Source organism: Uloborus diversus, chromosome 4 (assembly GCF_026930045.1).
Source record: "Uloborus diversus isolate 005 chromosome 4, Udiv.v.3.1, whole genome shotgun sequence".
Lineage (NCBI taxonomy): Eukaryota > Metazoa > Arthropoda > Arachnida > Araneae > Uloboridae > Uloborus > Uloborus diversus.
This window is the reverse complement of record NC_072734.1, coordinates 165,137,708-165,201,014: the sequence shown is the minus strand read 5'-3', so window position 1 is coordinate 165,201,014 and position 63,307 is coordinate 165,137,708. Positions and strand designations below refer to the sequence as shown.

Sequence of the window (63,307 nt, the reverse complement as noted above, 5' to 3'; positions counted from 1 at the left end):
ATATACACCCCTGATACTAATGAATACGCACATCATTTCCATTTATGCATTAAAATTTAATAAAAATGTAAAATTTGAAGTTGCACATTTTGTCATTCTTTATACACTGTACAAGCAAATTCCACAAAACCTAAAAACTGTTGCGTGATCAGTTTCATAGTCTGTGAGGATACAAAAGATCCTTGATAGGCTACGTCAATGCTTTCCGCTTCACCACGACTTTTAGGAAGGTCAACCTTTTTGCATGTAACCCGTTCTCCCCTCTCGATGTCCATCACAAGACTAACTGCACCCCCAATCGCACACTTGCGCGAAAAAAACGCGTTCTTTGAAACATTTTGAACACTGGAATAAAGGTATGTGAAAGCTTTCCAAGAGACATCAAGAAGGGTACAAATCTTCTGATAAGCAAAGCGTGAATAGGCGATTTAACTAAAACTTGAAATTTTTTTATCGCGCATAAGTGAAAGGTGCATTTTAGGTTTCGTGTATAAATGAACAAGAGTTAACATTGTTTTCCTATATTGCTGGCCGGGCCCGTGAGAAAAATGCGCATAAGTGAAAAACGCGTATAACAGAGGTCGCGTATAAGCGAGAGATCACTGTACTAAGCAATAGAAGCAAACTATAGCAAAGTCCTAAAGATAAAAAGTATAAAGTTCAAAGTCAACATGATTTACAGAACCCCGCTCCCAGACGGGAACTCTGAAAAAATTACCCTTGTCAAAATTATTTTTAAAAAAATTATGGGAAGGGGCACACTTATACATCTTGTAGGGGGGGGGGGGTGGACACACCGATGTCTATGTATGCTGCTGAAAATAAGGTTTTGAGATATTTGAAGAAACACGTTTTGGCATCCACACCAACAATAGGGAAATGTTTGAATTCAACGTTGAATTTTTCATCTTTAATTTTCAGTGGAAACCAAATAAGCAAGCTTGTACAATAAAGCTAAAGGACAAAATGCAGGTACTGCCCTTTGCTCTTTCAGGGCAGAGAAAGTTTTGGATTTATTTCATGCAACACTTAGTGTCGAATATGAAATCAGAATACTTTTTTGATTTCTAATATGTTTATTTATGTTAATTATAACTAATATGTTAATTATTCTTCAGAAATTCTCATTTCATATAATGGACTTTGGGGCATTGACGCCCTGGATATACAAATTTCCAATACTCTCGGTTAAAGAAACAAGCTCTAAAAATGTGTACTTTTATTTGCGTTGCTCACAATTTCTAACTTTGGATGATTAATCTTAAAATGAAAAACTTTTACAAGACATTTTATTTGAAATTATTAGTTTTTTAAAATCCTGATCACACAAGTGAAACGCTTGGCGGGCACTGTGGTGCCCGCAAGTATAGGGTTGAGGACCCTTGCACTAGGTGAGAGTGAAAATGCAACACTTAGAATTCATGCACAGAAAGTGATAAATATTGGTAAGAAAGAAACACGTCAACGAACAACGTGTGATGTTTTTTAAGATAGAATGAACTTAAAAATAAATTGACTGCACACCACTGTATAACTAACATACCAACCAAAGTATTATGAAAGGCAATGAACATGGAGAAAAATATCTAAACCATTTCTCGACATTTGCCTAAGTTTTTTAAATTTCTTTTTGAGTTTCCACAATTTCTGGATTTTAAAATCATTTTGTTGTTGCTGTTGTTTCTGATGACCCTTGGAGCACCCAAGGTAATGGATAACAAAGGCATTAATCCGATTTTGAGGCTAATATTAGCGGCTTCCATTTGACTGAGCCCCATTTTAGGTGGAAGTCCAACTTTTGCTCAGACACATAAGACGGATAGCACAATTCAGATTTATTACAATAAAGAAATCAGAAGAACACCCAGGGCAGTAGGCCGGAATCGAACCTGAGCCTCTCTGCTTGCAAGCAGTTGCAGAGCAATACCGCTTGGCCACCAAGTCCCCTAAAATCACTTTAAATGTCCTTATCACTTCTTTACAAACCCGTTTTTTTAGAAAATATCAAACAGTTTTAAAATTTATGGTAAGAAAAAGACTTGATGTTCAAGTGGAAGAATTACAGAGTTAATGAAAATGAGAAAGATTTAACGAAGCAGATGCAATTAGATTTGAAGCGCCTAAAAAATTGGAATAGGCTCAAAAGAAGCAACTAAAATGCATAGAATTGAAAGTGAAATGCATGTTATGCTTTTTAAAGGTTGAGTTGTCTTTGTCTTATGCCAGCTAGGCTGCAATATGGAGTGTACTGCTTCACTTTTCCAACTGTACTGTCATTTGGTGTGAAGTCCGATTTCCACAGTACACACATGCCACAAGGATGCGCTTATAAGGTAGACAAACATTCACAGCACACCAACAGATTCACAAAAAGAAAGAACAAGGTCAAGAAAGAGAAAGTACATTCATGCCTGAACCGGGATTTGAACACAGGAGCTACCAATCTGGAGTCAGACTTATCTGACCACTGGACGAAATCGCCGACTTTAGGTTAGGAGATACATTTTAGAAATTTAAAGGTCTGCTTTTCAGTTAAAAAAAAATTACTTGTTTAAAAAACCTTTGGAAGAAGAACTCCATAAAGGGTTTGGTTTCACATGAAATACTGTGAAGGATTTGTTTTATAAAGAAACATTTGTGAGGATCTTCGTTGTGATAAAATATTTAGTTAGTTTAAATTCTGAAATATAGTATGGGGTTGATTTTTTTAAATTCCAGTGTTGTTTTTTTTAGTGATTGGTGTTTTAGTGTTATGAGTTGCAAAACGTTTTAGGAAATTTAGGAATTTGCGAAAAAGCGCAACCTCTGTCATTATTCTACTGAATATTTTCACAGAATGTTATCACAGTAAAACCCCTCATATGCGGACAATTTTTAATTCCCCAGTTCCCATGCAAATAACATTATTAAACCCCTGTCCTGCAGACACCTCTCTATTGCGGACAAATAAATTTGTTCAGTTAGTGTCCATATTAGAGGGATTTTACTGTATGTATCAATTTAATGGGGATTTTAGATACTCTTATTTCTTATTCTACTAGAAATGTTTTGATACTGTGTATTTGTTTCAGGAAATGTTGCTGTTATTATAAAGGGCATTTTTATCCTACTATCACTAACCTACAATATTTTCAATTAAATTCTCTTTTATTTATTTAGGAGAAAATGTTGGACATACCCTCATATGAAATGCAAAGCATCAAATGAGAAAATAACCACTTTTCAGCAGACAAAAATAAATAAATAAAATTAATAAATAGTTAAATAAATAAAACAAAATCTAAAAAAATTCTATGTGTATATCAAATCTGTCCATACACCAAGCATGTTGTGATTACTACAGAAATAAGTACACTTTAAAATTGTTGTAAGACTCAAACTTGCTGTATTTTTATAAAATAGATTCTGGCATAATCTTTTGAACTCAACACTGAAAAATGCTTTTCATGTTTTGATACTTTGTATTTTTATCAATGATATGTTCATAATTTCAGTTCCTTTCGAAATCAGCGTAAATCTCTATATTTCACACGACCTATGCAATGTAACACACGACTATGCCGATAGTTGAAAATTATCAGTCAAGTTCATACACTCAATTTTTAATACCTGCTATAAAGAAAAAGTTTTTCATTTTCAGGACATTAGAATTAAGGGAAAGAAAAAAATTGCAAACAATGTTTTCAGGAAAAAATAAGTTCACACATGAAATAAATGCGAATTGCTTCTACATCAAAACTTACTTTGTACTTCAGCTTTTAAGGCATTAGAATCAGCACGAAAACATATATTTGAATTCTGTAGTTGTTTGTAAACTTTCTATCAAGAGAAAGAAAAAAAAAGTACTTTAACCACTGAAAATTACATAATAATGTAATTAACTACATATTAATATAAAGTTTTTTCTGCTTACATATGCCAAGGAAAGATTTTTGTGATCAATATTCAGCACCAGCTACATAGGAAGAATTTTAGCTAGAGCAATTTTGAATAAATCAAAGCTGGGACGATATTAATCGAAAAACTGTAGTTCACAAGCACTTTTTTCAATTGAAAGTACAATCTTCTGCATTAACAATGCTAAGTTGGAATCAGGTATAATTAAAGCATCTTAATATTATTAAAGTAAATACCGTATAACCCGATTTAACGATTGTCAAGGGACTGAAGAAAGTAAACGTTAAATCAAAGATATTGTTAAATCGAGAAGCATAGACATTCAATGCAGTCAAATCCAGACCAGTGAAATGCATCATCAAATTGAGGAAATTGTCAAATTGAAGTTATACTGTAATATCAATCACTGAAATTTTAAGCAGGGTTAGAAAATATCATGATATTTTCAAAATCTGCAATTTGTACCTTTTTCACGTTGTTTTTTTTACTTTACTGTTCAGCACAAAAGTATTTATTTATCTTACAAACTAAAGTAAATGCATCCTCAAATCACTCTTTATTTCCTCACATTATCATTACAATATGTAGACTTAAAACTAAGGTTTCTCTCATTTATATATAATATTTCAATTTACAATTTCGTCAATTTTAATGAAGTTAATTTAGCATTAGCTGTTTTACTAATTTTATCTTCTGTAAGCTACTTTTATAGTTATATGATTTAGAAATAAAAAATATGCATTAGTTGGTGTGCACAGTCATAAGATTTTTTTTTTCTGACCAACGTTTAATTTATTTTGTTTTCGTTATATTTAAGTAGGCACTTTTAATATGATTTAAAATTGCTACATTACTAATGATAAAAATTAATATAAAATAAAAAAATATTACTTTGCTGTATTAATGATGTATTTATACATCATAAAAATATAGTGCATACTTTTTTAGTTATTTTTAATAATAAATTAACAACATTACTAGGATTTATATAATTTTTATATTAAAAATAACATAGTTGAAAAAATAAATATCAAAATATCATGATATTTTCAAAATAAATATCAGACATATATCGTGATATATATCGACTGATACATAACGGCGAACCTTGATTTTAAGTCTTATCATATTAAGAAAGTATCAACCAAAATGTAAAAAGGTTCAATCAATTAGCCACAAGCCACAAATAGAGAAAAAAATAATAAATAAATAAAAAAAATTTAAAAATAACTTATTTTGCTACTGACACAAAGTTATCCAAATAACAAAAGGGCCTCCACATCTGAAATAGCTAAGGACCCCACTAAGTCTAAATCCAGCCCTGGATATGAGCAAATGTCTTACTGCTGCTCTGAGATGAAACAAATAGTCATTATAATATTATTATTATTATATATAAAAAATATGTTTAGCTCTTTCATTTATCTCTTTTTTTCTACAGACAAGTAGCTTGTTGAATAAAAAAATTATGTTTGAGATTTCTTATCATTATTTAAAAAATTTAAAACAGTCCAAAAGTTTCCTTTAGTGTTTGAAAGCAAAATTTATAAAACAAAGAATCACTTGTTAATGTAATTTTGAAGGTCAATTTTTATTTTAGATAGGTTTTGGGCATAAATTTAGGTTTTTGATATGACAGGAAAAACTTTAGTTATAAAACAGTATAAAACCTTGCAGTTGTCAAAAACTTGCCAACCCTGTAATATATATATATATATATATATATATATATATATATATATATATATATATATATATATATATATATATATATATATATATATATCTTTCACACACGAAAAATTTTTAGAAAAATAAGCACACACTAAAAGATTTTTTTATCCTTCAGTGTCTTAAAATTCAATAACTAATTTTATAATTTTTCACTATAAAAAGATATAAATATATACTTACTGCATTCTTTTTTAAAGTATTCAATTCAAGCAGAACTGTTTCCAATTCTCTAATCTGTGAAAGAAAAAAAAGAAGAATCAAGTGAATCAATTTACTTAATTGTTAAGCACCGCTTTCTCACAGGAACAACAGGAATTAAAACATGAGTAATTTTAACTGGATGTTGAAGCAATATATAGACATCTCCACCATGTCTGCTTCTCTTTTTCTGGTTTTAATGGAATCTTTAATGTTTGTTAACAACTCAATTTAATTATTTGACAGATTATTTTATTTTTTGGAGCTTTTAATATTGTCTTTTTTATTTAGTTAATTATTTTAATGGCACCTTTTTTGTTTGTTTTTATCTTCTTCAGAACCTTAAGTCTTGTTTTATGGCATGCTTTGTATAAAAGTCCATAAAAAAGACAAAATAATCAATGGTATTGCCAAGCAAGTAGTTTCTAAGTAACTTTGACTAATCATAGCAGCAAGAAACAAAATGAAAAAAATTCACGAAATAAATGTATGTACCTTTAATGGATAAGTACCAAATTAAAATTACTAGGAAATGAAAACAAACATGAAATTCATAAATAAATTGATACAAAAAGAAGATACTCATCACGTCAAAAATAAATAAATAAAATAAAAATAAAATTGCATACACATACAATACAAAATAAATATATTTTTTGAATGCATAAAAATCAGGAAGATGAAAATGAATAAAATAACATAAAAGTGAACTAGAACAACAACAACTTACAAACTACAGTTGATGAAGCTTTACTTTAGCCTTTCTTAATTTTTTCAATGAGTGGAACCCCTTTTGAATGTTTTAATAGTGTATTTATAATGCAATTTTCTGAAAATGGTTGACTTTCAATCAAAACAAAAATTATTTTGAATAAATTTATTCACTTCGAAAATTTGCAAACTTTCTGAAAATAAAAATAACGTCAATCAACTTATTTAAACAAAGTTTTAAAGTTTTAGTTTCATGAGATGGGTACACTCTGTTCACATAAAGTAAACTGAAAGTAAACAAAAAGGTTTCCAGAAGGTTTGCCGCTATGCCATTTTAGTAAATTTTTTCTTGAATAAAAAAAGAAAAGGCAAACCATCTAATCAATAGAATTCCCATTGGCCCTCTGCTTAGCACCAATTCGTTCTTGTACAAGCCAAGAATGGGATTGAGGTCGTCAAATGGTGAAATTCTTTGTTTACATCTAGTCTTAATGAAGGATGGGCTTTATAGGTCAAAGTTGGCTTTATACATAAAAATTTAATTTTCATTTCAAGTCTCATGGTATTGTTTGTTAACTCAGAATCCTGTTTTATACATATAAATGCCGTTTCCAAATGTGAAAGCTCAATTACTGTCTCTTTTTTGACAGTAAAAAATATCCTTCATTTCAAAAGCACCACAACTGCAATAAGCACTTATGTCATTTCAATAAAAGATAGTTGAAGGTTGTATTAATTAGAGTACAGTAGGAAAAGTGAAGCAGGGCACCCCAAATTGCCAGCCTGGCTGGCACACGACAACAACATTGGCAGGATGAAACCTTCATATAATTTATAGTTTGACCACGGATTATATGGAATTGGCAAACATCCAGTTAATACGAGTCAATCTGAATGAGGGAGAAAAGAGTAAAATTGTCATGACTGGACCTATACTCAAATTCTCTAGAAACAGTAGAAATGAGATGGGCTCAGCCCGGGCCCACGACAGCCCGAGCCCGAAGCGGGCTCGGGCTCTAGAACCAAAAATAGGTTTCGGGCTCGGGCGAGCTCAGGCTCAAGCATATTCATTCGCCAATCTCCATACAAATTCAAAGCAAATAAACATTTTCCTACTGTGAGAAAATGAAAGGAACATTTAAATCAGTTCAATCAATGTCAAATCCCCCCCCCAAAAAAAAATTAATTAATTAACGCTTATTTATAGTGTTTTTTCGCAATTACTATATTGCAATATGTCATATAGTAATGCATTTGAAATGGAGCATTTTAAGAAAATTTAGAAACTTCTCTCTGTTAATGAAGAACATTTGACGTAACATTTTTCATTAACAGAGAGATCATGTCAGACTGTAGAAGGTTTGGTTTTTGATACAAGAAAGTTTCCTTCGGACTCGGATTTTGGTCCGAGACAATATCACTCGGGCTCGGATACAAATTTTTGGGCTTGGGCGGGCCCAGGCTCTCAAAAATGAGCCCGAACTCACCTCTACTAGACTGACACAAAACAATAAAAATGCTCTGGGTATTTTTCAGCGACGGATAGTAAAAGCCACCTTTGGAGGTCATGTTGGATCAAAAGTTGATATATCTCACACTCTAATTTAGAACTTTATCATGACTTCGAGGAACCTAATGTGACCAACTTAAAAAAAATTCAAAGATTTTTAAATGAGCTGGCCATGTTATTTTAGATGGAATAGTGATTTGACTAAACCCACTGGAGCTAAAATTAGAAGTTGATCTCACCACAGATGGGTTGATTGCAAAGAATATCATTTCATCACTCTGAGAGTGAATAACTGGAAAACTATGGCCAAAAAAAAAAAAAAAAAAAAAGAATTTTGACATCTTGAATTCAAATAATGTTTTTCGCAATCACGAGTGTGTGTATGTAGGCGTGTGTTTGCGTGTGGGGGTATGTGTGTTTATGTGTAGGGGGTATATGTATGTGTATGTAGGCATGTGTGTTTGTGTCTGTGTGCTGGCATAAGTGTGTGCGTCTGCGTAGTTGTGTGTATGCATGTGTGTGTGGGGGTGGGGATGTGTATCTGTGTGTAGGGATATGTGTTTGTGTCTGTGTGCAGGCATGAGTGTGTGGGTAGTTGTGTGTATGTGCGTGTGTGTAGTTGTGTATGTATGTGCGTGTGTGTAGGACAAGGATGCAACCTGGAGACTGTTTTTTCTAGAGGAGCAGCATCGTGAGGAGCTGGTCGACGGTGATGGTGCGAAGGGTGGAGGTGGGAACAGTCAAATGAAAGCAATAAGCAATTGAGATTGCTCAAAAAAAAAGAAGAGAAAGCTGGAAGAAAATTCTTGAGAATGAACTTTGTTTCTTTGAAAATTCTTGAGAATTCCCTGGGATATTTCGCCAATGAAGAAGCCACTGAGAAGCCCTTCTTATTAAATACTTCAATACCTTTTTCAATGCTTTCTGAGAGTTTCAATTCCACTTTTAAGTACCACCACATCTCTACGATATCCTACTCACATACAAAACTGCATTGTCCTTATTTTTTTAAACTTCACTTAAAAACCATTTTCCTTCAAAACATTAAAGACCTTTCTGACACAAAACATTGTCTAATATGAATGGAAAAAAAAATTCTGTAAAAAAGTGAAAGAATGTTTCACTTACCGAAATGTTATCTTCTGGCTACTTTCATTTTAAGCCAGTCGCCATCTTCATAAAAACACGGATCAACTACTAAGAGAGCAGTCCTCTTATAAAAGTAATAATATAAAACTGCACAACTTCTTTGTAAAATGTACAAAACTAACAAATTTGTTGTCCATGTGTACGCATAAGGGTTATCCCATTTAAATTTTAAATTCCAAAAATGCCATGCAATACTGATGGCAAGGTAACTGAAACAAATAATGAGGGTGAACCTATAGCGAGATATTAATATTCCCAAGAGTCCAGCACGAAACACATATGTATTTGCAAACATTAAAAACAAAATTATAATGCTACAAACAATACCAATGCCTTGAACTACATTGAGAGCAAGTAGAACGACAAACGTTGAACGCCAGAAGTCAACGAAAGCATTTAACAATAAATCAAGCAGCAAAAGTCCAAGCTGAAGTATTAACACAGGGAAATATCGGCCACTTTTCATTTAAATACACCAAGATAAAACTACTTTACAACACATAATTACACATTGTACAAATCAGTATAACTTTCAGTGTGTACATATAATTTACCAAACTTTACCTTGAATTCGCTTGTTTCCATGGTTACACTTCAAATCTAATCTTTCGAGCTGAGTATCGAATTACTTTTATCAAAGTTGCTTGAGTGAACTTTATTGCAAGGCAGAAAGAAGACTTTTACTTCTTAATAAGAAAAATTCGAAAGCTTTCACTTCCTCAAACAATTGAAGAGATTAGTAAATAAATTATCTATCTTAAGAAAAGCAGTTTGTAAACAAACATATCGATTGAGTTAGTTATCGATTAAGTATCGATTAAAATTATGAATTGAAATATTTAGTACAAATCTTTTAATTTATAATTATTTTAATAAAATTATGACAAAAAAAAAAAAAAACATTGCAGTGAAGAGTTTTAATATTCCTATTTTTTTTACTCTTTTTTTTTTTTTTTTGACTTAACTGCATCTGTTAGTTTTGTTTACATTGCCATGCTCCTTTACTGTTTTTTTCTTGCACCGGCATGAAACTTAAAAGCAATGTCTTTTGTGAGTTGAAAGATTAGGAAATTACCGTGGCATATAAGATTGAGGTTTTCCAAACGCACCAAATAGTACTGCCTGAAAAGAACAAAGGTACCATTCTGTTCTGAAAGTAGATTATGTTTTCAGCAAGCCCTTGCCCATGGTTTCTTAAAAAGGGAGGGGATTTAAATGTTGTCGAAAAAAAATTCCAAGGTTAATTTGCTATGATTGAGGAAAATCCTTTTTTTTTATCATATTACCAACGAAGAACGAGAGAAAACTCTGCAGTTTAAATTTTACTACAGCTGTAAGTGTTTTTAATTCAGCACCAGATTTTATATATTATAAATACACAATGCATAATGGAATTTTAAATTTGAAATTCATGTTCTTAAGCTTATAGTATTTTTAACTTATTTTGTTTGCACCATAGTAGGCGGAATCTGTATGCTGTCATCACTTTTGTGAGTAATGCTTTAACAATATAAAATTTCTTTTTTAAACAATTTGCATTTTTTTTTTTCTTTTTTGATATATTTATTTTTTTTATGATACTTGTTTCACTCTAGTAGCATGTCCAATCGGAAATGTTAGAAAATGCCTTCATCCAGCAGTTCATCAGCAAAAGTTGGTAATATTTATGCATCTGTACTGATGTGTATGAGAGCATCAGGGTTTGAAATAGGGTTCAATTTCTAGGGGGGTATGTCCCCCTTTACTTCAGATTCCATAGGGGATTTTTTGAATTTGGGGGAGAATTTTTATGCGTTCTGAAAATTTGTTTAGAATTTTTTTATAATTCATTTTTATTTCATTTTTCTGTTTATTCATTTTTAAATGATTTTTTTTTTAGTGTAATATCAACCCCATTTTCAAATAATTATTCAGTAATTTTGCAATTTTATTTTATTATTTCATTTTTAATAATATATTTTACAACTAAGTAACATACACATGCACTCAATTATTTTTTTAAATAGACCATTTTCTGGATCTAATTATCCGAATGATGTTCGGTCCCCATTGTTTAGAATAATATTTCTACTGCACAAGGACTTTTTTTTCTGACAATCAAAAAGTTAAAGTAAAAAATTGCCTATACCTTTCGAAAACGGACTGTCGTTTCCAGCAGCTTTTGGATCGCATTTCGACCAGCAGATCGAAATCGGTTGACGTCGGTGGATCAGAATCGGTTGATGTCGGCGGATCGGAATCGGTTGATGTCGGCGGATCGGAATTTGTCGACGTAACTTAAATTGCTTTGAATTGACGGACGCTTTATTAAATTTTTTACATCTTTCCGAAATAAAAATGGATTTTAAAATTTTTTTTATCTTCTCCTCTTGCTCAGTATGGGGTTCATTATCGAGTTTAAAAATTTATGGGGGGGAGGGGAATCCCACACGGACCTTTGGGTTGCGCGGGATTTACTGATTTTGTGCGCATTTCGCGCAATCCCTCGCTCTATTCCAAACCCTGAGAGCATTATTATTATTTTTGCGTAAAAAACTCGACAAATCATCAAGGGTTTCGAAAATAAATTTCAAGATAACATAGGAGTTTTTGCAGAAAATGCAGGAGTAATATTTCTTTTGAGCTATCAAGGGTTTCAAGATAAGGAGGCTCAAGTTATCAAGATTTGACCATTGCACTCTTAAATTAAATATATTTAACCACATAATAACGACAAATATGTGTCTTGACCACATTCTCTATTTTATCACATCATTTGTCAATTTACACCCTTTTAAACCTTCAAATTAATGAGAACTTCTTCTCAGTGTAGTGTAGCACATTTTGTACCTTTCCCACTGGTGCCGAGTTAAAATGGAACAGACTATAGTTACCTAATGATTGTACTGTCAAAGGTTCTTTCAGCAAATCCTTAATCAAGCATCAAAAAATAGTTTCAATCTAGTCAGAGAATGTATATGCTTTTGATCAAAATTATTCCTTATGATATGAGGCACGATTATTTGCGTTAACAATTGTTTTTAAGACAAAATTCAGGGATGATGCGTTTCGTATTATTGTCATGCATTATACACATGACAAGCAATGCAATAAAAAAAAAAAAACATATTTATTCCAAAAATACATTTGTATTTTTGCTCAATATGCTTTATGTTGTGTACTACTGAAAAAATAGTAAGACATATCGTAAACCAAAAGCAGATGTGAAGAGATTGCTACATATTTCCAGCAAAATGCTAATATTGCATCAGACAATGTTTAAAATGAAATTTTAAAATTAAATGCTCAATATCTTGAGCGTTGTAAACAGCATTTGCCATTCAAGCAATTTTTGTTCATTTCCTCATAAATTATTTCAATCTATTGGGTGATTGATGTAAAATGTTGTATTACAGGTTTGACATCTATACAGTTCTAATGTGGAGAAAGATACCTTGTAGTTTTACTGAATTAAATCTTGAAATAACATTAGGAGGAGGCCAATCATTCAGGTGATATTTTAAGTTGTTCTATTCTCCTACCATATAAATATGTTGCTCTCTCTTCTTTCAGAGAAAAAATTGAAAACCCTCAGTTAAGTCTTTACTTTCAACCCCCCCCCTTTTTTTTTCTTTTCTTTATTAATATGCCATTCCACATCAACTGATCTGGTTTTTCAAATCATCCCCACTCGACCATCTCCAAATTGGACGAAATTTTATACCGGTGCAGAAATGCATTAACTATATATATAACCTACATGCGAACTTTCAGCTTTCAAGATCCAAATGCTGAGGATCTAGGATTTTCCCCAAAAAGGGCTCCAAATGGCTTAGTAGCTTTGTGAAACAAATTGCCATGTTGGGCTAAGGTTGCAGAAAATTTTATCATACTGGATGCCTGAAATTTCGTGAGCTAAAGTAATTCAAAAGCTCTTGCTTGAATGCTCTAATTCTATTGTCAAAATACTTGTTTTTAATGTGTTACTGAAGATCGCAGTACGAGACCAAAAATTCAATACTGGTATTCAATATTTTTAAAACATGATACCAGAATACCAGTACCAATATCGGTATTTGAAATTTCTCAAAAATGCTTGAAAACAAATTATTTTGTTGCCACATTTCATAATTTTGTACAAAATTATGTTTTTGTTTGTGAAAATGTATTCTCCATGTGGTGACTGGAGCAGAATAGTCCCAACTTAGTCGATGCATGTCATAAGAAGCAACTAAAATGGACGCCCAATCTAAAGAGTGAGGCATCTGGATGGATGGTAGCATCCGGTTCTATGATGTCTTACACGGTCCTCTCGAGGAACCAGGCAAAACCTCATTCTATTTAGCCTTACGCTCATGCAGGGTGGTTGTGCGAGTGTGGACCTTTTACCACCTCACAATTCCCAGCTCCCATGGAGTTGGAGGCTGGCATGAAAGAGAATACCAGCAACCTTGCTGCTGGAGGATGTGAGGGTATGAGTCTGCAACCCATCGACTGAGTGGGGTGAGGGTGCAGGTCTGGGGGCAACCCAGCGACTCTGCAGTGAGGGGGCAGGTAGTACTCAATTTTGCACAAAAATGCAACAGGAACAGGCAGGAGAGGGGGAGACTGGTATAGGAGGCAAAAACCACTGGGCCAGCCTTTCCCGAGAAGATAGGACAAGCCAAACATCTTTGGTCAGAGGTCTGAACTCCTTCCCTTACACAAATTGCTGCATCTTTAAGAGTAAGGACAAGTCAACCACAGTCCTATGCTCAAGCAGGGAGTATGTTCATGATGGCTGTTGTGAGAGAAACCTTCTCTTCAGAAAAGTTATCTCACATTGACATTGAACGTATTCAGCTGGCTATCCTAAGAAGGGCAGTCCGGATTCTCTCTGGGGATTACATGCCAAAAATGCAAAAAGCTTCTTAACAAAAATAGCATTAGGGAAAAAAATAGCATTAGGAAGTTCAATTTTGTCTTCTCCCGGCTCTTCAGCCGTTTGGATTCTGTCAGATAGCCGAAGTTCCATCCAGTACCTCTCTAATTGGCATAAAGTGGGTGATGGTACTGGTGTTTCTATTATTAACAAACTGGAGCATATTTCTTCTTTTCGAGAGGTGCATTTTCAGTGGATTCCATCTCATGTTGATGTACATGGTAACGAGATGGCCGATATCTTGGCTAAAAAAGGGACTGGTGAGCCATTATATACACCTGATTCTTTGACTTACTTGGAGCTATTTTCTAAGGCTAAAAGAGATGCAAAGTCCTTCTGGACTGTCGCTCCTACCCATAATTGGTACCAGGCGAAGTGCCCGGGAGGTGCATTATCTCTCAAATGTGGTAGGCGAGATCAGACGACCATCACTAGGCTCATTAGTGGACACCTAAAATCATTGACTTATTGCAGTGGAAAAAAGACTTTTCCAACCTGTGTGAAGTGTGCCGACCATCAGGCAACCCCCGAACATATACTGAATTGTCTGGGACTTTCAAGATTGGATCTTTTGGGGGATCAAATGTTGGTGTTGGATTTTTTGAGAGTGACGAATTTCATAGACCAGGTTTAGCGCTGCTAAACACCGGAGATTTGCAACAACAACAGCATTAGGAAGGCTTTTAGTCTTCTTTAGTCATTGCACCTGAAAGCGGCAACTTGCTTTAATGGGTATAAATAAGTATCCAACTCTTTCTGGAAACTGTTACTCACATCATGTGTGATTCTGAAGTGTTTTTTGCCTATAGGTTTGAACACCTTCGTCGTCATTTGCTTGAACCATAGGTGATTCATAACATTCTTATTAGCTGTTCGTTGAATTTTGCTTCAGCTACTGGTCTGTTTTAAGACTTCTGTTTGGGGACTAGTACAATAGACCTCTGGTCGCAGTGCTTGGTTTGTTGAACCCCCCTTTCTTTCATTTCATTGTGAAAATGTACTGTGAACAAATATAAAATGAAGGAACAAATTTCATGACAAAAAAAATATAGTAAAATATATGATGCATCCATTGAATTCTCTCTAAACTTGGAACTCATTTAGTGTTTAACTTCCCTACAGTTGAAAATACTCTTTCTGAATTCCCCCTAGTCATTGGTACTGTTAACAATGTTTGATACACCTCCTCTAATTGTCTAGAAGTCCTTCATCTTCAAATAATTCAGTCTCTTATGTGCTATTTTTGGAAAAATCTTTTAGCCTGTGTGTTTCTTTTGTATTATATGTGTGTAGTGTCTATTATTATTAATATATTTTTTAGATGTTGTGTGTGTGCTAGTTGTAATTTCTTTCTGAGAGACTATATTTTTCCAATATTACCATCATTTTCTCTTGAGCAGGAAAGGTTTGTGCTTGATTTTTATTGTTTGATTGACCCTTTGGGTTGAAATTTAGGATGAACTTTCAAGTTCATCATAAATTTAGTCAAGACTAAATTTGATCTTGTTACTTTCTTTTATTTGTTTTTGCGTTCTTTTCAAAATTCTTTACAATTTTAACTATGTAATTATCTGAAAATGTGTTTTAAGTGATTATGTTTAACCTCCATGCAAATTTTTAAGGCACTATATAATTTCTAAATATTATATTGTCAAGTATAAAGCGAGAAATGTCAACGAACCAATACCCGATGACAACAAATTACCATTTGTTTTGCTTAGAAGAAGTTTTTGTCAAAATTCAGTACAGTTGAGACAAATATTTAAAGAAAATATCAGAAAGTATTACTGCAATTGATGGTTGGAATAAATTATTCATAGAAAAAATACATTCAAAATTACACTCAAAATTAACTTTCACAAAAAGGAAACTGAAAGATCAGGGAAATAGAAAAAACAAAAACATGGTGCACAAAAATGGGATCCATCTCACCATCTAGTAATGAAAATTTCATTTTGCTACCTTTCTGCTAGTTTTGTTTAATGATATTCTATTAGTTTGTGCTTTTGAAGCTTATTTTTACATCAATAAATTGATTTTGGTTCTTTATCATGGAAAAAGGAATGTACAACATTTTAAATATAAGTATATATTTAACAAACTAAATTGAAAATTCTGTAATTGGAACTATTTATTATTTTCAGCTAATACCAAAAATACCAGTATTTTACCTCATCAAATACCGGTATTACAAAATTTCAGAAATTCTGAAAATACGGGTATTTTGTATACCGGTATTGCAATCACTATGTGTTACAATTGTAGTGCATAAATATTCACTTTGTAAAAGATATTGCTGTCCTAAGTAGCCATCACATGAAAAATAACCTATTTTCAATGCATAATTTTGTCAACTTGCATCTTCTTTTTGTTAGAATTCATGGAAAGAGCAGATTTTTTCCTACCGAAATAGGTTTTTTTGGTGTTCTTTCAGATAAGGATGAAAAAATTGACCTTGAAATAATGTTTGTCATATAGAAGGAATGCATATGTACTATGATCTAAAACGGATGGTAATTGCAATGAAAACCTGTTCATAGCAGTTTTATAACTGTTATTACTTATTAATCAGAAATAGTTTTTATTCTTCTTTTAAAAATTAGTTTGCAAGTTAAATATGTGAGAAACAGAATAATGTCTTGTTCAGTCTGTTGAATCTGTTTCCAAAACAAGATTCTTTTTAATAAAATATTAATTATTTTATTGTAAACATTTCTATCAATTTTTTCCCTGTGCTTCTCATGAATTTTAAATTAAACAGACCGCTTTTTTATGTATTTGATTAAACAATCTATCATTGTGTTCCAGTCTGCATCATATGGAACTTTACCATTAAACATTCCACTATACATGCTTAATTCAAACAGGCTTATAAATATATAAAAAAAATCTCCCTTTTTAAACTTTTAAAAATCATGATTGAAATAAAAAAATCAAACTATTTAAATAATGACTTATTGGGTTGTTCGGAAAGTAATTTCGTTTTTACCCGTCAGAGGACTTAATTACGTTTTTTCGAAACCAACTTCACACTTAAGCCGCATAACCATTATATGTCTTGAGAGCTGATATTGCAAGGCTTGTGTGTGAAAAAGTTCTATTAATTCTACGCAGTAGTTTTTGGTTGGTGCCCTTTTAAATATGGAGAGCAATAAGCAGCATTTTCGTCATATTTTACTTTTTTACTTCAGAAAAGGTAAAAATGCTGTCCAAGCGAGAAAAAAATTGACCGATGTGTATGGAGAAGGCGTGTTAACAGTACGCCAGTGCCAGAGCTGGTTTGCAAAATTTTGATCCGGCAATTTTGATGTCGAAGATGCACCACGGTCTGGAAGGCTGGTCGAAGCTGACAAAGATGCGATAAAGGCATTAGTTGATGCAAATCGGCGAATAACCACACGAGAGATCGGTGAGAGATTAAATTTGTCGAATTCGACTGTTTATGGCCATTTGAAAGGCATGGGCTTAACCTCGAAGCTCGATGTGTGGGTGCCCCATGTCCTTACGGAGCGAAATTTGTGTCGTCGCGTTGACGCGTGTGATTCGCTCCTCAAACGTCAAGAAAATGATCCATTTTTGAAGCGGATTATTACTGGGGACGAAAAATGGGTTGTATACAACAATGTTAAACGCAAGAGGTCATGGAGCAGAAAAGATGAACCGGCTCAAAGCGTGTCAAAAGCCAACATTCACCAAAAAAAAGGTGATGCTCTCCGTTTGGTGGGATGTCAAAGGAATCGTTTTTTTTTTTTGAGCTTTTGCCGGACAATACAACGATTAATTCAGAAGTCTATTGTCATCAGCTGGACAAATTGAATGATTCACTTAAAGAGAAGAGGCCCGAATTAATCAACAGGAAGGGTGTGGTGTTCCACCAGGATAATGCGAGACCTCACACAAGTTTGGTCACTCGCCAAAAACTTTTACAGCTTGAATGGGACGTACTGCAACATCCACCATATTCTCTAGATCTGGCGCCTTCCGACTACTATTTGTTCCGGTCCCTGCAAAATTTTTTGGATGGCAAAACCTTTACCTCAAAAATGAAGATGTCAAAAACCACCTGAACCAGTTTTTTTGCCAGCAAGGACCAAAACTTTTATGAGAGGGGAATTATGTTACTGCCAGAAAGATAGCAAAAGGTGTTGGACCAGAATGACCAATATATAATTTAATAAAATTTTTATTCATTATACGAAAACTGTCTTTCATGTTCCCCAAAAAAAACGAAATGACTTTCCGAACAACCCAATAAATCACGATTTATGTAGTGCTGATTTAAATCGCTCAACCCTGTTACTTTCCTACTAGCATTTGGGGAAAAATGTATGTATGTTTAGGATTTCATACAAGATCAAGGAAATCCTATAATAAACAGAAAATTGAAAATGTGAACAAGAAAAGTGATACTAGAAAAATATTTAAAACAAGGGTAATCAGAGGGGAAATTCTGTTACTAGGGTTAATAAAAAGCAAAATTTAATGAAAAATACAAAATTAAATTATTAATGTTACAAATCTCATAAAATCACTTCCCTTTTTTTTCCCCTTAAATGTAACAAAAAAAAAAAAAATTCACTCCTAAAATTGAATTTGAAATGTTTTTGTAATTGTCTTCTGATATTTATCTAGCGTATAGACTAAATAAACTTTTTTAAGGATAGTTAACTCTAACAGGGAGCTTTTAGTGAATTTAAACTTAAAATATTGAATAAAATGTGGCAAACTTGAAGAGTAGAGCAACGTAATGTCATGTGCCGGGTACCCCCACTAAAAACAATGGCACACCCTTCAAATGCTATAGAGCTCTCCAGGAATGAAAACCTTCCCAAATGGAAAAAAATGCTCCAAAAAGCATCTCCTTCCCCCCCCCCCCCCCGAAATAAATAAATAAATAAATAAATAATAATGCAATATTAATGCCTCTTTGTGGGCGCACATAAAATACTGTAAGTTTCTAAGATAAAAAAGGCATTCTAATTCTCCCTAGAATGCAAAAAAAAAATAATAAATAAAAAAAATAATAATGTTGTTGAATCTTTTTAATTAGCTTTACAATCTCTGGAAACTCTGGAAAATTGCTGAAATTGTTTTTATTGTTGGTTAGAATAATTCAAATTATGTGTTGTGAAATTAGTGCCATCTTTGAGTTCTAGATCAAACACAAATTTTATATTATTTTTAATCTGCTGAGATTGACTTATTCTTATGGGAATGAGTTGTATTATCCCTGTTGCAATTTACGGAATTGAATTTTCCGTTGTGTTTCTGCTGGATCATTTTGTAAAGGGGAGCACGATTCTCGATAATCAAATAAAAAATTTGATGACAAAAGGATGAGTGGTTTCAAGTCTGCATGCACATTAACTAACAGTATCACAAACAATATTTATCTAATACTAAGACACAGTATAAGTAGCTATCCAAAAATGATACCATACCTTTTTTTTCCAACATTTTTGACCCCTTTTCCCTCTTTATCATTCTTCATATCCCTTTGTCACATCCATGCTGTTTTTCCTAAATATATTCTCATTAGAGAAAAATTTATGATGTCACATCTCTTGTTCTCCCCTCCCTCCTCCCCTTGTCACAATTTTTGCACAGGCTCCCTTCACCCTTCATAGTATGACATCATTTTTGGACAGTCTCTAAATTCATACTAATTGAAACAACTTTTTTTTTTTTTTTTTTTGAAGAAATGCTCTAACTGAATTAGTGTTCTAATGTTCTAATTTAAAAAAAGCCTTCTATTGGATTAGCAATAAACATATCCACCTATGTATTTTTTGTGCCTGTTACAATAAATGCTCTTGAATTTTGTTTCTTCTTTTCACTTTATGCATGTTTGAAGTGCAGTTGAGAATATAGTTACTCATTTTGACTGTTAGTTTTAATTTTAATAGGTGGAACAAAAATGCTAAAAATGAATGGATTGGAGTAATTTCAGATCTTGCATGGATCCTAAAGCAAGATAGTCAAGGAAATATTCTTTATGTAGTGAATCCAGCTGATGCAACTGAAAATAAGGTCAGTTGTGGTCTCAAGAAACAGAAACGTATGAAGATATGCAAAAATGCTACCTCTATTGAACCTCAGATTAGGAACCAATTTTTCTGACTGTGATAATATGTTAAAAGACTATTTCAATTTACATATAAATCTAGATGAGCTTTATAATACATGGGGAAAAGCTGATGAAAATTTTAGACTGGTTGCAAATCATTACAAAGGCATCAGAATTCTACGTCAAGATCCACTTGAAAATGTATTTTCATTCATTTGTTCTGCAAATAACAATATTTCAAGGTACTGTGATTTTTACCATTTAAAGTATGTATTATAGTTGAATCCTGTTTTAACAAAGTTCAAGGGACTATCAAAATCATTTTGCTCTAATGAAATTTTGTTGTGCCAATATTTTGAATGATGAGTTTGCAGACTTCATCATTTGATTAAAATTATCACATTTTCGTGATTAAAATTATTTTGACCTAATTTGTCCAGATTTTCAACATTTTCTCTTGATTTTTCAAAAAATACTTATTTTCTTGGATCTACCCTATGCAGTAGTGCAAAAAATTTGCCAAAAAAAATTTCTCTTTCAAAAAATAGGGTTCCCTCTAAAATTTGGAAAGAACGTGATTATCTGCTTCTCCGAAAAATGTCATTCTATGTTAAGATTTCAATCCTTTTGCATCCTTAAAATATTTCAAGTATTTTCTTTCATATATGTATGCCAAATTAACTTATTTTATAGCCCCCCTAGTAAATCCGCCACTGGTTATCTTCTAATTTTTAATTTTGTCACTTACATCCCTTTGCTTCGCCACTACCTCCTGAATCTCTTGATCCAGTTTTTTTTTAAACATTCAAACACATAGAAAAATTGGTGTGCTATATTTTAAAACTCTCCCACTGTATTTTAACATTTTTTCCCCTATTCAAAACATATTTAAATGACTCCAGTGTTTTTTACTTTCTTCTATATCTAAGATATAGAAAAAAGTATTGGATTCATGCAAATTTTCGTATTTTGACGGATTTGAACGTTTTGAGGTGTGCTGAGTTCGTTTCGACCATTTTTGGAAAATGTCTGTCTGTGTGTGTGTCACGTATGTGTGTAACCAGTTTTTTGTGGCCGCTGTGCAGCCAAAACTACCGCATGAAATCGAACAGAATTTGGTACACATATGTTCCCCTATGTTAACTTGTGCCCATTGGTTTTTAAAATGTCAGATTTCTAAAACGATGTTTCATCTTGTGACGTCACAAGTGAAGGCAGCCATCTGGAATCCGAGTTCGTGGCTGTCTTTTCTGGCAAGATATTGCCTTTTGGTGATTTTTCACTGAAAGCAATTATCTATTAGCGGCACAAGAATTGTTAGTTCAAAAAAATATTTATTTGACAAAGTTTAGCTATGTCCTGAAACTTTGTTCCAGGTAACCCTAGCAACTTGTTCATTTAGGACATCAGCAACAAAATAAAAACAGCAACTAAATGTCTTTCAAGAGAATTTTAAAGAGAATTCTCAAATCAAAAATTAAGGTTATTAATTTTTGATTCGAGATTCAAAAATTAAAATGAAGGTCAAAATTAAGAAAAAGGTAAACTCACCCTATGTTTTTGACTATGCTGTTTCAGAACTTTTTTTTTCTTTGTAAATGGAAAACAACTCTGTTGTTGTTCATGAAATCCCCGTGTAAGTTTGGAAATACATTTTCTTATATACTTCCATGTTTTTCTTTCCATTCTTATTTTTCTTCCATATTTCATAGTCATTTTTCTTTCAAATTCAGGCTGTTTATCTTGTTCATAAATTTTTCATTTCAGAATAAGTAGTATGGTGGGGAAATTGTGTTCCCACTATGGAAAAGCGATTTCTGTATTTGATGGGACTACATATTATGCATTTCCAGCGTTAGAAAGTTTAGCTGCAAATGGAGTGGAAGAGACATTAAGAAAATTAGGTTTTGGATATAGAGCAAAGTACATCCATGAAACTGCTAAAAGTTTGCTTCATGACAGACCGAGTGACTGGCTCAAAACTCTTAGAACTTTGCCGTATGCAGAAGCACATGCTGAATTGATAAAACTACCAGGAATAGGAGCAAAAGTATGTATTAAATGATACATTTACTATGTACAAATATTGATTGAGATTATATTAGCAACTAAAAGCAAACTAAAAAAATATTACTGAGTTAATTTGCACCAATTTTCAGAGAACTGCAGTTTATCTGATATCTTTTTATCCATAAACTCGCCTCTTTTTCACTGAAAAATGCATTCTCATAACTCCAAAACATGTGGCTGCAGCAAATTTGTACAGATTTTGATTGTACTACAGTGCAATCTTGATATCTCAAATCTCTTGGAAAGAGAAAGAATTTTGAGATATTGAGTTTTTGAGTCATCAAAGGTCTAGAAAAAATACATTAATAACTCTTACGATTGCATACAGATACCTAATATATATTTATTTACCATGGCGGCCACTTTGCTTAATGATTAAAAAGTTAGTCTTCAATATTTTACTAGATCTGAAATTTATTTACGCCCTTGTTTTGATGTAACAAGATCTAGTATTCAATTTTTTGACTGGTTACTAGAAATTGTTAAACTGGATTGTTAGCTGCTTCTGACTAAGCAGACTTTTGATTTTTCCTTTTTAAATAATTTATTTCATCATAGTTTTTCCCAATTACTTATTTTTATTATTTGGTAAAGTGTACTGGAAAAGTGTTTGGCATGAGCAGCTATCTCAACTTTCTTTTTGATCTACAAACGTAAAAGTTCTAATTTTATCTTCAACCAATAGCACATTCAAAAAGCTTTTTACTTGAGAACTGACGAAAAATTAACCCCTGTTCTCAAAGTAGGCAACATGTTCCAAAGAAAAGCACAAAGAATAAACTCTGGGGAAAACTCTGATAAAAAAGACTACAGCACCCCCTTCTAACACACACGCTCTTATTATCTGGTATAAATCCCATACTCTTAAAATTTCCAAGAAAAAGCATGAAAAGCTACAAGTAAATGTCTCCAAAACTGGTTCTACTACAAAAATTGCCAAGGAAAAATGGCAATAAAAACTTGTATCTGTGAAAAAATTTCAACATATCAAGGATTTCAATAGCTAAATTTTGAGATAACCATAGGAAATACAAGAAGTTTTTATGGAAAATGAGGAGGATTTTTTTTTTTTTTTTTTTTTGGAGCTACGGTCGGACCTCGATTTAACGAATTCATCGGGAACGAAACTTTTATGCGTTAAATCAGGGTTATTCGTAATATAGGGGTATGAAAAAAAAATTTAAAAAACTGCACTTACCTTATCTAAAACCCCTAATAAGCAACTGCGCAAAAATATCCATAAGTAGAAAGTGAAACTGAATTAGAAACTCTTCATTCACATTTCACGACTTATTACACACTAGTTAATTTGAAATTTTAAACGGTTAACACTAAGTAATAATGTTTGATGTTAGACAATTTTCTTGATACTTGACTCGAAATAGTTCTCTTTTGACTTTATGGGGAGAAGAAAATACTGTGTCATATGCAGCCTGCTGCATGAGATATGTTTTTAGTTTCCAGGCCATATGAAGCATTTGAAAAAGTAACAGTTTTAATGGGAGTTTCACTATCATTTTTCTGCATCAAAATCAATATTTGTTGGTTGCCCCCTCGCCCGTCAAAAATTGCTGATTGATTCCAAGAAAAACCTTTTACTATTTCAACATACAATATAGATATAACATTTAGGGGGAAAATCCAAAATTTTCTAACTCAAATTAACAAAAAAAATTTTTTTTTCGGCTGTTAAAATAATTTGTTAATTCGGGGCTTGTTTTTCGGTAAACAGGGGGTTTTGCCTTCATTTTAGTTGAGGAAAAAGAAAAATTCGTTAGATCACAAAATTCGTTAAATCGAGGTCCAAGTGTATTAGAAATTTTGAGATGAGGTTCAAGATATCAAGATTTGATAGTATTTTCTTTTACTTTTCTGCATAAAGAGTTTATTTATTATGAGCAAACTTTCTGAATAAATAGGCAAACCTCTTTATCTGTTAAAAAAATGTTAAATTTATGAGGTGCAAATTGTACACTGTCGCATATCATTTGTGCTTTTTCTTTTCTCAATGCCAACCGTTGAACCTCACTATTTCCAGCAGAATTCAGCAATGGAGACCATTTTGCTGCCTGCAATTTGTTTATTTTACATAGCTTGAACGTTCCTCTTACACAATTCTGGCTATGTAAAACAAACAACCATACCAGTCAAGAACGTAGCCTTCATTTGCCCAAGATTAGACCGTTTGCTCCTTTGTCTTGACTCTTTGGATTTTTAATTAGCATACTACACTGATGGACAATTACTAAGGACAGATGGTAATAGCAGCAATAGTAAGCACGAAATGGAAGCCAAAGAAATCTGGTAATTTGAATATGTGCAGGATACAGTAAGACGTGTTGTGCATATGCAAATTTTGGATTCATGACATTGTTCATCATGTGATAGCATGAGAGTGGTACTGCATACAGGCCGGCAAACATAAAAGAAGAGGGCCAATGTCCTACAAGTGGTGTCATGGTGTGGGCAGGGATCATGATCAATGGCCGTACGTCTCTCTATGTGGTTCCAACTGGGACTATGACTGGTCAACGATATATTAATGATATTCTGCTGCCTCATGTTCTGTGGTGCTATAGGTGATAAATTTGTTTTCATGGATGATAATGCAATATGTTATCGAACAGTCGCTGTCCAAGAGTTTTTAGAGAAGTAGAATATTCAACCAATCGGATGGCCAGCATGTTCTCCTGACCTAAATCCCAATAAAAATGTTTGAGATGCCTTAGGGAGGAAACTGCTGGCTGACAATTTCTTCCAATAAATGAGGAAATCCTCATCCATGCTCTGACAGAGCAATGGGATGAATCACTTAACAATAACTGCCCGTTAATGTTGTGCAATGCATGAAAGGACACATGGAAGCTTGCATCCCTTTCTTGGTGGCCATATTTCGTATTAACATCTTATGACGGAATGTCTGCGGATGGTAACTACATTTTTTCCTTTTTACGCATTCGGCACCAAATGACAGCTTTGTCCTCTGAGCACTTTTTTATGCTTTCTAGATTTCAGAGCGCAATAAATTGTTTGTAATGTTCTAACATGCTGGTATTAGCTAATTGCACTTGGCATCCAATCACACTTACTTTTTTATGCACTACGTAGCCCTTTGTGATCCATCCTTAGCAGTTGTCTACCATAATCACGATTTCATGAAGAAATGATTGTTTTTTAAATTATTTTTTAGATCTATTTTGATTATACCTTAAAAGTTATTACTTCCTCCCATTTTAAATTTAGTAGCTAAAATAGTATGTTAAATCAAAACTTAATTTTTTTTTACATTATATTATTCGCGGATTATACGCCGCTGCAGATTAAACGAAGAGTTTCTCTCTTCAGGCCAATTTTATGAGCTGCATATTATACTCTGCCGCGGATAATACTCAGGAAAATACAGTAGATTAATGTATTTACCTATTCATAATTCTTTATATTTCAGGTAGCCGATTGCATTTGTCTGATGTCTCTTGATAAGTACAATGCTATTCCAGTGGATACTCATATTTGGCAAGTTACTTTAAGGGATTATTTACCACACCTAAAGAATTCTAAAACATTAACCAGCAAAATCTTTCAAGAAATAGGTATTGATTTTTCTGTGTCATTTCTTTTGCTTGGAAAAGTATTATTTATCGTACTTTAAGTGTTATCTGTTAAAACTTTCATTAATGAAAATGCTAGCTTGGTATTTTCATATAATTTTTTCCTCAGTTTTTCTTGCATTAAAAGTTCGTTTCTTTTTATTATTACAGTAGAGTCCTGGTTATCCTGCATAAACAAAAAGACAGGCTGATAATAGGGAGGGTGAAATTTATGAAGAAATAAAAAAACACTAAAATAAATTTACAAATCAATTTAATGCATTGATATACATACAGAAATTTTAAATGTAAAGGAGTTCAGGATAAATGAAAAAATCTAGTGGTCTTCATCTGCTTTCTGCCTTGCTCAGGGCCAACAAGAGGTCTTGTCAGCCAAGTCAGAAACTAGGGTCGAGCATCTTGGAGGGGAAGGGGGGGGGGGCAACTAAACTGACTTGACTCTTAGCAACCCTGGCCTTGCGGATATATCTCACTTCTTTGCTGCTATCTCTGGAGCATAATGTTGTCAACAACCCTGACTAATAGCTGCTCAGAGTATGTAATGGCTACTTCAAAAATTTGCACTTCTTCTTCGTCAACTATTTTATGGTACCGAACAGTCTCAGATTCTTTAACATCTTCAGCATCATTGTTGTGACCAAACCTGTCATTTGAGCAATCAGGACAAGTCAGTTGACCCCTCATGAAATTTTGAGAAACAATGAAATTCTTTTTACAGTTTTAAGTACAAAAAGAAGAAAAAGACTTCATTTGAAGTATGCTGTTCAGTTTTGGTCACCTTATAGGGGACATAATTCAGTTGTTTAAATTTATCAAAATGAAAGGTGTTGATGGCTTGGATTTTTGTGCAGAAAGCAGGACAAGGGGTCATTGTTTTGAGCTACTCAAGTCTCAGGCTAATCTGGAAATTAGAAAAAATTATTACTTTAGTAGGATTGTGTAGGCATTTGGAACAGTTTTCTGGAGGAGGTAGTAATGAGTAAGGAGTAGATAGCTTTTATGAAGGCTATTGATCTTCATTGGGGAAACTGACTTATAAACTGACTAGGACCAGCCTACCTGAGCCCATAGCCTGTTGCTGGTCATCACATTTGTATTTGAATTGATGGTGAATTTAATTTTTATTTCATTTAGTCTGAATATCTACATTTTATTATTTTTCACATAGGCAACTTTTATCGGGAAAGGTTTGGTGATTATGCTGGTTGGGCAAATACAGTAAGTATTTTCTTTTCCTCTTTACTTTTATTTAATATAGTTCAGTAATTTTTCTAAACACTCAAGTGTATATGTTATACATCCAATATGAAATCCTGCTTAGAATTAGATGGTGGACATTAGGAAACTATATTCCAAACTGGTTACTTGTCCAATCACAATTACATGTACTAATGAAATAATATTTCTGAGCAGGAAATCCATGTAAATGTATCAGCATGGAGTCAAAATATCTGTTTGTAATTTTCTATTTTTCTCAGCACTTTTTCAATGCCAAAATCTAACTTTTGAAAATTAATGTATAAATCTGCATTAAAAAAAAAAAAAAAATCATTATCAGCAATGAGATAAAGGTGTATTCCAAAAAATATTTCTAGGGGTTATAAGTTGCAAGATTCTTGAAAGTCATTATTTGTCAACAAAGGGTAATGATACAACTTTTTTGGGTGAAGCAACTCAAAATGAACTGATGCAATTGTTGGGAATTCCAAATAATATTATCAATAATTCATGTTTATTTTGATATATTTGGCTTTAATTAAATCCCTATTTTCTTTTATCTTGCAAAGTCACAAATGCTAATTTCAATGTCTGTAACGTATTTCCCGATCTTAGACACGTGCGTGCCTTACGTCATGAAATGACGAAGTTCCTTTTTCATTTGATTGGCCGCCGTTCTAACATCGAGAAATGCGCATCTCAAATGCATGTCTTGAAATCCATGCAAATGTCAATGGCTGGCTATATATGTTGCTTCGGTAGCTCACTCTCTCTCTCTTTTAAGGCGCCGTATTTTAGTTTCATGGTCGACCAAGTCGGCTGTTTGCCGTCATGCTCTCAATTAGGCATTTCATAATTGTAAACTTTATCTGCAAACCTTAAGTTCAATTACTGAATCCTCGATTACATAAATGACTCTTCATTTGTCATATTACAAATTTACAAATAATGGTTTTGCATGTTTTACTAAATTATCTATGCTTCGAGAGAACTTATTTTGCAATTTCATGTTTCATATGTAAATAGCTCGCCAAGGATATCATTGTATTTTATCACCATGGAGGAAATAAAAAGAAATAATTTCAACAACAGGTATTATTTTCTGCAAAAAACTCCAATTACACTCTGCAACTCAAAAGGGCACTAATTAAATTAGTCATCGGTGCGATAACTTCATTGATAAAATCTCAACGCACAGTATGGTTATGGGCCCAGCGCCCTCCTCGCATTTTATATTTGGAGTTGATGAATGAAACGTACATTTCCTGGTGATTTATAAAATTTATCAGACGGCAGGCCCTGAAAATTCAAAATGGAAATCAGAAAACTGAATCGGGACAACTACGCCACGTGGACCGAAGATATGAAGGCAGTCCTGATGTCAAAGAACTGTTAAAGACTAATTTTCGGAAGCGAAGTAGAGCCAGCAAAAGATTCTGCCTTACTTCAAGATTTCCATAAGAGAAGTGATAAGACGTACAGCATGATTTATTTAAATGTAAGTTCGGAGTACAAACCTCTAATCAGTGTTGTAGAAATACTGAAAGAAGCTTGGAGGAAATTAGAAATCCACTTTAGACCTGATTCAAGAGCAAGAGTAATCGGCCTCACAGACGAGTTTTTTTCATGCCGAATTGACGAAGGTGAAGAAATCAATATTTACGCTTCAAGATTGAGAAAAATAATGAAACAACTTCTAGATGCCGGTAAACCAGTTTCGAGTTGCTATGAAGCTTTTCAATTTATCCGATACTTACCTGCTGAATTCGAAGGAATAGTTCAGTCTATATATCGGTAGGAAGATGCTGATTTCACATTCGACAAAATTCTCAAAGAACTTTTAGCCAAAGAATCCCGGTTGCAACAAGTTCAAAGAGACCGCAGTGAATATTCAAGTTCTGCATTAGTCGTCTCCCGTAGGACTTTAAATAGTACGAAAGTCAAACAGTGCAAGTACTGCCATAAAAATGGACACACAGAATCAAAGTGTTTTAAAAAGAAGAAGTCAAAAGAAAATAACTTCATATGTTCTGCATCAGTAGCGGAAGATGATCTAAAATTGTGCTGGGCTGTGGATTCGGCATCCACAAATCACTTTTGCAACAACAAGAGACTGTTTCGAGATTTCCAGCCCGTGAAACAATATAGAATAGCTACCGCTCTTCAAGGATCCACCTGCAAAATCGAGGGAAAAGGAACAGTGGTCATGATCCTGAAAAACAAAGGTAACACCGAAGGAGTGACTTTAAATAATGTTCTGTATTCTCCCAAATTGTGCAGAAATTGAATTTCAGCTTCACTAATTGACCGTGCTGGTAATTCTTTTTATTGTAGAGGTGGTAAATTTATTGTGAAATCTAAATGTAATAGTCAAATCGTTCTTACAGCTAAATTGAAAGAGGGTTTTTATATTGTTAATCCTACGTATCCTCATTTTAATTGCTTTTGCTAATTTCGTACAGAATTCCAAAAATGATAAAAGTAATGAACGTGTGACTAAAATTTCAACTTTGAAAAACGGTGCTAACAAATCTAAAACTTCGGTAATGAAAAGGAAAAGTAAGACTTTTCCGAAAAAAAAGCAGGTTTAAATTCCGACACTAGAAATTTTAACAAGAGTTCAAAATATAGCCAATCTGGTGAAATTAAAAATACTAATGTTTCTAAAAGTATTTTTACGGATGTTAAATTTAATGAAATTCATAATGAGGCGCAGAGTCTTGATACCATTCCTACACCTGTTCCGGAATTAGGAAAATCAATTTCTGCAAGCTCGAGCCAGATTCTGAGTCCCGCTAAAATTTTCTGGGTTAGAAAAGCCATTCTTCGTCCAGATAAATCGCGTACAAAAATTTATTGTTCAATAGAGGGTTCAAATGCTAGGTAAATGCTTAGTTTTTGTTTCGCTCCACCAGATCGCGCCACCATTCAATCTGTACATATTTCTTATCCCTTCTAATAAAAATTCACTCCTGTTATTGACACCAAACTAGCATGTTGTGTCTGTCACTCTGCTTTAGATAAATAATCTTGACAGGTTATGGGTCGTCGCACGAGCTTACAACTGCGTGTAAGAAATCTTTAAAGTTGCTCATGATATAAGAGAAGCAATATTTCTTTTCTACTTACGAGGCAACGATCGTCGCGGGAAGTTTTTCGCCATTTCGTAGTTCGGCGGGAAGACAGCGTTAGTACGCCGCCATCTTGGAAGAATGGATTTCAGCCGCCAGATAAAGCCTCTTTCCGGTGAAGCAGATTGGCCGATGTGGAAACGGAAAATACGTGATCTGCTAGATTATCATGAAGGTGCAACTGAAGTTATAGATGGAAAATTGGAAAAACCAGAAGCCATTACTGCCACGGCACAGTAGTCAGAGAGGAAGCAGTATAAAGAACGCTGCGATTTATACCGAAAAGCGAACAGTTACGCTAAATCTATGATCGCAAGCACGGTAACCGATGTTGTATATCAGAAGATTATGGATAAAGAAACAGCTTATGAAGCTTGGGAGTCCTTAAAACAACAGTTTGAAGCCAGTTCAAAAGACCAGTTGTTTAAGATATGCACAGAGTTTTTTGCTTTCAGTTGGATCCAAGGTGATGATGTTTCTACACATATAGCAAAATTAAGAAGTCTCTGGAATGAACTAAATAACGGCCTTGAAGCTAGAAACGAGAGTAAGTTGCCTGATTTAATGCTAGTCTGTAAAATCTTGCATATTTTGCCAAGTCAGTTTGAAACTTTTCAATCTAGTTGGATGCTATTAGCAAAAGATGACAACAAATCTTTTGAAGAATTAACAGTATAGTTATGCATGTTTGAAAGAAATTTTACAAAAGCTGAAGATAGCAAAGTAGTTCAGGAAGCATTAGTAGCAGCAAAGCCTAGTAAGTTTAAAACAAGAAAAGGAGATTTCTGCAATTACTGTAAGCGCAGGGGCCACTGGGTAAAGGACTGCAAAAAATGGATTTCTGACGGAAAACCTGCAAAGAACCAATCCAAAGATCCAGTATCGGCAAACATAGCACTGATGTCCGTTTGTGAGGAAGCCTGTGCAGCAGAGACTAGTTCAACAGCATACTGGATTGACAATGGAGCAACTAGACATGTCACAAACTGTTCCAGGTACTTTATTGATTTTATGAAATTTAATAATCCTTGTGGCATTAGAGCTGCTGGAAATGAAACATTAGAAGCACTAGGGAAAGGTACTATCAAGATAAAAACTACAGTAAATGGAAAATGTCAAGAAGTTTTTCTAAAAGATGTGTGGTACGTTCCACAAATTAGTCGGAATTTATTTTCTGTACTCGCTGCACAAGACAGAAATAAGGAAAGTACATTTTTGTCTACCCCCACAGAGTGCTGGTTAAAACTCCACAAAGAAGCAGTGCTTTATGGATCTCGGCGCATCAGTGGTACTTTATTCAAAGCAGATATTGAGCCCATCTTACCTGAAAAGGCGGTAGAAGTGCATACTGCTGAAGTGGACAGCTCCTTATTACAGCTATATCACGAGAGATGGAGTCACCAAGACAAGCGTCATGTTAGAAGCATTCTCGAAAAAGAATTAGGCATTAGTGTAAACCTAGACAAAGAACTTTGCGAGCCTTGTGTTTATGGCAAAGCACACAGATTATCCTTTGGCACTAGAAAAAAGGTCTCTGAGCCAGGTGAGCTTATTACGGCTGATGTTTGTGGACCTTTTGAAGAGTCGTTTCAGAAGAAAAGGTATCTTGTGCTCTTCAAAGATAGTTTTACAAAGTTTCGATATGGCTATGTTGTGAAAGAGAAATCTGAAGTCAAACAGGTACTGGAACAAATGCTTGCACACGCTAAAGTACTAGGACACTCTATAAAAGAATTTCTGAGTGATAACGGTGGCGAGTTCGACAACGAGGATGTCCGAAAAATTTTGCGTTCCAGAGGCATCACCCAACGGCTAACAGCACCATTCACTCCTGAACAAAATGGTCACAGTGAGCGTGAATTTCGCACGATCGTTGAAATGGCCAGAACTTTCAGGTATGCAAATTCAGAAGCAGACTTTCCTCCCGCAATATGGGCTGAATTAGTAAGTTCTGCTATTTACATACTTAATAGGACAGGCAAGTCCTCAATAGAAGATGCAAGTCCTCATGAGCTTTGGCTGAAAAGAAAACCACGGCTGAGACACCTAAGAGTTATAGGATCCACATGTTACGCTCATATTCCTAAACAAAAACGGAAGAAAATGGATAGGAAAGCCATCAAAGGCTATCTAGTCGGTTACGATGGAGATGAACGCTACAGAATATATATCAAAAGAGATCATCGTGTGATTCTATCGAGAGATGTGATCTTTCAAGAGAAAGCGAGTAACTGTAATGAAAACTCAGAGCTATTGCAAGACGGAAAAGAGCTCAACCAGGGAAAGAATCCTGAGAAACAAGTTGAAATTAAGGAATTTTCTAAGCAAGATGTTGGAAATCATGAAACTGACAGTGAAGAAGATGCCGTTGAGTCTATCCCTGAGATGCAATTAAGAGACCGCTCACAGCTGCAAAAACCTAAGCGCTTTGAAGACCACATGATGGAAGCTGAATCATATGGATATGAATGTGAAAATCCAAATACCTATGCAGAAGCAATTAATTCCAAAGATAGTGGGAACTGGAGGAAGGCAATGCATGATGAAATGCACTCGCTTGAAGAAAACAGCACATGGGAGCTGACTAATTTACCAAAGGAAGCAAAAGTAATACCCTGTAAATGAGTATATAGGTTGAAGACAAATCCAGATGGAAGCATCAACAAATATAAAGCTAGACTCGTTGTGAAAGGTTTCACTCAACGTCAAGGAGTTGATTACAACGAAACATTTAGCCCTGTAGCAAAGTTGGCAAGAATACGTGCAGTACTAAGCATGGCAGCTGAAGAGAAAATGCATTTGACACAATTTGATGTTTCAACAGCATTTTTGTATGGAAACCTAGAAGAAACAATTTTTATGCAGCAACCAGAAGGTTTTGAAGACGGCACAGAGAAAGTCTGCAAACTTAAGCGTAGCTTGTACGGCCTGAAACAATCACCACGTTGCTGGAATAAATGTTTCGGACAGTTTCTTACAGATCTGAACTTCAAAGTAAGCGAAGCTGACCCATGCTTGTACATCAGGGAAACCAAGAAGGGCAAATTGCTCATAGTTTTATATGTAGATGATGGCCTAGTTGCAGCAACTAACCAAGAAGATGCTGAAACATTCTTACGAAAATTAAAAGAAAAATTCAAGATCTCAGAGGGAGAAGTGTCCTGCTTTTTAGGCCTGGAGATCAATCGCAATAATGACCATTCAATTACGGTTAGTCAGAAGGGATACACAAGAAGAATCCTTCAGCGTTTTGGATTTGAAAATTGCAAACCTGTCGCTACACCAATGTTGAAAGACTCTGGATTACAAGAATCTAGTACAATGATTGATTTTCCATACAGACAGGCTGTTGGTGCTCTAATGTACCTCATGGTAGGAACCAGGCCAGATTTAGCCTACAGTGTAGGATTTCTGTCAAGATCCCTTGAAAACCCATCTGCAGAAGATATAGTAAGAGTAAAAAGAGTGTTTCGCTACTTAGTTGCTACAGTAAACTATGGAATTACATATCGTGAAACTGTTAAGAAGGGCGTGCTTCTGTGTTATAGTGACTCAGACTATGGAGGATGCACTATAACAGGCAAATCAACTTCCGGATATGTAATGATTTATGCTGGAGGAGCTATCTCTTGGCGTAGTCAAAGACAAGCGGTTGTTGCTACCTCAACCACTGAAGCTGAAATAATAGCAGCATCAGAAGCAGCCAAAGAAGTGATTTGGCTCCGCAGACTCTTCCAAGGTATTGTCAACCTAAGGGAAGTGCCAACACTTCAAGTGGACAATAGTGCAGCTGTAAAGCTTTCACACAACCCAGAGTACCATCGACGGACAAAACACATTGAAATAAGACATTTCTTTGTACGGGAAAAGGTCCTTGAAGGAAAGCTAAATGTTCAACAGGTGTCGTCTGAAAAGCAAGTGTCAGATATCCTGACAAAGCCTTTGATGAAATTGAGACTATTAACATTATGTGAACAAATGGGACTGTTTTAAAAGTAAACGAAAACTATTTAACAAGGGAAAGTGTTGAAACAATGTTAAACTTAGTTTTTGTTTCGCTCCACCAGATCGCGCCACCATTCAATCTGTACATATTTCTTATCCCTTCTAATAAAAATTCACTCCTGTTATTGACACCAAACTAGCATGTTGTGTCTGTCACTCTGCTTTAGATAAATAATCTTGACAACGTTCACACAAAGATGTGGAAAAATTCTGAAATTCCCGTAATATTGAGTATGTGAAGAAAAATTTTAATTTTAGCCGTAAAAATCATTTTTCTGGCATTGTAGATCCAGACATGGCGGAATCTAAATTATGACTAGAATCTTGCATTTTCTCATTAATTGGATTGTTATTTCCAATTTTAGTATGTAAAATGAAATGGTTGCATTATCAGTTCGAGATAAAATGCACATATTCACATGCATCTTCAAGAGAAACCATTAATGTATCACAGCCACAAGGATTCAAGGATCCTTATAACATTGAATATGACTGTAAATTTTATCGAGCGTTATTGTGTTAATTCTTTATGTTGATAACATTGTTGTGTTTTGTAAAAATGAACAATACTTAAATACTGTCACTTCAAAACTCCAATCTAAATTTGATATAAAAATGCTAGGAAAAACTAGTAACTTCTAGGAGTTGAATTTGAAAAAAGCAACGGTAATTTGTTCATTCACCAACAGACATACATCAACAATGTATGATACTTATAAGAATTTCAATTTCCCAATTGTTTCATTGCCTATAGGAGTTGGTACATTGCTTTCAAAAACCCAATGTCCGGATTCAAAAGAAGAGATTGAAATGGTTTTTAAATTTCCCTATCATAACATTTTGGACTGTATTGCTTTTGTTGCGAGTAGAAAACGGCCGGATTTAAGTTACGCCATAAATATCTTGTCTCAATTTCAATCGAATCCAGGACTTATACATTGGAATGTTCTACTTAAATTACTCGGGTATTTAAGCTATTCAAGCTCGTTAAAACTCTGTTTATCGGATGTTTCCGATTTGAAAATTGAATGTTTCAGCGACGCTGACTTCGCTGCAAATCGCGATGACAGAATTTCAATCGGTGGTATGATTCTTTTTATCGACAAATCTCCCATAATTTGGAAAACATTCAAGCAAAAATGCGTCAGTTTATCCACTATGGAAACGGAGTATGTGTCGTTAAGAGAGGCAGCAAAAGTGCTTATCAGGATTGTTCGCATTTTATATGAAATTGTAAATTTAAAGTTAATCAACTTGAAACCTAATTTCAAATTACTCTGCAACAATCAAGCTGCAATTAACTTTTCAAATTATTTAATAGAGAACTGTAGAACTAAGCATATTGATATAAAATCACATTTCTTGAGAAATTTAATTGATGAAAATTTGTTTGATTTAAATTACGTTAATACGAAACAAAATTTTGCGGATCTTTTCACGAAACCTTTAAATAAAGTAAAATTAAATTCTTTTTTCAAAACCTTTTTGGTTTAAAAATTTCAAAGTTCAACAGCACTTGAGTGTTTCTTGGCAAATTTTACTACAAACAAAACTTTTCATGAACAAATGTAATTACTTTGTCTTTGAAAATGAAATTTGGTACATTTGTACTTGTTCATATGTATTTTTGAATTGTATCTTTCATTTTCTCAAATACCTATCGGACATGACTTTCTGGAGCAAAAAGGACTTTTGAAGCTTCAACCTATTTCTGATGTCATGCCAATGACTTCACATATTTTAAAAGTTTAATTGCATTTGTAGAAAAAAAATTTTTTTGTTTGTAATATTTAGATACATTGTGCTTTGCAAGAGGCGGGCCCTGTTTTGAATTCCAAATAATATGATCAATAATTCACGTTTATTTCGATATATTTGGCTTTAATTAAATCCCTATTTTCTTTTATCTTGCAAAGTCACAAATGCTAATTTCAATGTCTGTAACGTATTTCCCGATCTTAGACACGTGCGTGCCTTACTTCATGAAATGACGAAGCTCCTTTTTCATTTGATTGGCCGCCGTTCTAACATCGAGAAATGCGCATCTCAAATGCATGTCTTGAAATCCATGCAAATGTCTATGGCTGGCTATATATGTTGCTTCGGTAGCTCACTCTCTCTCTCTTTTAAGGCGCCGTATTTTAGTTTCATGGTCGACCAAGTCGGCTGTTTGCCGTCATGCTCTCGATTAGGCATTTCATAATTGTAAACTTTATCTGCAAACCTTAAGTTCAATTACTGAATCCTCGATTACATAAATGACTCTTCATTTGTCATATTACAAATTTACAAATAATGGTTTTGCATGTTTTACTAAATTATCTATGCTTCGAGAGAACTTATTTTGCAATTTCATGTTTCATATGTAAATAGCTCGCCAAGGATATCATTGTATTTTATCACCATGGAGGAAATAATTTCAACAACAGGTATTATTTTCTGCAAAGAACTCCAATTACACTCTGCAACTCAAAAGGGCACTAATTAAATTAGTCATCGGTGCGATAACTTCATTGATAAAATCTCAACGCACAATAGCAATGCTGTGGGAAACTTATTTAAAATAGAATGTTACATACGAGCTTCATTGTTCTGCAGCATTCTGGAGGACCAGATTAGTATTCCTGAGCAGCTTTGATTTTGTATTTGGTATTTTGATCAAGAGACATCTAACATTGAAAAGGTTTTATGAAATTCATATAGAGTTAAAAGGTGTTTGTTGAACGCAATATTCAGGAGATCCACAAAATTGTACCACAGTGCAAGCGTGCTTATATCATTGGAAGGAAATTGTGAATGCTTGTGCATATATGTATGATGGTGTACAGCCATCTTTACTAAATGTGAAAAATAAAAGAAGTTGTTTTCCACTGTTCCCTAGATCAACTGTTTAATTGAAAAAATTAAGGTTGTTCTGAGCTATGGAAAAAGAAAAGCATAGAAAAAAATGCGATTTCAAAAGGGAAATCTTTACTAATAATAAAGCTGAAAGTCTGTCTCTGGATATCTGGATCTCTATGTCTGTTACATGGATAGCGCCTAGACCGTTCGACTGATTTTCAGGAAATGGGGCACAGAATTAGTTCATAGCATAGGGGTGAGCATCTCAAAGCCATTTTTCGAAAATTCTATTTTGTTCTTTTTCTATTCCAATTTTAAGAACATTTTATTGAGCAATTTATCATATCGTGGACGAGTAAATTACCAAACTATCATAATATGGAACCGTAACATGGGTGAGCAAATGAACACAACAAATTGAGGAGAAATTCATCATCCGTTATTTGTAAATATACAGGCGAACCGAATGACCTTTTCTTTTTTATACTACAAGCAAAGTCGTATGGGTACCACTAGTAATAAATGAAGTATAATAAATATTTCCACATAAATAAGTTGGAGATAAGCCAAATGACTTTCCCATTAAAATACAGTATAACTTTGATTTAATGATATTTGATTTAGTGTTTTCGTCAATTTAATGATGCATTTCATTGGTTTGTATTTGATGCATTGAATGTTTATGCTCCTCGATTTAACGATATCCTTGACTAAACGATAACTTTTTCCAGCCCTTGACAATCATTAAATCAGGAATATGATGTAACTCAATTCAATCCATCAAACAAAATTTAAATAAATTTTAACGTATGTTTGCATTGTCCTGGGAGTTTTTCGCTCTGTTCCTGTAATCACTGCAATAGCTAGAAGAGCATTTAGAATGATTGGAAACCAACAAAAAACATAACAGCATTCATTCCATGAATCAAGAATGACTTAACTTATGGATAGCTCAGGATTCAAAATGAGTGGTCATTAGTCATATTTTGGAACTAAGTTTTAGTTTAACAACCATAATTTAATTACCAGTTCTTCTCTTTGACTCCTATAAAAAAGCTAATTTGATGGTTGTAATTTTATGCCCAGTCCTCATTTTTACTAGCTTTATATAAGATGCAGAAAACTTTGCTTTAGCTACTTGAATTATTCTAAAATTAGCCTTAGCAGAAATTTTGGCCGCTAGGAAAAAAAATAGTTGCCAATGACCCCAAACTTTTGCATCTCAGTTTTGAACTTTACTATCAAACAGCATATTGTGTCAAGCATTGACTTAAAGAGGTAAAATAGATGCATTATATTTGAAAGGCAATAGGAAAAATGTAAAACAATTGACAATGGTATTTTAAAGTTGCTTTTAAGCTTTAAAGTATTGTTGAATATACGGAGAACAGGAGAACGCTGATTGTTCATTGAAAAAAAAAAAAGAAACATCCCTATTGATTTCGAGAGAAATATGTAAAAATTACATACGAGGTCACTCTCCATGTCACCAAATTACTTCGGTTCTCTTTATAGCTTCCCACAATCTTGTTTCATATCCTGCTTCCCACAATTTTGAATCGTTTTTATCGTTTCCCCAATTAAGGTTTGACCTTGTGCACTTTTCTACTTTGCAAGTATATAAAAGACAAGATTGCTTTTTGTTTGCATCAACTGGTTTTGTGTTGTTTATTTTATCACTCTCACCATCTTCGCTTCGTCAAGGAGGCTATCAACATTTTTCCTGAGCAACCTATTTCTGTGGAGTGCGTCTTTGATTTGGACACCATTAGACTGATATTTCATTTGTCAACCATTTCCTTCATTTTTACATGTTGGAGCATAGTTGCAAAATACGATTAATGAAAGTATTGTGAACCAACAGGTTGATGAAAGACCATTTCAAGCGATTCTTGAGAAAAAGACTCAAATCAAAATCTTTGCTTTAGTGACTGTGGTATTAGATGTTGAAAAAAGTCCAAGCTTGGATGGATACCGCTGCTACAAGGGATAAGACCAACAAACGGAAATATAGAACATTCGTTTGTAGAATTTTTTTTTTTTTGGTGAGATACAGTTTTACCTTTTTTTTTCCGAACTTCATTTTACCTCTAAGGATATTGATGAGTTTAATTTTTCTTATTCAGATTTGTTTAAAACAATGTTCTTTTGTGTTTAATGGTAGATTTTATTCTATGGTAGAGGGTCCTTCTATGAGAAACCCTCATAGCCCCATTCTTAGTGATAGTTACATGCATTACTTTAAGGTTAAGCTGTTCCACAAATTACAGTTTTAATTTTATGTTCGCTAGGTTGATGACGATTTCGTTCTTATGAACTACTAGCTGCATTGCCCGACTTTGCCCGGTCTACCTTGAGAATAAAAATTGTGTCAAGTGATATGCTCATATATTCAACAATCAGGCTTAAATAAAAGAAAAAAAAACATCATGAAAAATTTCCCTTCCAAACAATGACAACAGATATTAAAATACTTTAAAGAAATTAAAATAAAATGAGAAAGATGGATTTAAAAAGTGTAACCGTGGAAACACAAAATAAAATAAGTTTAAGAATTGAAAATGAGAAAGATGGAAATAAACGCTGGATTCAAAAAGCGTTACCGTTTAAACGTAAAATAAAATGGTTAAAAACTTGAAAACAGATTTTTGAACTTCATTTAATTCGCTTGTAACTTGTTTTCTAATGGAGATAGAGGGTTAAACTTACGACCATAGGTCGTGTTAGATCTGGAGTAAAAAAAGCAGCTTTTTCCAATGGTGTCAAAAAGAAAACTGTGGGACAATTCCTTCACTTTTTATTAATAAATTTAATGAAGAAAGTAGTGCCTAAATTTCAGCTAAGCCTAAACGAATTCGAGCTAAAAACGTAAATAACTCTCACTGTAATTAAGTTAGATCATTGAAATAAATTACGTAGAACGCGGAAAATTCTGCTCTTTCCAACAATATACAATATTAATATATGCAAGTAATTTTTCACCCCCATATTCAGAAATTTATGTGAAAATTGGGCCTAAATTGGAATAAAACAAGAATGAATCACCAAGTTTTTTTCGAACCGGTCTGCAAACCTTTTCAGGACTTAAGGAACAAACTGAAAATTTCAGCAAAATCGGCGAGGTAGTTCTCGAGTTTTGCGAGTTTAAGCACACAGACGATTTTTGGAGACTTCATTTTATACTCTGTAGAGATAATAATCTTAGTGTTATAATTTAGATGTTAGTTCTTTTACATTCCATTGATCCTCATATTCAATTCTCATATGAATTAGAACAAAATAACTGCTTTCCCTTTCTCGATGTTCTCATTTCTTGAGCTTAATTTGATTTTGAAACTACGGTTTATCACAAACCTTTTGCTGTTTCTTTACCTCCTCATAGACTATGGTCTCATCCACCCAATCAAAAATATTCTGCTTTTAATGCTCTTGTTGATCGTGCTATTAAGACTTGTTCTTCAGAGGAACTTCTTAATTCACAACTTAACTATCTTACAGCTGTGGCAATTGATAGACTATCCACTCACTTTGATTGATTCCACATTCCATTTATAAAAACTTTCTAAAATATCCCAAATTAATGCTTGTAACAGAATTTTCATCACTAAGAATGTGGTTGTTTTTCCATTCTTTCCTTCTGTTAGTTTTCAAGTCACTAAGATACTTAAACATTTCCAATTCCAGGTTGTGTACTCTCCACTTAATAAACTTTCATTATCGTGTCTTAAGGATTCTATTAATCCTCTTAATGGTAGTGGAATTTATAAAATTGGTTGCATTTGCTGCCTTGACTGTATCAGACAGCCAGCCAGCCGTTCTTTGAAATTTCGTTTAAAAGAGCATAAAAATATGCGAGAAAACAATAATTGAATAAGTCTAGCATAGTAAGATAAAAATATAAAGTATCTGCACACATAGCTCAAAACTATCTGTAAGAATGAAAATTAACATGCAATGGGTAGGTAAAATTTTTAGTAAGAAATTGCTTTTTGCTTTCAATCATGTCTTCTTGAAAGCAATAATGAACATTTTTCATTAATTTATCTTCAAATTTTGAAGATAATCAGTGTTTAATATAGACACTATTAACAATTTTCAGCCAATGCGCATATCTACAGCAAATGTATCGCCAATGTACAGCACCAAATCTATCTGTGCAGGCGTGTGTCTCAATTATCTAGCTATGAAGTCTAGTATTGCTTAACACTGCTGTGACTCAACTTTAGTTCCTTTGATTTTAACTCTTATAAAATTATCCAGAAATGCACAAATTTGTCAGATCTTGATTTTTGGGAGTCTTTCCACATTCTGAAGAATTGTTCTATTCTAGTTAACGATCTAAAAGCCATTTTGAATTTTTCTGCAGTGTGGCATCCATTTATATAATCTTTTGTAGTTTTCTTTCGTCCTCTTCTTTGAGCTCCTATGGTTTTTTTGTGTTGTATTTGTTTTTGTTATGTCTCTCTTAATTACTTTTTTCTATCTTTACGTTTCGATTTCATGTTTTCTTTTGTGCATGTTTTGCTTTTCTGTTGGTTGTTTTTCCTACATCTTTCTAAGTAATTTTGTAAGCTAAAGAAGTCAGTCTTTAGCTTACAAAATGACAAACAAAAAGTATCGACAACAGCAAGAAGTCCTATTGGGCTTGTGACTTGTGTTTTTACAACAGCAACAAGAGTCTGAAATGCTGGTCATTGCCACTATCTCACTAGTAGTAATAGCAATACTCCTCCTTCACCATTGCTTTCTATTACTACTGCTAGAAACCCATGATGATGATGAAGACGATAACGCTTGAGAGATGAAGCATGAAGAGTAATAACATCATCATCTTGTCACTGCTACTCCGTTGGACTCAACTCAAGAATTCATCCCTTTCAATGTTGCTGCTGCCATTACCACTGATTAGTAGGAAACTATTTTTTTCTATTCATTTTCCTCTTCCTCCTACGATGATGATGGTGAGTGATTTTTTTTTCTTCGGACTATTCTACTGTTGCTTCTGCGTACAAGCCTATCGTTCCCTGTCCTCCAACTACCATGAATTAACTACTGTGATGTCTGAATTGTTCTTTTCAGAATTATTCTTCGATCCTTACAGGATCTATTTCTTTTCTTCCGCCTCCTCCTTTGAAATGCTACTGGGCTTGAAACGGCAATGGACGCTTTGACGCTTCCTTGGATGTCTCCGGAGCTAATGCAGATCAATGTATCATTGTCTTCTTTTACGGACAACGAGATTGTGGAAGATATGTTCTGTATAGTCATTAAAAATTAAACCTGAAACTCTGATTGGTTGCTCTATTCACGTTAAAAAAATTTGTCTATAATTTCCAGACTCCAAACCTTCAACAACTAATTTCTATCAGATATGTTAAAGAAATATAACGTGAACTGAACACATGTGACTGTTAACCAAGAAATGTAAAAAAATCCCCATAGTGTAACAAATATATTATTCTTAATTTAAAAAAAGCCAATTTAATATGTGTCACATTGTTATTTATGTTTTTGAAACAATGATTGAGCCAATATTGGACTGGTAAGACATGTATGTCATATACGACGGTTGATGAAAATTTTAAAACATTATTGTTATCATGAAATAAAATATATTATTAAATGAAATAATGCTTTATTGAATAAAGCAACGCAAGAATCGGTTTTTGACATTTCTTCAGGGTTCCTGTCACTTCAAAAAAATTTTAAGTGACTGTACTGCCACAGGACAGGGGTATATCAACCTTATCACATCAAGTGAAATTCAGATGGTTTCTTGACTTTTTTTTCCCTTTGGCATAGAGATAATCCCTATGGTCCCTCTTTAGGCATTGATAAGACAAAGGGCCTTGCAAACAAATTGTAGAGAAAAAAATAGGCATTTGAATATCTTGTTTTTTACAAAGAGAAAAGAAAAACTGTGTGAAAGCTTTACTCAATGTTCTAAAATTGTATCACTGTCAGGGTGCCCCTCCCCTTCCAAAGGGAAAGGTACACTCCCCTTAAATGTTGCAAAGAGCCCCCCAAAAGGAGAAAAATACCCCAACACCTTCCACCCCTAAAAATTTCAATTCTGCAGTCTGCGCCATGACCTCCCCAAGGTGAGCACCCCTGTCATTGTTAAACATAACATTTCTAATGTCATTACAACTTATCATTACTTAAATGCTTTTGTAACAAGGTTTTTATCATTGTCATAATTCTTTTATAACTAAGTTTTTCTCTACAGGTATTATTTGCTGCTGATCTGAAAAAATTCAAGGAGCCAGATAAAGTGACTAATAAGACTTAAAAAATACAGAATGGGTTTCATTTTAACATGCATATTATATATATATATGTAGTTTAAGGATCAATTGTAATAAAACTTCATATATTTCATTCTTAATAATTTGTAAATTGTATTTTCTGTTTTGTGAAATATTTATTCACTGTAAAAGTTATTTATTTCTGAGTGTCATTGTGAAAGGTTTAAAATTTAATTGTTGGGGTGAAGAATGTGCCCGAATGCCTGTACCAGATTGGGAGGATTCTCTTTTCTAATTAAGTACTAATTTGTTTTTTTTTTTTTTTTGAGACTTATCTTGAGATTATAGTAAATATTTTAATTTTAGTTTTAGAAAACTAACCAAGTTAAACGTTAAAAAGCTATTTATTTGTGTTCATTGAATGGTATCTAAGCGTAAGCTGCTGAACTTTCCTCTAATATTATTATTAGTCGGCAAAAGATCTTAATTTTAGTATAGGCTTGTAGCAGAGTAACTACAATCAAGAGTGGATTTACATAAAAATGAAAAAAATAAATAAAATAATAATAATATTTTAACGCTTTTTTTTTTTTTGAAATTAATATTAGATGTCTTCTGATGTGGGGTAAATTCATACTATGGTTAAGCTTTACCAAGAGCAGGGGTGCCCACATGGGCAGGGTCATGGCACAAACTCGCAATTGAAATTTTTAGAAGGATATATTTTTTTCCATTTGTGGGTGGGAAGCTCTTATTAGGAGGGATGGTTTTCGCGATATTTAGGGGGATGGCACCCTAGATCTTGGGGGGGGGGGCACCTCTGCCATGAGTTGTATGATAATGTGATGCAAAATATATGAGTCTAATCAATATAAAATGCATCAATAGTTTCATTAAAATAAATAGTCTGATTTTACGGCCTTTTCTAAAGAAAAGCTCAGTTTTGGCAAAGATGCGTATTTCCTCAAAGAGCAAGGGCGACACCCACCCCCAAGCACAAAATCCCCCGTATGAAAAGAGAAAAAATGCCCCTCAACCTCCCCCCCCCCCCCAAAAAAAAAAAAAAATTCAGTGGCTGAAGCTGTGCCACCTCACTCACAAGTGGGTAACCCTGGTTTTGGCCACCTTTCCTCACAGTAGACCCTGTGTCCTGGCTGGTTTTTTTTTTATGAGATTGCAAAGTAACTCAAAAATTGTTCGAAAAAAAAAAGAAGCAATTAAACTGAGTTCTAGATTTTGTTCCTTTCAAGCCCCTAAAAAAGTCTGATATAAAAGCTAAAAGATGCGCAGATGCGAAAGACATGCTGCGTAAAATAAACAACGTAAGACAAACGTGAAAGAGTTGCATTGAACGTAACATTAGGCAGTGCTGATGGATTCAGTGCCTGATTATTTCAGTGCCTGACTATTTAAAACTATTTCTGTGGCTAAAATTGTTTTTACCTATGGCTAAAATTGTTTTAGCCAATGGCTAAAATTAAAGTTTGAATACAGGGGGTCCCAAAAAGGTATTTGGCCTAGGGCCTCCCGATATCATTATCGGGCCCTGACTGGATTTACGGTTTTTCTGAGATAGGACAAATCTTGAAATTGCCGTCCCCTCATTTGTTTCCAAGTTTCATATCGAGTTTTAAAAAAAAATAAGGCGAGTTTGCCGGCAAGGACCCAGCTTTCTCCCCCCTTTTTCCGCCATTAACCTAAGTAACTTTTTGTTTACTGGTGCAGTTATTATAATGACTAGTGTTAATAATTGCTGCGTAGCGTTAAAGAAATGCGTTTCATTTAATAATCAAAATACTTTGTATTGCTCTGAGCACGCGTAGAATATCTCGATTGTTTTAAAGAGTGCTGAGTAAAATGATGAGAAAGTTTTCACCGATTTTCTAACGAGGAATCACCGGTTGAGTTTGTCGAACGCAACCATGGAGATGAAAAGACGCCAGAAAAAAAATATCCGTAGTGACGTCATGCGCAGCCTATCTTTTATAAGAATTTTTAATGATCAATTGTTAAGGAATGGCAACAAAACGAAATGTAAACTTTCAATTTTGTTTTGTTGTTGATTTTTGATTTTGGTGAGGAGACTTCTAGAGGTTTTTGAAAACAATTTTCAATTTAGACCAAACACACAATTTCGAAATGTATGTTTCATGTTGTCTATAAATTTCAGCAAAAGTTGGGCATGGTTCAAAAATAAAATGAGAAATTGGTATGAATATTTTTGTTGCAGTTTTCCTAATAATTTTTCATCACTGTAACAAGTTTTTTAAAATCTTTTTCTGAAAACAATTTAAATTTTTTGCCGAAAATCTTTTCTGTGTGCAAAAACGAAAACAAAAAATTTCTTTTGATAAATCATCAGAGTTCTTATGTGTATTTTATGTCTAATGTATTTTCTCCACTTTGTCAATAATTGATTCAATTTTTCGGTAAATCCATCGTACGTAGCAAAGTTTTTTTTTAATAAATACTTTCAGTACATATAATAATCAAGCCTTTCAGCCTCCCACCACTCCTCCCTTCCAAAAAATTGCTCTTGAAATCTATGCATATATCTCTTGAAATCTATTCTACTTGAAATGGACTGCCGTAGAAATTCTTTGGTGACTTTTCCCAGTATATATATATGTTTCATAACTTATATTACATATTTTTCTAACTTATTAACAAAATTTAAATTGTGGCTAAGATTACAGACCTGTATTATGGCATATGACACTAATATGAATTGTATTAGTGCTTTTTTTTTGGGAATAAGTTAATGTTTGATAAGGCTTTTGTCATTTGAAACTATTTTACAAGGAATCTTTCAAAACTCGGAGAGATTATAAAATTTAATTAGTCTATTTTGAACTAAAAATGCTAGATAAAAACTACATTTTTTTCTCAAATATCGCCATTTAAAATCTCCCATTTTCTCCCTTGAAACTTTGACCCAATCTCCTGCTTTTTCATTTCATAAGGTTTGCAGGTCTGAGATGGCAAAGCACATTCAGTTATTTGAGGACAACATGTACATGACTATGTTCAATTGTTAAATAAGGCATAACTTTCCAAAAGTTGTATTGATAGTTTGCATTTGATTTGCTTCTTTCTTTTCAAACATCAAATTCCCACCAAGAGAATAAAATTTCATTGAACTTCAGTTGGAAGTAACACAGTGAAATCTTGTGAATAGTTTCTGTTTGGACACAATTTTCACTGCGTGTATTTATCTTAATGTTCTGCTCTGTAGAGTCTGACCATCGATAGGATGGAAAGGCTAACTTCCACTGTATATGCGGAAATGGACGTATCTATTTAGATTTCATTGATACCAGCTTTCTCAGACATGTGTTATCCTCTAACTAAATTAAGCGTCACATAAATTTATATGAAACACAGGCATCAATTTTTACTTTCCCCTCATTCAAACAGATGCGTCTCAGCTGGATATTTACAAATTCCATAACACCCAATGGGCAGACAGTATTGATTTCCTTTTAAAATGACTTCTATAAAGCTTATGCTTGGTGATAAATGACAAGGGGATGCTTATTTATTTATTTATTTTTTTCAGATTGAAAACCACTTTTCAGAATGACATCATTATCTCAGTTGTCAGAAATACTCATCCTACAAACTAATGAACTTGAAAAAAATGACTCTCTGAAGAGAAAATCGAAAGGTCACCGGTGCTATTTTTGTGGTGAGAGGTTTTTGGATAAAAATATTTTGAGGAAACACATAAGCATACATAAAGACAGAGATTTCTTTTGTGATGTTTGTGGGAAGGCATTTTCTGCTGCATGGGGATTGAAAAAACACATGAAAATTCACACAGGTGAAAGACCTTATCAGTGCGAACATTGTGATAAATCTTTTATTCAGAAGTGTACGTTACAATTTCACATAAAAGCAATTCATTCTAATAAAGCTCAGCCACGATGCAAAACTTGTGGAAAAAAATTGAAATCGTCTTCTTACATGCAATGCTGGCTATGTAGGTATGAAAGCATAAATGATGGCGACCAGATAACAATTGGCAGCCCAGTACTAATCAAAACAGACGAGTGTATCCAGTCTATTACCAGTGAGAGTCATGATTCTACCATTTTAGAGCCAACGGGCGAGCACTCGACAGTTTTAGATACTTCCGAAAGCCCTACGTATGTTATTTCACCATCTGAATCGTTAAAGTTTTCATGTGGATTTTGTAACAAATTATTTTTGACTGATCTACAACTTAAGAAACATCAAGTCGGACATAGACATGAACTATTCTACAGATGTGAACATTGTGGTACAGAATTTAGAGATGCAGTTTCCATGCAAAAACATTTGAAGACTCACTCTAATTTAAAACCTTTTGTATGCCAACAGTGTGGTAAGGATTTTCAAAAAATTTACAATTTAAAAATGCATATGGTTACGCATAAGGAGGGTAGGCCATATGTGTGCAAAATCTGCAGTAATTCATTTAAAACTCTTCCTTGTCTTAAGCAACATTTGATTAGTCATAGCACTGAGCGTCCATTCAGTTGCAAAGAATGTGGAAGTAGTTTTAAATCGCCTCAAGTTTTGAAAACTCACATAATGATACACAATAAAGACAAGCGCCTTTCTTGCAAAACATGTGGGAAGACCTTCACAATTGCAGGCAATTTGCAGCGACATTTTCGTGTTCACACTGGTGAACGCCCTTATCAATGTAAAACGTGTGGTAAAAGGTTTTCTCAATCAAATGGTTTAAAGGCCCATGAATTAATTCACACAAAGCCTGCAAAAGCATATAATGAATGCTTTTGCAATGTGTGTGGGAGGAAATTTAGATTGTTTTCTAATTTTAAAAAACATATGTTATTGCATGGTTAATTATTTTAAGTAAAGTTAATTTTTTTTTTAATGAATCACATTTTTTAAAGAGTTTTAATTTACTACTATGGGCAAGAAAGCATAATTTCTTCAAAAGGATTTTTATTTATTATTGTTGAAGCTAATTTATGTAGAAAATAAAATGTATTCCCGAGTTGGGCTTAGTTTGATTGTTGCTACTTACTAAATAAATCATGCAGAATAGGTTTGTCTGAAAATTTTGTTATGCATATGAAGATAAATAGTACCCCCAAAGCAGAACAGTTTGTGATGTTCTTCAAAGTAAAATCTTTTTACCAAAATTGTTCTGCAAGATAAATTCATACATTATAAGCTTACCTTCAGAACATTGTGAAATGTAACAATTAACAATAATGTAATTGTATAATTGAAAAATTTGGCCTTTTTCAAAAATCATGATTGGAAAATCAAAATAATTTCATACAGGAGTCTGGAGTATGAAATGAACATATTATTTATTTTTTCAGTACCCAGTAGTCTTCCTGCAGAAAAGAGCACAGATTTTAAATTTTAGGCGCACATTCTTGACAGAAAATGCAAAACCTCGTGCTGTATGCAGACACAGAGCTGCCAACTGCTACAAAAAATCTGTAGTTTCTACGTACTACAGCCTTGAGTTGCAATGCTACGAAAATGTGTCCAAAACTTACAATGTTCTTTTATTATAAATAATATCCATATTATTAATCATTTGGAAAATATTGCTTTTGTACTCAATATTGTTTGAAATTTTTGTTTAAAAATAAACAAAAAGAACTTACCATATAAATGATCAAAACCTAAGAAGTTTAATATTTTTTCATGATAAATAGTTATTTTTACTATTGTACATTTTAAAATAAATTATTCATAGCGTCTGTTAGAGTATCATAAATTGTGAGGCTTCCAAAAAGGTTTTAGTGAAATTGTATTTTTACAGCAAATATCAAAAAGATAATGAAAAGTACTAGGGTTCTAAATTACGTTTTGTCAACATAGGTGTATATCAATTTTTATTATGAACAAGTACAATTGGATTACGTTCCTTATGTGTACTCATCCACAAAACTTTTAGGCAAGGACAGAAAAAATATAAACAATTATGTTATATTTTCACTCTCAGAAAAGTATCCTCAAATCTAGTGAAATTTTCTTTGTCTTTGACGAAATGGTTTCTTAATGTTTTTGTTAAATTGTATAAATTTTCCGTCAAATTGATGAAAATTTCATGATTGGTTTCTGACTCTGCTTACAATGAATTGTAAATGACGTAAGTAATCTAACGATTGAAGAATAATTGAAAATAAGCAATGCATTTCTGAGGGTGTTGTTCTTACTGTATTTGTTAAAAAGATCAGGTTTTGTAAAAACTAAGAAAAAATGCTAAATTTAAGTTTTTGCAAAGGCTTGTTATTGTTTCTTTTTTGTACTCTTAAATTAATATGGAGATGGGGCACATTGGTCTGCTTTTCTACTTTTCATTATGTACCATATTAGTGAATTTAATGAGTAGTTCAATTTTCTACAACAAAATTCTCTATACATTTCTCATCATCAGCTTCTTTTGAAAATACCAAATTGATTAACTTTTTAACAAAACCTTCTAAGCGGACCAATGTGCCCCACGCGCAAGATACGTTAGTCCGCCTCGCAGGGCTTGTTGGACTGCGTTATGCAAACAACTTCTGTTATAATTTTAGTGATTAATATTACAGGGTTTCTGCTACGGTCGCATTTTTCGCATAATGCGAAAACACTATCTGAATTGCGAAAATAAAGCAATGCATTTTCGCTTTTTTGCTCAAATAAAAAATAAATTAGTTTTTTAAATAAAGAAGAAATGTATGAGCCTAGAGAGGAAGCGTGCATGGCGATAATCAACTTAATCTTTTTTAAATCTTAGCTAAGATGTTTAAACTACAATTAAGTTCAATAACTATTAGTCTTATCCAGCATTATGTCCCCCCAAAAACTGCTTTATTAGGAGGAGGTAACTGCAACGTTCTAAACACCAATCATGTTTTCTTTTTTTATTTTACGTTTTGAAAGAACTGCTGTTGTACTTATTTCTTCAAGGATGTCACAAATGAAATATGAATTTTATTTTCAACTGGAGATGAAACACACTGAGGCATATATAAATATATGAGAATGTGTAACATTTTAGCATTTTGCTAACATTTTTCCATCAATTTTAGCTTTTATGCTAAAGAACTTTTGAACCCAGCTTAAACCCTGTAATATTATCCAATACTGTAACGAACTATTTTTTTGTGTGTAGAATAAAAAGCTTAAAGTTTAAAGATAAAGTTTAAAGATCAATATTAAACTGATTTTAATTAACAAAACATCTAATTAAAAATCTCAATTTGCATTTTTCATTAGTACTCTTTTTTTTTTAAGATTAAAAAAAACTATTAAATATTCATGAGAAAATTTATGCAGATTAAAGTTAATAAACGATGTGTTAAATGATGTCTGGGAATATAGAAGTGCTACTTCCTGAGCAGACACTGGTTCTGGAAGAACAAGTCATATATCACTTTTATGCATCAATATTTGCTGGGGAGAAAAGCTATTTTTTCTTCATTGCATCACATGAAACAATTCCAAAAAGATATGAATCCGGTTAAACTAATACCAAAAATATTTCTAAGAAAAAGTACAGTAAAATTGACATTTAAAGTTAGTGCATCTTTGTGTTTTAAAATTAAATCTAGAAAATAATAAATAAGATATAATGTTAAGAAAAAGCTTTTTTTTTATTATTCTTTCAATCAATTATTTGTTTTATTTTGTTTCTATGTAGAATGCTCGTTTGGCAAAAATTTATGTTTAATACTGGAACTTAATTACAGCATGTATTGCATATTTTATTCTTTGCAAACAATTTGCAAAAATTTAAAAGAATATTTGAAAATATAAATAATAAAAAAGTGCAGATTTAAAATAAATCTTTTGATAAAATTAATTTAGTAAAATTTTTTTAAAAAATAATTATGAATCATACCTTTGCATTTCCCCCTATGTTTTGAATATTATTATTTCCAAAAATGTGTAGCATGAAATGAATGAGTAATAAACACATATTTAGAATATTGTTTGTGTATTAAGATTTAAGAGAAAAAAAGTTTTTAAATTGCTTGGGGGATGATTGGTACAGTCCACTGTGACCTGCAAAAGACAGAACAACGTTCCCCACTTTCTTCGTCTGAAAAATTGATGTCAGAATTTTTTTCTTTTATGGCAAAAAATAAAAAAGCTGAAAATAATTATAAAATAAACTAACTTTAAGAAAGGAGTTCAATTTTGATCCTTCAATCTTGATGGACTCATTAAAAAAAAATAATAACAAAGAGTTGCAGAGTTCTGAGAATTACTCAGCTCTCCTGAAATAATGCTTTCTGGAATAAAATTTGTTCATTATAACTGTACCTACATGCATACACACAAAACTGTTATGTGTATTTTTACATTTATGTTAAATGTGGGAGGGGGGGTCACAGAAAATTTTGGTGCTCATAAGGGGAAGAAAGGTTTTAAAATCCTGGTTTCGCCTAAATTTTCATTTTTTTTCTTGCCCTAATGTTTTTCACTTCAAAATAGTCATTTTTGTTTTTCCCCGCTCCTCCCATCAGAATATTCATTATTCTCTTCATTTTCACTTCTGAGTTATTCAAACAAAAAAAAAAGAGAGAAAGAAAAACATGATTTTTTGTTTTTAGATTTTAGAAGATGTGTTGTTGCTTTTTAAAATGCTCCCAAAACTGGGGGGGGGGAGCATTGCCCATCTGTGTCCCCCATAAATCCGCCCATGGTTAGGAGGAGGAGAGCTTCAGGGACTTTTATGAATGGTTCAAGCTTGGAGACTGCCTATGAAATCTCTCGAAATTTGTCCTAAAATGAGGAGGATCAGGGTAACTCTCTAATTTTTCGAAAATGAAATGTCCGAAAAAGGCTCAGTTGTAGACAGGCCCGGATCTTCAAATTCAGCCCCCTTCCTCCCCACAAATAATCACCCGGGCCCTTAAAACCCACCTGATTGCTCACACTGGATTGGGCCGTGGGCACTTTTAGTGCTGTGGGCCTCCCCGCACTGCGAAGTGTGCGAGAATGTAGATCCGGTCCTTGTAGACCATGTTCTTTGAAGTGAAAGGGAAAAAAATTATTTAAGCAACTTTTCCCCTGAAAAATTATGAATTTGAGGTCCTAAAAACGTGTGGCGTACAGATCACCATGACGTGGATGATGATTGTCCGGGTCGGAATTCGAACCACGGAAATTTGAGATGCTAACCCAGTGCTTTAACTACTGATCCAAAAGGACCTTCAGGATCGGGGGCAAAGTTAGGTTATGTGCTCTCTGACGTATACCACATTACTCCCCCCACCAAGTGATGGAGCAGAGAAGCAAGAGAGCTATTCAATTTTATTAACAGATGCGGGGCGCTGACAAACCAGTCATTCTGGCTGTAGTTGGGCCGTTGCAATTATATGAGCAATCCGCAGTCAAGAGGACAACTGAGCAAGTGCTCAGTGCTCGAGGAATGGAAGGCCCAAGGCGTATTCCTAACGATACGTTACATGGCGCTATCTGTTGAGTTGCCGGGTCAACATTATGTGGCGTACGGATCACCATGACGTGGATGATGTTTGTCCGTGTTGGAATTCGAACCACGGATCTTTGAGATGAGAAGTCAGCGCTTTAACCAATGAACCAAAAGGACCTTCAGGTTCGGAGGCAAAGTTAGGTTATGTGCTCTCTGATGTACGCCACAAACGCAATCATAAATCATCTTTATAAACGTTTGGAAAAAACATTAGGATTCAGATTTTCTCTCCTAGAACTTTTTTGGAATTGAAGTTTAAAAAACGAAATTTTTGACAAGTTTTAATGTTGTGTGTGGGGGAGAGGACTTGTGGTATTCCCAAGAAATTTTTTTAAAATTTAAGTCCTTTGGTACTTAAATTAACAGAATAGTAGATTATCTTTAAGGGCAAAGAAATGTTTGCAGACCGTCACCCGGAATTTTTTTTAAATTTGTCATAAAAGTAAAATTTTATACGATCTTTAATTATTTAATGGGGACAGTAAGCACTCCTCTGCAAATTTTTTCGTCATTCTGTCCTAAAAGCGCATTTCTTGTCTATTTTTGATAAAGTTAGAGAACGGGATGGGGTTTGGGTTTCTTCCTGGAATATTTTCGAAATTCCTACAACATGCAATTACAGGATATCTCTCAGGATAAGAGTTGGGGTTTAGAGAATATCTCACAGAAATTATTCCACATTGTATTTCCAAAAACGAAATTTTTGGCGATTATAAATGATGATAGAGGTAGGTGGATTAGGGACTCTTTTTGCGGAAATTTGTAGGGAAGAAAGTCTCTGAATCAAAATATAAAATTATCATAGAGGACATTGGGCGATCAGGTACTCTGGTATGAGAGGGGGGGGGGGATTGCTGCAATCCTATTGGGGCAGTTCTCAAAAGGTGGGAGCAAACACAGACCTCAACTTTGAAGCTTTAACACCAAATAACTTTCATTTTAATTAACTGAAAAATTTTTGAGTTAAATTATAATACTGTATAGAGACAAGAATTGACATAAATTATGGAAAAAATGCTCTTTAAATGCCCATAAAAAAATATTTTCTTTGCTAAAAGGCGCAATTTTGGACATACCAAAACGTTAACTGAGCAAATGTACCATTAAAGAAAAATTTTTTAAAATTATTTCCATACGTTTCAAAAAAAATTTAAAGGTATGAATCTTACACTGAATAATTTTTTGTTAATATTTTACACAAATAACAAAAGTAAAGACAGATTATTCACTTTGTAAACGATTTTAGAAAATAGTAAGTTTGAAATTTGATGCATGTCCAAATTTACGATCTTTACAATGCTATTTTTTGAGAACTAAGTATATGATGTTTTCATTTTAAAGGTGTTTATCGAGCCTCGGAATCAATTTTTAATTGTTTAAAAGTGTTTTCATAAGCTTTTATGCAGTATCTTAGAAGAAAAATAATTTTTTTTAAACGTACATGTGAGATGTCCAAATGGCGTTACGATCTTGAAGCCGATAATTCTGTCCATTTATTCATAATTTTTGATGATCTACTGTCTTCTAACCTCAATAAAAAACATTATTATAATGTTATCTTCTTTAATCCATTGGTATTCTGCATAATTAATATGTTACACATTGAACAATACATAAATTACAGTAGAAACATGGCTGCTTATGATCGAACCGAAAGCCATTTTGCGCTAAAATCGCCAAGCAAACCTCCGTTGGCGACAACACAGTATACGATAAGCTAAAGGTTACCAGAGGGGAATTCCAATTTGACAAATGTAGTTTATCGTCAGCTGTACCAGTTTTGGCGACTTTATCACCTGCGCTAGCAATTTTTTTTTTCCCGCTTTTATTATTTTAGAATTCTTTTTCTCTTCTTTCTTTTGGAAACATAATTTAACGATCTCCAAATGGAAATACGAATTTCTTTCTTCAATAATTTTTTTAGACATCATTTTAATTCTTATGACATTAGAAAAAAAATTCATTATTAAAACTGATGTCACTTTTGACAATTGTATTATTTTAATTTGAAGCTTTTTTTTAACCTTGCATAAATTTCTTCAAAATCATTCCAAAACTTTATTAAATGTAAGGAGCAGCATGTATAGCCATTCAAGTATTTCATTAATATCCTCTTTATTATTAAATTGCAAAATTTAAAAAGTAGTAAATAAAATTTTCATTGGAAAAGTCAAAAATCAGATTAACAATTGTCAAAAATGGTGAAACTTGCGTTATGATGATGTCCAAAATCCGTTACCTACAGGAAAAAAATGTCCAAAATCTGTTACCTACAGATTGCTGATTTAATTTGCTAATTAACAATTTTTACAAATACCTGCTGTCTTTTCATGTTCATATATTGTGTTCTAGGTATGCATACTATAGAATAAAATCAAAATTGATGTCAAATTCGAAAATTTTTGAAATTGCTCAAAGTTAACTTTTTTGTTCCCACCTTTTGAGAACTGCCCATTGTCCTTCTCCTGGGTTTGTCCCTTCGCTCAAGGATTGATGCTACTCTAAAATTATGCTATTTTTTCCCTATGTATTTTAATTTTTAAACTATGCAATAGTATACTTTTAAATGTAGAGATAATGTTATCGCGACTTCACAAGAAATACTTCGGGACCTATTTTGGGCTGGCGACCCACAGGTTTTGGGAACCCCTGGTATAGAACCAATTCCACCGGTGACTAACCATCGCGTTCTAATAGAGTTACCGGTAAGCTAATCATATGTAAAAACACATAATGAACATTCACTGCACGAAAGTTCCTTGATGAGGCTTTCTAAACACCATAACTACGGCTATAACTAGGAAAATCAACGGACCAGTTTATCGGTTGTTCTATTCGAACATACTCATTGAGAAGAGAGGGGGGGGGGGGGGGGGGGGGGGGGGGGAGATGAAAATTGTTGAAAGAAAAAGAAATGTAACTACATATTAGTTTTGTCCCACAGCGTAACCGGTCAGCCATGGTTTTTAAACGGTAACAAACGAGGCGCGTTCTACTGGTCAACAAAAACAATTTATGTGCATGCACCACAACGTCATTTACTCAAGACCAATAACTTTACATCAATGGAAGTTGACGAATTTAGCCATTCGTGAATTAATATTTTTAACAACTACTGTTTCCTAAAACTGTGAGCCAAAAGCATTCGATAATGTTTTCCGGTCAAGTACTATACTGACGTTATAAAAGGTCTTTCGATGAACCGCCCCTGGTTAAAATCGGTTGTCCTATTCGAACACATTTAATCAGTAATATTTTACTGAGGCGAGATACAGTGGCGGATCATGCGATTTGGGACCCCAGGCGCAACCAATCCGGAGGCCCCCTTTAATTGACACAACGAAAGTGATATGGTTTCCTATATTTACAATGCAAAAAATCATATTTTTTAATCAACAAGCTTTGGGGGGGGGGGATTATTCTTATTTAAAAAGGGAAAAACAACGATATTTCTGACAAAAAAAGTTTACTGCGAAAAATTTTGTCTTTGTTTTTTGGTAATTTAGGTAGTGCAGGGTGTGAGATCCGAACCCCAATTTCAGACCATCTAGCAAAATCGCAGCTTTCCCCTGTTTTTCAATGCGCATCATTCAGTGGCGCAACCAGAGAGAAAAAAAATCTTAAGGGCGGGAGGTTTTTTTCATTTGGCCCAGAAAAAAAGAGAGAGGAGAAAGAGAACCTTTAATTGGATAGGAAAAATAAGGAGAGAGGGGGGGGGGGGTCCTGGGGAAAGTTCTCCCCCGGGAAAAATTTTAAACTCGTAGTTTTAAAAACGCAGTTTTTAGACTTTCTTTGATGATGTTAGGGGACACAAAGGTGCAGCGTGCAGGCAGGTCCGGATCTGCGCACCCGCAGACCCCGTAGTGCGGGGGTGCACCTGTTTTTTTTACGGCCCAAGAAATTGAAGAAAAAAACTGAAAAAAATCTAGCACTCTAAGACTTATTAACATTACAAATATACACTGCTGGCGTCTGAGGCCCTACAAATTTTGTTGTAGGGGGTCCGAAATTTTATAGATCCGGTCCTGGGGTTGCAGGGGGGTCTCAGCGGAAAGAGTTGTTGAAATTGAAGTCCTAAAAACACGATTATAGGTTATATTTATTGACGTTAGGATAAGGGATGGAGCTCAGGGACTGCCTTTAATCGATTTTTTTTTCAAAACAATAGATAGAGATCAATTCCTCCTCCCCTCCCCCCTTCCCAATTTTCGAAACTGTATAGTTTCAAAAATACAACAGTATACAAACTTTACGGGATATTTAAAATGTGATGAAAACCTTCGTGAGTGATTTGCATTTGTTTCTTTCTTGAAAATTGTACAGTATAATGAAATCCATACTTAAAGGATAACTTAATAGGCTAGACCGGTTATAGTTTAGACACATTTTACATTTTGATTTTTGTTTATATTTGTTATTTTATATTTTTCTTTACAAGGGTTACGTACCAAATCAAAATTTCATCGGATGCAAGCACTATTTTCTTATTAAATAATGATTTCAAACCTTGTGTAGAGATAAATGTATTCGCAACAATAATATCTTAAATTTCTTCTCGAAATTTAGTAACTATACTCAACGTGAGTCAAGTAGATACACAAAAGAATAAACTGTTGCGCTGAAGTAATAAACGAAATGAAGTTTTTAAGGGTTGTTTTGAAAGAAGATTTTCACAAAATATTTTGTTCGAGTGAGATGCTAAAAGTAAATTTGATTTAGTTAATGTAAATAAAGTATGGCTATCTTCTCCGAATTACGCTCTTTTAAATATTTTTAGAGTAATTTCATTCATTTGAGGGTTTATTTTTTTTTTTTTTTTGAGCAATCACGATTGCTTATTGTTCTCATTTGACTGTTTTTGGCGTTACGCTGATTTTATTTTCCCACCAGCACTCTCTGCCAGCACCACCGTCGCGTCGACCGGCCTCACGATGCTGCTCCTCTTGCGAAAACCGTCTCCAGGTTGCGTCCATGTCCTACACACACACGCATACACACACACACGCCTACACACTCATGCCTGCCGCACAGACACAAACACACACTCCTACACACATACACACACTCTTGCCTGCACACAAACACATATGTCTACATACACACATACGCACACTCATGCCTGCACACAGGACACAAACACATATGTCTACATACACACACACGAACGCCTACACACACAGCACTGCAGACACAACACGCACACACATGCATACATACACACACACACGCACCCACACACATGCGCCTACACAAACATTGACACGCTTGTGATTGCGAAAAACATAATTTGAATTCAAGTTGCCAAAAATTCAAATATTTTTTTTTTTTTTTTTTTTTTTTTTTGAGCAATCATGATCTCTGATTTTTCAGATTACCATGGCGATGGCTGTTTTTTATTATTTATTTAGAGAGCAAAATTTTCGTAGTCATAGTTACAAATCGTCTGAGGCCAGGGGCTTCAAATAGGGAGGGGGTGAGGAGGGGCGGTTGCCCTCCCAAATTTTTCACTCAGAATAATAAAAAATGGTCAATTCATTTAAGATAACTTATAAAATCATTTGCCTGCATTTTCAGAACAGAAAAAACTGATTTAGAATAATTATTTTCCTTGATTAAAGAAGTAGTCTCTTCATATGGGTTAAATATGTCAAAAATGCGTAGTCCTATGTTATGATCAGGCATCTTGTATGAGATGCCGTGTACAGTGTTGAGACTGCGCAATTTTTACGCGTAAACTCCATGTCATTTTACATAAATTTTAATGCTCATGTTATAATTTTAATGTTTAGCTAGTAAGTATTCATTGACTCCTTGTACTAGAAACACATTTTAGTAACTCGATGTATTATATGCTTTCTTAGAAACTCTTTGTAAAGCTATGCTCTTTTTGAAAAACATCCTATATCAAAAAATACTTTCACGTCTTCAAATATATCTTTATGCTCTTTACTTGACAATCTCTGAGTGACACACGATGGTATTCAAGAATTAAATCTATAAAAGTCCCCTGGACGAATTACTGGAAAGCGACTTTTTCAATGATAGGAAATCTGATGTCATTTTGATAGGTAATGACTTTGTTTGAATTTTCGTTTACTGTACTTATATTGTGGAGCGTTTTTTTGAACAATGCTACACTCTATCACAAAACTTTCAATCCGTTAATCATAATTCATGAATTGACAATTGAAACTTAGTAATTTTCGAACAAAATGATCAATTCAGTTTCTCAAGAAATTGAGACAGGATTTGATTAGATACATTTATCATTGGTCTTAAGTTCAATATTACGTAGATCGGTTACAGAAAACAAAAAAGAAAATATTACACTTATAAGTTAAATTTATAGCATGAGGGAAGAAGAACTGTTTTGTGAATTGTGCGACTATACTTTTTAATGACGCAAAATAAATACTAGCCCAATTTAAAAAGTTTTCTTGGTTATTTTACAGAGAGGAATCTGAAGGAAATGTGTTTTTTAACATAACTTTCTTGCTTCCATTGTTTTTTGACTGTTTCAATCAGGTCAGTCACTTGAAAGATGACTTTTGTGTCTCGCTCTCAACATCAAAATTGAATTGCCTTATTATTCTTAACATTGAAACCATTTTATTATCACTTCCTATTAACCAATATGTATTTTATACCATACTGAGGAAAATCCTGTTCAAGAAAATCGACCCCCCAAACGAAATGCTGAAAATACCGCCCCTGTCTGAGGCTTAGCTCAAGCAGACTTGGCACTTAAAAAAGGCTTTTTTGCGTAAAATTAAGTTTTTCAGAACAAAAAACTTATCTAGATGAAATTAAACAGCAAAAATTCATCCAAATACAAAATTTAAAGATTACTAATTCCCATCTTTTGAGATTGATAAGAAATAAAAATACATAACGTTATACGCTGCAAATAATCTTTATTATAAGTGTACCTACTGGTCGATATGGGCTATTAATTCTTCATCTGTATTACCTCATCCGAATCACCATTTCTTTTTTGTGGATATGTCTTGTATTACCAGGAGGGTGTACAGAAATTTTGGGACCCATCACAAATAAAAATTTTACGGGCTCCCTCCATATTATTTACCCCTACTATTTGGGCCCCCATCAGGCTCGGGCCCGGGTCAACAAGTGTCCCTTCTCCCCCCCCCCCCCGTGTACTGCGCTAATGCGTATTACCAATTCTAGAAAATCCAAAGTCATAATATGACGGGTGTAACGTTCTTGACCATTTCCATTATCTTCCATTTGTAGAAACAAGAAACCCAACGTGTAGGTACTTATCGCAATTCATGATTGTAAAAAGCGTAGTTTGAATTCAAGAAGTCGAAATTCAAATGCGAATCCTGGATGCTCTTTTTTTTTTTGTGTGTGTGTGTGTGTGTATAGGGGGGGGGGGTCATTTCTAAGCCTTTCTGGAAAAAGAAAATAACCATTAAAATTTGTGAGCCTAAGTATAATTCGGTTTCAATCTAAACGCAATGTATTAACTTGACCGAAACAACACCATTACGTTAACTCAGAAACGTGGGAAAAAAACATCAGCGAATATCAGAAACTTCTGTTAGGAAAAATCATGTCTTCTATTCAAGGAACACAAATCTTGGTTCAATATGATATAACTACTTAAACATCCTACGCGACAGTTGAAAACAAACTGTAAAAATTTACTTTTGTGCGCAAGAAAGGATTTTTTTTTACGGAAAACTTGCAAACAAAAAAAGACAGCTGTGGAATAATCATAACTCGGCGGCAGGGCTGTGGAGTCGGAGTCGGGCTCATTTTAGGGTAAAGGAGTCGGAGTCGGGCTCATTTTAGGGTAAAGGAGTCGGAGTCGTTCAAAAACATGTCGACTCCGACTCCGGGTTTCATTTTTTTCTTAATTTTTCCTGACTCTCATTGCATTTTTTGAAAAATTAACTACCAATTAATTTGATTACATGTATAAATACCTACTAATAAGAAAATAACTCATTGTGGCAACCAGCTGGCTTGATTGTTTATCGAATTTTCTGTAACAGTTACCTACACCGTCTCCTAGTTTGCTTATTTTCTAACTTAATTTAACTGATAGCAAACAATTTTGTTGCCTAACATTTTCTAAATAATTACTTTGAAATAAAAATAATGTATTTTTTACCTCGATCTCTGTTATAAAATAGTAAAAGGAATGCATGTATCGCTTGAGCAAGTCGAGAAACTTTTCAGGGTGCTTGGTAAATTCAAAAGAGTGTTGGTACGAAAGCACAAATACAAAAGATCCGATAAAATATAGGGGATAATGTTGTACCTTGGAACACTTTTCATATTTTAATTTTTAACGTCAATTATTTGAATCAAATTTAAAATCTAAAAGTCACATTAAAATAGCCCAACATACTTCTATAGAATATATATTTTTTAATTCAGACAATTTGAAAATAAAATGTTGCCAGCCATTTAAAGTATAACTTCCAAGCTACCCCAAGGTTCAACATCCTATTGTACCTTGGGACACATCCTGTTGTTCTATGGGAAAGTCTTCATGATTCAGGAAACAGCCTATTTATACTTGAACCAATTTTGCACCAGAAAAGAAAGTTGTTTAAAAGACTACATATAAGATTAGAACATTGTTCCGTCTTCCTAAACATATCTTAATTATTAAGAATCATGCATATGTTGTACCTTGGAACGTGTCCCAAGGTACAAAATGTTTGGCTTTCCTAAGGTACAATCACCAATTTAATGAAAACCAAAATGATGGTCAATCTAGAAGCACTATAAATAATTTGCTTATGAGAAAATAATGAAAGTACTTCTCTTTTATAACAGAATAAAATTCAGTTGATTAAATTTACAAATACATACAAAGACGGAAAATGAAATGAAAAAGAAGAAAATATTTACTTTTGAGTCATGAAATTCGCTTTCTTTCACAAAATCGTCAATTTTACTCATTTGATGCTGATTTTTACTATGGCACCATTTAGGGTGAAAGGTTACTATTAGATATTATAAAAACATGGCTGCTAAAAATAAATTCTTAGAAATTAGCAGTGCCCCAAGGTACAACACTCCCCCCCCCCCTAAATGTTTATTTAATTCTAAAAATTTTATCTAAGAAAGCTTGGTTAACACTGAAAAGTACAAAATAAAATTAGTATATATGATTTATTGCTTACAACACTCAATAATTATAATTAATCCTAAAATCTTCATATTAAGGTTCATTCTGAAGCCGTCAATTAAAAAATTAAAATTAAAAATTGAGCCAAGAAATGTAGGTATCTAGTTAAAGCTATTCGTACAAAGCTGTATACCGCCGCATTTTGTGCAAAATTTGCTCCAGACGTACAAGTACACGACCTCTCTCCGCAATATAGTGCAATATTTTTGTTGAAATTTTTAAGATGAAATTTAAGATTTATTATTGGGGATTTTTTTCAGAATTAAAGAATCTCAATTTTTATAAACTCTGAAATTAAGTTGAGGTGTCACCCACTAGATGAGTGCCACCCGGGAGGGAGGGGGAGGGGCGCCACCTCTCAAGAAAAGTTTTTGACTTAGCAAAAAAGTTTTTTTTTTCTTTCAAAACTCTTTCTCTCACTCTTCTCAGTGCTTTCAAAAATTGAAAGCACATGATTTGATCAGCATCTCTGTTAAACATTAAAGGGGAGCAAATTAATCTTTTTCATTTTTTTAAAAAATGGTACTTTTTAGTAATCTTACTTTAGAAATCGCACCTATCGGATAATTTGATTTTCATATTGAATTTCTAACGTTGTATGCATCTTAGGTTTACAATAAAATACAACGCAAAAACTTCATTAAAAAGGAATTAATATTTGAATCTCTATTTAGGAGTTTTCCCCCCTTCCCATAAGGGGGATTTGAAAAAATAAATTTAAAAAAATAAAAAAGCCGCAGTCGGAGTCGGATGTTTCAAAATCTTGGAGTCGGAGTCAACCATTTTCCTTCCGACTCCGCAGCCCTGCTCGGCAGCAGGAAAAATTCAGCATCGTAAAAAGAAAGTTGCGTAGGAGCATTGCCTCAAAAAGAACTTTTCCCGACTCTTTTGAAACAATTTCGTTTTTAAACTTATGACCAAAAAGGAAAACGCATTGGAGAAAAAAAAGTGCGATTGCTCACCTAAATTCCAGGGCTGTTTTATTTTTGTAAATGCTTTTTTCTTTCATTAAACTAGCAAGATTCTGAACACTTACAAGACAACACTCACTGACTGAACTACTGAATTGGATTGAAATGTACCGGACAGAAAAGTTCTCGCGGCGATTTTCCAAGGTCAAGCCAACCCCCCTGTCTTAGTGCCATAAAAATGCCTTTCCTTTTGTTACTTCTTATCTAACACCCCACTTTCTCAGGGACAAAATACGACCTTGAAGAAAAAAGCGGGAATTCTCCTATCTCAGAAAAAGTGCTGAGTTACGGTACAGTGCGAAATATGCTAGATGAAGTTTTTCGGAGGAAAGAAACAAATATATATTTTGAAACTTTAAACCTTATACACATACAAAAAAAAAAAAAAAAAATGTCCAAAATTTCTCTTCTGGAAAA

General features: G+C 33.7%; 3 protein-coding genes across 4 annotated transcripts; 2 read left to right on the top strand and 1 right to left on the bottom strand.

The window, feature by feature from the left end:
• Positions 1-3,742: 3,742 nt before the first annotated feature.
• On the bottom strand, positions 3,743-9,928 carry LOC129221369 (transmembrane protein 138-like). Of its 2 annotated transcripts, none has more exons than XR_008580502.1 (3): positions 9,764-9,928; positions 5,812-5,865; positions 3,743-3,819 (listed from the first exon to the last, which is right to left on the bottom strand). XR_008580502.1 is itself a non-coding variant. In XM_054855839.1 (3 exons), the coding sequence occupies exon 1, from the start codon at positions 9,663-9,665 to the stop codon at positions 9,186-9,188; it is 480 nt and encodes a 159-aa protein (XP_054711814.1). In that variant the 5' UTR covers positions 9,666-9,757; the 3' UTR covers positions 3,757-3,819; positions 5,812-5,865; positions 9,179-9,185. The 2 variants fall into 2 exon arrangements, 1 of the variants encoding a protein (XP_054711814.1); XM_054855839.1 differs by lacking the exon at positions 9,764-9,928 and adding an exon at positions 9,179-9,757 and having other exon boundaries at positions 3,757-3,819.
• Positions 9,929-10,225: 297 nt separating this feature from the next.
• Positions 10,226-43,430, top strand: LOC129220497 (N-glycosylase/DNA lyase-like). Its single transcript, XM_054854920.1, is given in 8 exon segments — positions 10,226-10,336; positions 12,595-12,690; positions 20,006-20,180; positions 20,182-20,408; positions 21,934-22,216; positions 25,682-25,826; positions 27,013-27,062; positions 43,269-43,430. Coding segments are annotated over 7 exon segments (1,017 nt in total). The 5' UTR covers positions 10,226-10,336; positions 12,595-12,616; the 3' UTR covers positions 43,332-43,430.
• Positions 43,431-46,866: 3,436 nt separating this feature from the next.
• LOC129220967 (zinc finger protein 708-like) lies at positions 46,867-48,333 on the top strand. The gene has a single exon (XM_054855402.1). The coding sequence runs from the start codon at positions 46,867-46,869 to the stop codon at positions 48,139-48,141; it is 1,275 nt and encodes a 424-aa protein (XP_054711377.1). The 3' UTR covers positions 48,142-48,333.
• The last annotated feature ends 14,974 nt before the right edge of the window (positions 48,334-63,307 follow it).

Coding starts and splice junctions, on each gene's coding strand:
- LOC129221369 (XM_054855839.1), bottom strand. CDS start 9,665: ATGAAAAGTGGCCGATATTTCCCTGTGTTAATACTTCAGCTTGGACTT.
- LOC129220967 (XM_054855402.1), top strand. CDS start 46,867: ATGACATCATTATCTCAGTTGTCAGAAATACTCATCCTACAAACTAAT.